The sequence below is a fragment of the Aegilops tauschii genome, chromosome 5 (assembly GCF_002575655.3).
Source record: "Aegilops tauschii subsp. strangulata cultivar AL8/78 chromosome 5, Aet v6.0, whole genome shotgun sequence".
Taxonomy (NCBI): domain Eukaryota; kingdom Viridiplantae; phylum Streptophyta; class Magnoliopsida; order Poales; family Poaceae; genus Aegilops; species Aegilops tauschii.
In genome coordinates this window covers 496,160,935-496,233,023 of record NC_053039.3, presented here as the reverse complement: position 1 = coordinate 496,233,023, position 72,089 = coordinate 496,160,935, and the positions used below count along the sequence as shown (strand labels likewise).

Sequence of the window (72,089 nt, the reverse complement as noted above, 5' to 3'; positions counted from 1 at the left end):
CAAGACTGTAGCTCTGTCAGCCCTTCTGGTCGTTTGCATGTACCTTCAAATGTTCTGACAAACACCCGAGCGAGCTCTTCCCAGCTATAAATACTGCCAGGTGCTAGCTGATTCAACCACGCTCTGGCCGAGCCCTCTAACATCAGAGGAAGGTGCTTCATGGCCACTTCATCATTGCCACCACCAATCTGCACAGCCACTCGGTAGTCCTCAAGCCAAGTGTCAAGCGTGGACTCACCAGTGAACTTGCTGACTCCAGTCGCCAACCTGAAGTTGGGAGGAATCACTGCTGCTCTGATGGCTCTGCTGACACACTCGGGACCTGAAACTTGCACCCTGCTGCCGGTCGGGTAATCTCTATCGTGGCCATCTCTGTGTGCTCTGTTCCTGTCAACCAGACCTTGAACGAGAATGGATCTCGCGTCAAAGCCCGGCTCCCGGGGGTCGACTGGAATCCTTCGCCCACCACTGTGAGGGCGTCTGTCATCGTGTTGCTGAGGCACGTATGACCCACTCCTTGGGGGAGGCGTGGGTACTCGACGACGATCATACTGCTCACGGTTCCTGTACTGATCCTGTCGATCTCCACGTCCCTCACGCCTTGGAGGCGATCTTGGGCCGTGAGCTGACTGAACTGTGTCTGCCATCACAGATCTACTATGAATCCTATTCCAAGACTGTGACACTGCTGTGTTCTGCTCCCCCGCCGCCCGGAGCAAAGCCCGGATCTACATCAAACCCCTACCAGCCTCCGACTGGGAAGGCTGAATCGATTATGCTATTCGGGCAGCAGCCATGAGATTCTGGATCAGAGTTCGATATACCTGGGTTGGAGGCGGAAAGAGTTGACGTCGACTGGATTCAGGAACTCGCTGCCGAGCACGCTCGTCGAGTGCGTGCTGGAGATTCTCCAGTCGAGTGCGCTCAGCCAAGTTGGCCAGGCGCACCTCCTCCAAGGCCCGGGCCTCGGGGGTTTCTCCAACGATAGGAGTGTGAAGTGCATCCATGTTACGGCGGCGAAGCTCTTCCCTCTGCTGCGAAGAGAGGGGCTCGGGGCGGTACTCCTCGTGGGCACGCGAAGGATCGCCTCCGCCATCACCACCGTCGACGCGGGGGAAGCCAGGAGGACTGCGCGGTCCGTTGACCATCAGGACTTCCGCCGCAGGGTCACTGCTGTCACACTCGGATGCGGTCTCAACGGAGCCAGTCGACAGGTCAAACAGGCCGTAGAGAGTTTCGTCAGGCTCGATTGCCGCGACTTGAGGGGCGGCCGACTGGCGAGCCACCGCGTGCCTCACCCACCGCTGGAGCCTCGACCGACCGGAACGCTTGTGCCGGCGGGCTGCAGGGAGTGAAGACGCCACAGGAGCCGACCGATACTGGGTCGACGGCTGCCGCAGGAGGACGTCGCGAACGCACGCGCGAAAGTGCATTGCCCCGCGGACGGGGAGCGCCTCGACGTCGAGTGGAGCCTCTTGGAGCCAAGCGGAGTCGTCGGCGACGAACACGAGCGCGCCGAGACGGATCTCGCGGCACTCGGTCAATCCTCCGCCTGAAACCATGCTGATGGGGATCGGAAAAATTGCAACTTCTCCAACAAGTCGCTAAAACACCTGCCCCACGGTGGGCGCCAACTGTCGTGGTTCTAAGTCAAATAGTAGAATGGGGGGTAGGGATGTAAAGGCAAGGTCCTAGCTATGGAGAAGCTGTACGCACGAGTTTTACGAGTTCAGGCCCTTCTCGGAGGAGGTAACAGCCCTACGTCTCGGAGCCCGGAGGCGGTCGACTGGATTATATGCGTGTGTGTTACAGGGGGTGCGAACCCTTGTGCCAGTGGAGGGGGGTGGCTTATATAGAGTGCGCCAGGACCCTAGCCAACCTGCGTTACAAGGAGTTCAATGTTCATAAAGAAGGAGCGTTACAGGTAACATCTGTAGTAAAGTAATATAATAAATGACTATTAAGTCTAAGAGTAAATGCCCGACCGTTGCTGCGCGGAGTGGCTTTAGGTCTTTTGCACGTCGAGTGGTTTAGTGGTCGAGTGACATAAACATGGGGGGTCGTCGAGTGAATGGTAGGTCGAGTGGATTGCATTCGACACCTTCGTTGGGTCCCCTCTATTTACTCATGAACCTCTTTGCTTCTAGGACAAGGACCTTAGGTAGGAGGTATAGGTCAGGCCTATTACCCTATCCCAGGTCTATGTCCTCATCACCCACTAAAGCTAAAAGGGCCAGCTCGGCACTGGTTAAACAGCTTGCCTGAAAATTCCATAGGCAGCTGGGAGGACTTGGAAGAGGCCTTCCTCGATAACTTCCGAGGAACATATGTCCGGCCACCGGATGCCGATGACCTAAGTCACATTGTCCAGCAGCCCGGAGAGTCAGCCAGGAAGCTTTGGACTCGGTTCTTAGTCAAAAAGAACCAAATCATCGACTGTCCGGACGCGGAAGCCCTGGCGGCTTTCAGACACAGTGTCCGGGACGAATGGCTTGCGCGCCACCTCGGCCAAGAAGGACCTAAATCCATGACAGCCCTCACTGCTCTGATGACCCGCTTTTGTGTGGGAGAAGACAGCTGGCTCGCTCGTAGAAGCAACAACGCCAGCGACCCGGGCACTTCTGAAATCCGAGACGGCAACGGCAAGCCACGACGAAGCAAATACAATAGTCGCAATGACAACGAAAGATCACGCGACACAGCGGTCAATGCCAGATTCAGCAATCCCAAGCCCGGCCAACGGAAGAAGCCCTTCAAGGCGAAACGAGACGAACCATCCAACCTAGACAAGATATTGGACCGACCCTGCCAGATTCACGGCCACCCCAATAAACCAGCTAATCATACTAACAGAAACTGCTGGGTCTTTAAACATGCTAGCAAGCTCAACGCCGAACACAAGGGGAGGAGGCCGCCAGGCGACAGGGATGACGGAGAGGTTCACCAACGAAATACCGGGGGTCAGAAGCAATTTCCACCCGAGGATCAACAACTCCTAGAACGGAAATAGCAACCCGGCTTCCGCCGCCCACTCCGTACACCTACGAAGTTTGTACCGCGCATACATCATTACACACTCAAGATACCATGGGCATTGGCGGAAGCACAATACGGACAAGCCTGCAAGCACCCCAGTAACTTTTTTATTATTATCTATTTTCTCTTTATTTCCTCCTTCGCTATCCTTTAAAAATAGGTGACGAACAGGATAAACATCTGAAAACTGGCTCTATCGGAGTCCGGATACGTACACCCACCTAAGGGGCTATTGTTGGGAATCGTAGCATAATTTAAAATTTTCCTACGCTCACCAAGATGCATCTATGGAGTCTACTAGCAACGAGGGGAAAGGAGTGGATCTACATACCCTTGTAGATCGCGAGCGGAAGCGTTCCAATGAACGTGGATGACGGAGTCGTACTCGCCGTGATCCAAATCACCGATGACCGAGTGCCGAACGGACGGCACCTCCGCGTTCAACACACGTACGGTGCAGCGACGTCTCCTCCTTTCTTGATCCAGCAAGGGGGGAGGAGAGGTTGATGGAGATCCAACAGCACGACGGCGTGGTGGTGGATGTAGCGGCTCTCCGGCAGGGCTTCGCCGAGCTTCTGCGCGCGAGAGAGAGGTGTTGCAGGGGAGGAGGGAGGCACCAAAGGCTGTAGTGTGCTGCCCTCCCTCCCCCCCTTTATATAGGCCCCCAAGGGGGGGTGCGCAGCCCTTGGAGATGGGATCTCCAAGGGGGGGGCGGCGGCCAAGGGGGAAGGGGTTGCCTTGCCCCCCAAGGCAAGGGGAAACTCCCCCCCCCTTAGGGTTCCCAACCCCAGGCGCATGGGGGGGAGGCCCAAAGTGGCGCCCCAGCCCATTAGGGGCTGGTTCCCCTCCACTTTCAGCCCACGGGGCCCTCCGGGACAGGTGGCCCCACCCGGTGGACCCCCGGGACCCTTCCGGTGGTCCCGGTACAATACCGATAACCCCCGAAACTTTCCCGGTGGCCAAAACTGGACTTCTTATATATAATTCTTCACCTCCGGACCATTCCGGAACCTCTCGTGACGTCCTGGATCTCATCCGGGACTCCGAACAACTTTCGGGTTTCCGCATACATATATCTCTACAACCCTAGCGTCACCGGACCTTAAGTGTGTAGACCCTACGGGTTCGGGAGACATGCAGACATGACCGAGACGCCTCTCCGGTCAATAACCAACAGCGGGATCTGGATACCCATGTTGGCTCCCACATGTTCCACGATGATATCATCGGGTGAACCACGGTGTCGAGGATTCAATCAATCCGTATGCAATTCCCTTTGTCAATCGGTATGTTACTTGCCCGAGATTCGATCGTCGGTATCCCAATACCTTGTTCAATCTCGTTACCGGCAAGTCTCTTTACTCGTACCGCAATGCATGATCCCGTGACTAACGCCTTAGTCACATTGAGCTCATTATGATGATGCATTACCGAGTGGGCCCAGAGATACCTCTCCGTTTACACGGAGTGACAAATCCCAGTCTCGATCCGTGCCAACCCAACAGACACTTTCGGAGATACCCGTAATGCACCTTTATAGTCACCCAGTTACGTTGTGACGTTTGGCACACCCAAAGTACTCCTACGGTATCCGGGAGTTGCACGATCTCATGGTCTAAGGAAAAGATACTTGACATTGGAAAAGCTCTAGCAAACGAAACTACACGATCTTTTATGCTATGCTTAAGTTGGGTCTTGTCCATCACATCATTCTCCTAATGATGTGATCCCGTTATCAATGACATCCTATGTCCATAGTCAGGAAACCATGACTATCTGTTGATCAACGAGCTAGTCAACTAGAGGCTTACTAGGGACAGGTTGTGGTCTATGTATTCACACATGTATTACGATTTCCGGACAATACAATTATAGCATGAATAAAAGACTATTATCATGAACACAGAAATATAATAATAACCATTTATTATTGCCTCTAGGGCATATTTCCAACAGTCTCCCACTTGCACTAGAGTCAATAATCTAGTTACATTGTGATGAATCGAACACCCATTGCGTCCTGGTGTTGATCATGTTTTGCCCTAGGGAGAGGTTTAGTCAACGGATCTGCTACATTCAGGTCCGTGTGTACTTTACAAATATCTATGTCTCCATTTTGAACACTTTCACGAATGGAGTTGAAGCGACGCTTGATATGCCTGGTCTTCCTGTGAAACCTGGGCTCCTTCGCAAGGGCAATAGCTCCAGTGTTGTCACATAAGAGAGTCATTGGGCCCGATGCATTGGGAATCACCCCTAGGTCGGTAATGAACTCCTTCATCCAGACTGCTTCCTGTGCTGCCTCCGAGGCTGCCATGTATTCCGCTTCACATGTAGATCCCGCCACGACGCTTTGCTTGCAACTGCACCAGCTTACTGCTCCTCTATTCAAAATATACACGTATCCGGTCTGTGACTTCGAGTCATCCGGATCTGTGTCGAAGCTAGCGTCGACGTAACCCTTTACGACGAGCTCTTCGTCACCTCCATAGACGAGAAACATATCCTTAGTCCTCTTCAGGTACTTCAGGATATTCTTGACCGCTGTCCAGTGTTCCTTGCCGGGATTACTTTGGTACCTTCCTACCAAACTTACGGCAAGGTTTACATCAGGTCTGGTACACAGCATGGCATACATAATAGACCCTATGGCCGAGGCATAGGGGATGACACTCATCTCTTCCATATCTTCTGCCGTGGTCGGGCATTGAGCCGTGCTCAATTGCACACCTTGCAATACAGGCAAGAACCCCTTCTTGGACAGATCCATACTGAACTTCTTCAATATCTTGTCAAGGTATGTACTCTGTGAAAGACCAATGAGGCGTCTTGATCTATCTCTATAGATCTTGATGCCTAATATATAAGCAGCTTCTCCAAGGTCCTTCATTGAAAAACATTTATTCAAATAGGCCTTTATACTTTCCAAGAATTCTATATCATTTCCCATCAATAATATGTCATCCACATATAATATGAGAAATGCTACAGAGCTCCCACTCACTTTCTTGTAAACACAGGCTTCTCCATAAGTCTGTGTAAACCCAAACGCTTTGATCATCTCATCAAAGCGAATGTTCCAACTCCGAGATGCTTGCACCAGCCCATAGATTGAGCGCTGGAGCTTGCATACTTTGTTAGCATTCTTAGGATCGACAAAACCTTCCGGCTGCATCATATACAACTCTTCCTTAAGGAAGCCGTTAAGGAATGCCGTTTTGACGTCCATCTGCCATATCTCATAATCATAGTATGCGGCAATTGCTAACATGATTCGGACGGACTTTAGCTTCGCTACGGGTGAGAAAGTCTCATCGTAGTCAACCCCTTGAACTTGTCGATAACCCTTAGCGACAAGTCGAGCTTTGTAGATGGTCACATTACCATCTGCGTCCGTCTTCTTCTTAAAGATCCATTTGTTTTCTATGGCTCGCCGCTCATCGGGCAAGTCAGTCAAAGTCCATACTTTGTTTTCATACATGGATTCTATCTCGGATTTCATGGCTTCTAGCCATTTGTCGGAATCCGGGCCCGCCATCGCTTCTTCATAGTTCGAAGGTTCACCGTTGTCTAACAACATGATTTCCAGGACAGGGTTGCCGTACCACTTTGGTGCGGAACGTGTCCTTGTGGACCTACGAAGTTCAGTAAATTGATCTGAAGCTTCATGATCATCATCATTATCTTCCTCCCCAGTCGGTGTAGGCACCACAGGAACATTTTCCCGCGCTGCGCTACTTTCCGGTTCGGAAGGGGTGACTATCACCTCATCAAGTTCCACTTTCCTCCCACTCAATTCTTTCGAGAGAAACTCCTTCTCTAGAAAGGACCCGTTCTTGGCAACGAAGATCTTGCCTTCGGATCTGAGGTAGAAGGTATACCCAATAGTTTCCTTAGGGTATCCTATGAAGACGCATTTTTCCGATTTGGGTTCGAGCTTTTCAGGTTGAAGTTTCTTGACATAAGCATCACATCCCCAAACTTTTAGAAACGACAGCTTAGGTTTCTTCCCAAACCATAATTCATACGGTGTCGTCTCAACGGATTTAGACGGTGCCCTATTTAAAGTGAATGCGGCAGTCTCTAAAGCATAACCCCAAAATGAGAGCGGTAAATCGGTAAGAGACATCATAGATCGCACCATATCCAATAGAGTGCGATTACGACGTTCGGACACACCATTTCTCTGAGGTGTTCCAGGCGGCGTGAGTTGTGAAACTATTCCACATTTCCTTAAGTGTGTACCAAATTCGTGACTTAAATATTCTCCACCACGATCTGATCGTAAGAATTTTATTTTCCTGTCACGTTGATTCTCGACTTCACTCTGAAATTCCTTGAACTTTTCAAAGGTTTCAGACTTGTGTTTCATTAGGTAGACATACCCATATCTACTTAAATCATCAGTGAGAGTGAGAACATAACGATATCCTCCGCGAGCCTCAACGCTCATTGGACCGCACACATCGGTATGTATGATTTCCAATAAGTTGGTCGCTCGCTCCATTGTTTCGGAGAACGGAGTCTTGGTCATCTTACCCATGAGGCATGGTTCGCACGTGTCAAATGATTCGTAATCAAGAGACTCCAAAAGTCCATCTGCATGGAGCTTCTTCATGCGCTTGACACCAATGTGACCAAGGCGGCAGTGCCACAAGTATGTGGGACTATCATTATCAACTTTACATCTTTTGGTATTCACACTATGAACATGTGTAGCATCACGTTCGAGATTCATCAAGAATAAACCATTGACCAGCGGGGCATGACCATAAAACATATCTCTCAAATAAATAGAACAACCATTATTCTCAGATTTAAATTAGTAGCCATCTCGAATTAAACGAGATCCAGACACAATGTTCATGCTCAAAGCTGGCACTAAATAACAATTATTGAGGTTTATAACTAATCCCGTGGGTAGATGCAGAGGTAGCGTGCCGACGGCGATCACATCGACCTTGGAACCATTCCCGACGCGCATCGTCACCTCGTCTTTTGCCAGTCTCCGTTTATTCCGTAGTTCCTGATTTGAGTTACAAATATGAGCAACCGCACCGGTATCAAATACCCAGGAGCTACTACGAGTACTGGTAAGGTACACATCAATTACTTGTATATCACATATACCTTGGGTGTTGCCGGCCTTCTTCTTGTCCGCTAAATATTTGGGGCAGTTCCGCTTCCAGTGACCACTTCCCTTGCAATAAAAGCACTCAGTCTCGGGCTTGGGTCCATTCTTTGACTTCTTCCCGGTAACTGGCTTACCGGGCGCGGCAATTCCCTTGCCGTCCTTCTTGAAGTTCTTCTTACCCTTGCCCTTCTTGAACTTAGTGGTTTTATTCACCATCAACACTTGATGTTCCTTTTTGATCTCCCCTTCCGCTGATTTTAGCATTGAATATACCTCGGGAATGGTCTTTTCCATCCCCTGCATATTGTAGTTCATCACAAAGCTCTTGTAGCTTGGTGGAAGCGACTGGAGGATTCTGTCAATGACCGCGTCATCCGGGAGATTAACTCCCAGCTGAGACAAGCGGTTGTGCAACCCAGACATTCTGAGTATGTGCTCACTAACAGAACTGTTCTCCTCCATTTTACAGCTGAAGAACTTGTCGGAGACATCATATCTCTCGACCCGGGCATGAGCTTGAAAAACCAGTTTCAGCTCCTCGAACATCTCATATGCTCCATGTTTCTCAAAACGCTTTTGGAGACCCGGTTCTAAGCTGTAAAGCATGCCGCACTGAACGAGGGAGTAATCATCAGCACGCTGCTGCCAAGCGTTCATAACGTCTTGGTTCTCAGGGATTGGTGCTTCACCTAGCGGTGCTTCTAAGACATAATCTTTCTTGGCAACTATGAGGATGAGCCTCAGGTTCCGGACCCAGTCCGTATAGTTGCTGCCATCATCTTTCAGCTTGGTTTTCTCTAGGAACGCGTTGAAATTGAGGACAACGTGGGCCATTTGATCTACAATACATAGTGTAAAGATTTTTAGACTAAGTTCATGATAATTAAGTTCATATAATCAAATGATCTAATGAACTCCCACTCAGATAGACATCCCTCTAGTTATCTAAGTGAAACATGATCCGAACTCAACTAGGCCGTGTCCGATCATCACGTGAGACGGACTAGTCAAGATCGGTGAACATCTCTATGTTGATCGTATCTTCTATACGACTCATGCTCGACCTTTCGGTCCTCCGTGTTCCGAGGCCATGTCTGTACATGCTAGGCTCGTCAAGTCAACCTAAGTGTATTGCGTGTGTTCCGAGGCCATGTCTGTACATGCTAGGCTCGTCAACACCCGTTGTATGCGAACGTAAGAATCTATCACACCCGATCATCACGTGGTGCTTCGAAACGACGAACCTTCGCAACGGTGCACAGTTAGGGTGAACACTTTCTTGAAATTATTATAAGGGATCATCCTACTTGCTACCGTCGTTCTAAGCAAATAAGATGCAAAAACATGATAAACATCACATGCAATCAAATAGTGACATGATATGGCCAACATCATCATGCTCCTTTGATCTCCATCTTCGGGGCACCATGATCATCTTCGTCACCGGCATGACACCATGATCTCCATCATCATGATCTCCATCATTGTGTCTTCATGAAGTTGTCACGCCAACGATTACTTCTACTTCTATGGCTAACCGTTTAGCAACAAAGTAAAGTAAATTACATGGCGTTATTCAATGACACGCAGGTCATGCAAAATAATAAAGACAACTCCTATGGCTCCTGCCGGTTGTCATACTCATCGACATGCAAGTCGTGATTCCTATTACAAGAATATGATCAATCTCATACATCACATATATCATTCATCACATCTTCTGGCCATATCATATCACATATATCACTTGCTGCAAAAACAAGTTAGACGTCCTCTAATTGTTGTTGCAAGTTTTTACGTGGTTTGTAGGTTTCTAGCAAGAACGATTTCTTACCTACGTATGACCACAACGTGATTTGCCAATTTCTATTTACCCTTCATAAGGACCCTTTTCATCGAATCCGTTCCGACTAAAGTAGGAGAGACAGACACCCGCTAGCCACCTTATGCAACTAGTGCATGTCAGTCGGTGGAACCTGTCTCACGTAAGCGTACGTGTAAGGTCGGTCCGGGCCGCTTCATCCTACAATGCCGCCGAAACAAGAAACGACTAGTAGCGGCAAGAAGAATTGGCAACATCAACGCCCACAACTTCTTTGTGTTCTACTCGTGCATAGTAACTACGCATAGGCCTGGCTCATGATGCCACTGTTGGGAATCGTAGCATAATTTAAAATTTTCCTACGCTCACCAAGATGCATCTATGGAGTCTACTAGCAACGAGGGGAAAGGAGTGGATCTACATACCCTTGTAGATCGCGAGCGGAAGCGTTCCAATGAACGTGGATGACGGAGTCGTACTCGCCGTGATCCAAATCACCGATGACCGAGTGCCGAACGGACGGCACCTCCGCGTTCAACACACGTACGGTGCAGCGACGTCTCCTCCTTTCTTGATCCAGCAAGGGGGGAGGAGAGGTTGATGGAGATCCAACAGCACGACGGCGTGGTGGTGGATGTAGCGGCTCTCCGGCAGGGCTTCGCCGAGCTTCTGCGCGCGAGAGAGAGGTGTTGCAGGGGAGGAGGGAGGCGCCAAAGGCTGTAGTGTGCTGCCCTCCCTCCCCCCCCTTTATATAGGCCCCCAAGGGGGGGTGCGCAGCCCTTGGAGATGGGATCTCCAAGGGGGGGGCGGCGGCCAAGGGGGAAGGGGTTGCCTTGCCCCCCAAGGCAAGGGGAAACTCCCCCCCTTAGGGTTCCCAACCCTAGGCGCATGGGGGGAGGCCCAAAGTGGCGCCCCAGCCCATTAGGGGCTGGTTCCCCTCCACTTTCAGCCCACGGGGCCCTCCGGGACAGGTGGCCCCACCCGGTGGACCCCCGTTACCCTTCCGGTGGTCCCGGTACAATACCGATAACCCCCGAAACTTTCCCGGTGGCCAAAACTGGACTTCCTATATATAATTCTTCACCTCCGGACCATTCCGGAACCTCTCGTGACGTCCGGGATCTCATCCGGGACTCCGAACAACTTTCGGGTTTCCGCATACATATATCTCTACAACCCTAGCGTCACCGGACCTTAAGTGTGTAGACCCTACGGGTTCGGGAGACATGCAGACATGACCGAGACGCCTCTCCGGTCAATAACCAACAGCGGGATCTGGATACCCATGTTGGCTCCCACATGTTCCACGATGATATCATCGGGTGAACCACGGTGTCGAGGATTCAATCAATCCGTATGCAATTCCCTTTGTCAATCGGTATGTTACTTGCCCGAGATTCGATCGTCGGTATCCCAATACCTTGTTCAATCTCGTTACTGGCAAGTCTCTTTACTCGTACCGCAATGCATGATCCCGTGACTAACGCCTTAGTCACATTGAGCTCATTATGATGATGCATTACCGAGTGGGCCCAGAGATACCTCTCCGTTTACACGGAGTGACAAATCCCAGTCTCGATCCGTGCCAACCCAACAGACACTTTCGGAGATACCCGTAATGCACCTTTATAGTCACCCAGTTACGTTGTGACGTTTGGCACACCCAAAGTACTCCTACGGTATCCGGGAGTTGCACGATCTCATGGTCTAAGGAAAAGATACTTGACATTGGAAAAGCTCTAGCAAACGAAACTACACGATCTTTTATGCTATGCTTAAGTTGGGTCTTGTCCATCACATCATTCTCCTAATGATGTGATCCCGTTATCAATGACATCCTATGTCCATAGTCAGGAAACCATGACTATCTGTTGATCAACGAGCTAGTCAACTAGAGGCTTACTAGGGACAGGTTGTGGTCTATGTATTCACACATGTATTACGATTTCCGGACAATACAATTATAGCATGAATAAAAGACTATTATCATGAACACAGAAATATAATAATAACCATTTATTATTGCCTCTAGGGCATATTTCCAACAGCTATTTCCATCAAGGATTCCCCCCACCGAGGACTGGCGGCGCAGACGTGCGACGGGAGGTCTAAAATAACTTTTTGTAGACCGCACTCTCTATTTCTCGAGCCTATACTATGCCTGTTCCTCCGCCTCCAACCCCGAGCATGTCAAATAGCCGGGAGGATGGCTTATATATATATATATATATATATATATATATATATATATATATATATATATATATATATATCAAAAGTAATCATTGGCATATCGCTCAGTTCCCAGTAAACAATACCTGAACTAATCATCCAGATTATTTCCCCAACAAAATATGGCTCCTACGGTTATTTCACAGAAATACCTTGGCATAACCTGCCAGGGGCTTGGTGTGGGAACAAATGAGTTGCCAGTAAAAGTCCGAACAGCTGTATAGCATACTTCGGCGTCGCAAGTTTGGCCTTATATGCATCAGCTCTGAATCATTGTCTTGGGTCAATAGTTGCGTTGCCCAGCTCCTGTGCTTGCTACCCTACGTTCCGCTCTATCGGCTAGGGTAGTAAAGAGAGAACTACTGCAATTGTGCCCTGGTCTAAACCGGACGAGCACCTCAGTAGAGAAAGCCGAAAACTGACTGTCATGATGCGGCGTGAGCTGGTCAACCACTTGACGACTTCTTGGAATCTTTAGTGATTCTCCGTGTCACACGAAGGATCTTTTTCAGATCAAATATGTAAGGCACCATACGCCGCATACATACCAGGGGCTATGTCGTAGTCCCACCATAAAACTCATATGGCTAAGTGAAAGTGTTAACGCCCTATAGTCCGATTGCCTGGTTCGCCGCATTATCACCTCCTTCATGGACCAAGACGTTGGATAAAGAGTGATTAAATGCTTTTCCGAACACCCCCGTACTTCCTACGAGGGGGCTGAAGCCGACGACTGGAAAAATTTCAGATTATATTAAAACGGCCGCACAGGAGGAATTCAAGCTTTCGAGCAAAACATAAAAATAGATTAACTATAAAATTGTCTTTTACAATTCCCATACATATCACTCAAACATTATGTCCTTCGAGCACTGACCCTCTATCAAGCGGGCGGCCTCTAGAACGTCTTCAAAATAATGCTCCGGTTCCGGACGGTCCTTGCCTTTGGGTGGACTCTTCGTCGCAACATCGATAGCCTTCATCTTCCCCAAGAACGTCTTGACTCGGGCAAAAGCCATCCGTGCACCCTCAATGCACGTTGACCGCTTCACAGCGTCGATATGCGGCACCGCGTCAACAAGCCTCTGCACCAAACCGAAATAGCTATTCGGAACAGGCTCGGTTGGCCACAACCGGATTATGACATCCTTCATGGCAGCGCCGGATATCCTATGAAGTTCAGCCCATTGGGACAACTGTTCATTGAGCAATAGAGGGCGCTTCGATGCGCCAAACTGCGACCAAAAAAGCTTCTCCGTTGCATACCCATCTCGCGCTTGGTAATACTGTGCCGCATCAGAAGAACTCTTCGGCAAGTCCAAGAAATCGTCCGGAGAACTCCACACTTGGTTAAGCTGAGCATAGTTCGGGTCACCGAACTTAGTTTGCACTAGAAATGGCTTTCCAGCCGCAATCTCCCTAGCCTGCCGAACCTCCTCATGGACTGCTCTGGATTCCGATCGCGCTTCCCTCGCCTCTTGCAAGGCCTTGTCCAGTTCAGCCGTTAAGGCTTTATTCTCCTTCTCCAGAAATTCACAGCGGCCAGTGGCATTTTCCAGTTCAAGCGCCACCATGGATATCTTCTCCTTGTCCTGGCACCGTGCAGCTTGTTCCGCTTTCAGCTCGGCCGCTGCCTTTTTGGCAGCAGCATTGCTACGCCGGGCCTGCTCCTTGGCCTGGGCCAGCTCCGCTCGAAGAAATTCAACGGCGGCAGCACCATCTGCAGCCACGCATACTCCAGCATATAGATTTTAGTGTCATGCTTATACCACAAAAATGTATGGGGATTGCACCGAATACATACCTTGCGACTCGTCAAGACGCATATTGATTAATGCAAGATCATCCCCTGCCACATCAATCTTCTGTTGCAGCTCGGCAATTTCCATAGTCCGGAAAGTGGCCAAGGGGGAAGCAGCCTGTGTTCAAGTTTATCAGGTTAGTCCTCCAGCGATCCTTTTCGATCCTCCGTTTGCTTCCTCGGGGAAGACAACCCGAGTCTTAGGGGCTACTACCTATACACAGGCGCATCTTCACAAATGAAACATAGCTAAAAACATTATGTCACAAACCTCGAAGCCCTTCAGTAGGCTCATGAAGGCTTCATTTAATCCGCTTTTCATGGACTGAACCTTCTCGATCATTGTACCCATCAAGGTACACTGCTCCCCCGAGACAGATGCTTTCCGCAACATGTCCCGCCATATATCCGGAGTCTCCAGGTCTCCGGAAGCCGCTCTAGGAGCAAAACCATCCTTTGAAGGAATCGGTTCACCCGTCTCCAGAATCACTATCAGCTGCGAGCCAGACTGTCCGGGGCCTTTGTTATCATCAGCCCCATAATCCCGGCCGGCCGGAGATCCACCTTCGGGTACTGCCTCTTTTGTCCCCTGGTCTAAAGGGACCCTCCGCGATGACACTTCAGAGTCATCCGCCTTGTTGGGCGAGGAGGTCGGAGGAGGCGTCTCGCTCTCCATCATCTCTGGGAGGAGACTCCCCGAAGAAGAGGATCGCCTAGAAAATTTCTGTGCCGACCTGTAAAAATGCTTAAATACGTTACGCATGTCTTTGGTAACAATAATGGAGCGGGACGCTATCAAAGCACTCTAGATTCTCTTACGGCTTGGCCCAGGGCTTGTCCCCCTGTTGGAGCTGCTCGACGGCGTCGCTTTCCAAACCCAAGCCGATCGACGGTGGCGTCTTGCCCTTCTTGGAAGACCGCCCCTCCCAATCTTCGGAGGCGGCCCTTTTTCTCCTGCTTGGAGAAGGTGTTGGAAATATGCCCTAGAGGCAATAATAAAATGGTTATTATTGTATTTCCTTGTTCATGATAATTGTCTATTGTTCATGCTATAATTGTATTAACTGGAAACCGTAATACATGTGTGAATACATAGACCACAACATGTCCCTAGTAAGCCTCTAGTTGACTAGCTCGTTGATCAATAGATGGTTATGGTTTCCTGACCATGGACATTGGATGTCATTGATAACGGGATCACATCATTAGGAGAATGATGTGATGGACAAGACCCAATCCTAAGCATAGCACAAGATCGTGTAGTTCGTTTGCTAAGAGCTTTTCTAATGTCAAGTATCATTTCCTTAGACCATGAGATTGTGCAACTCCCGGATACCGTAGGAATGCTTTGGGTGTACCAAACGTCACAACGTAACTGGGTGGCTATAAAGGTGCATTACAGGTATCTCCGAAAGTGTCTGTTGGGTTGGCACGAATCGAGACTGGGATTTGTCACTCCGTATGACAGAGAGGTATCTCTGGGCCCACTCGGTAATGCATCATCATAATGAGCTCAATGTGACTAAGGAGTTAGCCATGGGATCATGCGTTACGGAACGAGTAAAGAGACTTGCCGGTAACGAGATTGAATGAGGTATTGGGATACCGACGATCGAATCTCGGGCAAGTAACATACCGATGGACAAAGGGAATTGTATACGGGATTGATTGAATCCCCGACATCGTGGTTCATCCGATGAGATCATCGTGGAACATGTGGGAGCCAATATGGGTATCCAGATCCCGCTATTGGTTATTGGCCGGAGAGGTGTCTCAGTCATGTCTGCATGGTTCCCGAACCCGTAGGGTCTACACACTTAAGGTTCGGTGACGCTAGAGTTGTTATGGGAAATAGTATGTGGTTACCGAAGGTTGTTCGGAGTCCCGGATGAGATCCCGGACATGACGAGGAGCTCCGAACTAGTCCAGAGGTGAAGATCGGTATATTAGACGAAGGGTATTGGAGTCCGGAATTGTTCCGGGGGTACCAGGCTATGGCCAGCATGTCCGAAAGGGGTTTCGGAGGCCCCGGCAAGCGTTGGGGGGCCTTATGGGCCAAGGGGAAGGGGCAAACCAGCCCACTAAGGGGCTGTGCGCCCCTCCCAACCCCTCTCACGTAACCAGGAGAGGTGGGGGCGCCACCCCTAGGGCAGCCGCCCCTCCCGGCTTGGGGGGCAAGTTTCCTAGGGGGTGGGGGCGTCCAAACCCATCTAGCGTTTCCCCTGGCCGCCGCCTCCTCCTCTAGATCCATCTAGAGGGGCCCGCCCCCTCTCCCCTTCCCCCTATATATAGTGAGGGGGTGGGAGGGCAGCCGCACCCTTTGCCTGGCGCATCCCTCTCCTCCTCCAACTCCCCCTCCTCTGTAGTGCTTAGCGAAGCTCTGCCGGAGAAGCACGAGCTCCATCGCCACCATGCCGTCGTGCTGCTGGAGTTCTCCCTCAACTTCTCCTCTCCCCTTGCTGGATCAAGAAGGAGGAGACGTCCCCGGGCTGTACGTGTGTTGAACGCGGAGGCGCCGTCCGTTCGGCGCTAGATCGGATCTTCCGCGATTTGAATCACAGCGAGTATGACTCCATCAACCGCGTTCTTGTAACGCTTCCACTTAGCGATCTTCAAGGATATGAAGATGCACTCCCTCTCTCTCATTGCTAGCATCTCCTAGATTGATCTTGGTGACACGTAGGAAAATTTTGAATTATTGCTACGTTACCCAACAGTGGCATCATGAGCTAGGTCTATGCGTAGATTCTATGCACGAGTAGAACACAAGTAGTTGTGGGCGTTGGTTTGTTCAATATGCTTACTGTTACTAGTATTATCTTGATTTGGCGGCATCGTGGGATGAAGCGGCCCGGACCGACCTTACACCTACACTTACGTGAGACAGGTTCCACCGACTGACATGCACTTGTTGCATAAGGTGGCTAGCGGGTGCCAGTCTCTCCCACTTTAGTCGGATCGGATTCGATGAAGAGGGTCCTTATGAAGGGTAAATAGCAATTGGCATATCACCGTTGTGGCTTTTGCGTAGGTAAGAAACGTTCTTGCTAGAAACCCATAGCAGCCACGTAAAACATGCAACAACAATTAGAGGACGTCTAACTTGTTTTTGCAGGGTATGCTATGTGATGTGATATGGCCAAAAGGATGTGATGAATTATATATATGTGATGTATGAGACTGATCATGTTCTTGTAATAGGAATCACGACTTGCATGTCGATGAATATGACAACCGGCAGGAGCCATAGGAGTTGTCTTAATTTATTGTATGACCTGCGTGTCAATGAAAAACGCCATGTAATTACTTTACTTTATTGCTAACCGTTAGCCATAGTAGTAGAAGTAATAGTTGGCGAGACAACTTCATGAAGACACGATGATGGAGATCATGGTGTCATGCCGGTGACGAAGGTGATCATGCCGCGCCTCGAAGATGGAGATCAAAGGTGCAAGATGATATTGGCCATATCATGTCACTTTATGATTTGCATGTGATGTTTGTCATGTTTACATCTTATTTTCTTAGAACGACGGTAGCATAAATAAGATGTTCCCTCACTAAAATTTCAAGAGATGTGTTCCCCCTAACTGTGCACCGTTGCGAAGGTCCGTTGTTTCGAAGCACCACGTGATGATCGGGTGTGATAGATTCTAATGTTTGCATACAACGGGTGTAAGCCAGATTTACACATGCGAAACACTTAGGTTGACTTGACGAGCCTAGCATGTACAGACATGGCCTCGGAACACAAGAGACCGAAAGGTCGAACATGAGTCGTATAGTAGATATGATCAACATGGAGATGTTCACCGTTGATGACTAGTCCGTCTCACGTGATGATCGGACACGGTCTAGTCGATTCGGATCATGTATCACTTAGATGACTAGAGGGATGTCTATCTAAGTGGGAGTTCATTAAATAATCAGATGAACTTAATTATCATGAACATAGTCAAAAGGTCTTTGCAAATTATGTCATAGCTTACGCTTTGGTTCTACTGTTTAAGATATGTTCCTAGAGAAAATTTAGTTGAAAGTTGATAGTAGAAATTATGCGGACTGGGTCCGTAAACTGAGGATTATCCTCATTGCTGCGCAGAAGGCTTATGTCCTTAATGCACCGCTCGGTGTGCTGAACCTCGAGCGTCGTCTGTGGATGTTGCGAACATCTGACATACACGTTTTGATGACTACGTGATAGTTCAGTGCGTAATGCTAACGGTTTAGAATTGAGGCGCCAAAGACGTTTTTGAAACGTCGCAGAACATATGAGATGTTCCAAAGACTGAAATTGGGATTTCAGACTAGTGCCCACATCAAGAGGTATGAGACCTCTGACAAGTTTCTTAAGCCTGCAAACTAAGGGAGAAAAGCTCAATCGTTGAGCATGTGCTCAGATTGTCTGAGTACTACAATCACTTGAATCGAGTGGGAGTTAATCTTCCAGATGAGATAGTGATGGTTCTCCATAGTCACTGCCACCAAGCTATTAGAGCTTCGTGATGAACTATAACATATCAGGGATAGACATGATGATCCTTGAGCAACTCGCGATGTTTGACACCGCGAAAGTAGAAATCAAGTAGGAGCATCAATTGTTGATGGTTAGTAAAACCACTAGTTTCAAGAAGGGCAAGGGAAAGAAGGGATACTTCATGAAACAGCAAATCAGTTGCTGCTCTAGTGAAGAAACCCAAGGTTGAACCCAAACCCGAGACTAAGTGCTTCTGTAATGAGGGGAACGGTCACTGAAGCATAACTACCCTAGATACTTGGTAGATGAGAAGGCAGGCAAGGTCGGCAGAAGTATATTGGATATACATTATATTAACGTGTACTTTACTAGTACTCCTAGTAGCACCAGGGTATTAGATACCGGTTCGGTTGCTAAGTGTTGGTAACTCGAAATAAAAGGCTACGGAATAAACGGAGACTAGCTAAAGGTGAGATGACGATATGTGTTGGAAGTGTTTCCAAGGTTGATGTAATCAAACATCGTACGCTCCCTCTACCATCGGGATTGGTATTAAACCTAAATAATTGTTATTTGGTGTTTGCGTTGAGCATAGACATGATTGGATTATGTTTATCGCAATACGGTTATTCATTTAAGGAGAATAATGGTTACTCTGTTTATTTGAATAATACCTTCAATGGTCTTGCACCTAAAATGAATGGTTTATTGAATCTCGATCGTAGTGATACACATGTTCATGCCAAAAGATATAAAATAGTAATGATAGTACCACATACTTGTGGCACTTCCATTTGAGTCATATTGGTATAAAACGCATGAAGAAGCTCCATGTTGATGGATCTTTGGACTCACTCGTTTTTGAAAAGATTGACACATGCGAACCATGTCTATTGGTAGATATGCATGAAGAAACTCCATACAGGGATCGTTTGGACTCACTTGATTTTGAATCACTTGGGACATGCAAATCATACCACATGGGCAAGATGACTAAAAGGCCTCGTTTTCAGTAAGATGGACCAAGAAAGCAACTTGTTGGAAGTAATACATTTTGATGTGTGCAGTCCAATGAGTGCTGAGGCACGCAGTGGATATCGTTATGTTCTTACTTCACAGATGATTTGAGTAGATGCTGAGTATATTTACTTGATGAAACACAAGTCTGAATTATTGAAAGGTTTAAGTAATTTCAAAGTGAAGTTGAAGATCGTCGTGACAAGAGGATAAAATGTCTATGATATGATCATAGAGATGAATATCTGAGTTACGAGTTTGGCACACAATTAAGACATTGTGGAAATTGTTTCACAACTAATACCGCCTGGAACACCATAGTGTGATGGTGTGTCCAAACATCATAACTGCACCCTATTGGATATGGTGCATACCATGATGTGTCTTATCAAATTACCACTATCGTTTATGGGTTAGGCATTAGAGACAACCACATTCACTTTAAATAGGGCACCACGCAATTCCGTTGAGACGACACCGTATGAACTATGGTTTAGAGAAACCTAAGCTGTCGTTTCTTAAAAGTTTGGGGCTGCGACGCTTATGTGAAAAAGTTTCAGGCTGATAAGCTTGAACCCAAAGCGGATAAATGCATCGTCATAGAATACCCAAAACAGTTGGGTATACCTCCTATTTCAGATCTGGAAGCAAAAGTGATTGTTTCTAGAAACGGGTCCTTTCTCGAGGAAAAGTTTCTCTCGAATGAATTGAGTGGGAGGATGGTGGAGACTTGATGAGGTTATTGAACCGTCACTTCAACTAGTGTGTAGCAGGGCACAAGAAGTTGTTCCTGTGGCACCTACACCAATTGAAGTGGAAGCTTATGATAGTGATCATGAAACTTCGGATCAGGTCACTACCAAACCTCGTAGGACGACAAGGATGCGTACTACTTCAGAGTGGTACGTAATCCTGTCTTGGAAGTCATGTTGCTAGACAACAATGAACCTACGAGCTATGGAGAAGCGATGGTGGGCCCAGATTCCGACTAATGGCTCGAGGCCATAAAATCCGAGAGAGGATCCATGTATAAAAACAAAGTATAGACTTTGGAAGAACTACTTGATGGTCGTAAGGCTGTTGGGTGCAGATGGATTTTAAAAGGAAGACGGACAATGATGGTAAGTGTCACCATTAAGAAAGCTCGACTTGTCGTTAAGATGTTTTCCGACAAGTTCAAGGAGTTGACTACGATGAGATTTTCTCACTCGTAGCAATGCTAAGAGTCCGTTGGAATTATATTAGCAGTTACTGCATTATTTATGAAATCTTGCATATAGGATGTCAAAAACATTGTTTCCTCGACGATTTTCTTGAGGAAAGGTTGTATGTGATACAACCAGAAGGTTTTGTCAATCCTGAAAGATGCTAACAAGTATGCAAAGCTCCAGCAATCCTTCTAAGGACTGGAGTAAGCATCTCGGAGTTGGAATGTACGCTTTGATGAGATGATCAAAGATTTTGGGTTTTTACAAAGTTTATGAGAAACTTGTATTTCCAAAGAAGTGAGTGGGAGCACTATAGAATTTTTTGATGAGTATATGTTGTTAACATATTGTTGATCAGAAATGATGTAGAATTTCTGGAAAGCATACATGGTTATTTGAAAAGTGTTTTTCAATGGAAAACCTGGATTAAGCTACTTGAACATTGAGCATCAAGATCTATAAGGATAGATCAAAAACGCTTAATAGTACTTTCAAATGAATACATACCGTGACAAGATTTCAAAGGAGTTCAAAATAGATCAGCAAAGAAGGAGTTCTTGGATGTGTTACAAGGTGTGAGTATTGAGTAAGACTCAAAACATGACCACGGCAGAAGAGAGAGAAAGGACGAAGGTTGTCCCCTATGCTTTAGACGTAGGCTCTACAGTATGCTATGCTGTGTACTGCACCTGAAGTGTGCCTTGCCATGAGTCAGTCAAGGGGTACAAGAGTGATCCAGGAATGGATCACATGACAGCGGTCGAACTTATCCTTAGTATCTAGTGGACTAAGGAATTTTCTCGATTATGGAGGTGGAAAAAGAGTTCGTCGTAAAGGGTTACGTCGATGCAAACTTTGACACTAATCCAGATGACTCTGAGTAGTAAACCGGATTCGTATAGTAGAGAAGTTATTTGGAATAGCTCCAAGTAGCGCGTGGTAGCTACAACTACAAGATGACATAGAGATTTGTAAAGCACACACGGATCTGGAAGGTTCAGACCCGTTGACTAAAAACCTCTCTCACAAGCGAGATATGAACAAACCCCATGGGTGTTGGATTCATTACAATCACATAGTGATGTGAACTAGATTATTGACTCTAGTCCAAGTGGGAGACTGTTGGAAATATGCCCTAGAGGCAATAATAAAATGGTTATTATTGTATTTCCTTGTTCATGATAATTGTCTATTGTTCATGCTATAATTGTATTAAATGGAAACCGTAATACATGTGTGAATACATAGACCACAACATGTCCCTAGTAAGCCTCTAGTTGACTAGCTCATTGATCAATAGATGGTTATGGTTTCCTGACCATGGACATTGGATGTCATTGATAACGGGATCACATCATTAGGAGAATGATGTGATGGACAAGACCCAATCCTAAGCATAGCACAAGATCGTGTAGTTCGTTTGCTAAGAGCTTTTCTAATGTCAAGTATCATTTCCTTAGACCATGAGATTGTGCAACTCCCGGATACCGTAGGAATGCTTTGGGTGTACCAAACGTCACAACGTAACTGGGTGGCTATAAAGGTGCATTACAGGTATCTCTGAAAGTGTCTGTTGGGTTGGCACGAATCGAGACTGGGATTTGTCACTCCGTATGACGGAGAGGTATCTCTGGGCCCACTCGGTAATGCATCATCATAATGAGCTCAATGTGACTAAGGAGTTAGCCACGGGATCATGCGTTACGGAACGAGTAAAGAGACTTGCCGGTAACGAGATTGAACGAGGTATTGGGATACCGACGATCGAATCTCGGGCAAGTAACATACCGATGGACAAAGGGAATTGTATACGGGATTGATTGAATCCCCGACATCGTGGTTCATTCAATGAGATCATCGTGGAACATGTGGGAGCCAATATGGGTATCCAGATCCCGCTATTGGTTATTGGCCGGAGAGGTGTCTCGCTACACACTTAAGGTTCGGTGACGCTAGAGTTGTTATGGGAAATAGTATGTGGTTACCGAAGGTTGTTCGGAGTCCCGGATGAGATCCCGGACATGACGAGGAGCTCCAGAATGGTCCCGAGGTGAAGATTGGTATATTGGACGAAGGGTATTGGAGTCCGGAATTGTTCCGGGGGTACCAGGCTATGGCATCATGTCCGAAAGGGGTTTCGGAGGCCCCGACAAGCGTTGGGGGGCCTTATGGGCCAAGGGGAAGGGGCAAACCAGCCCACTAAGGGGCTGTGCGCCCCTCCCAACCCCTCTCACGTAACCAGGAGAGGTGGGGGCGCCACCCCTAGGGCAGCCGCCTCTGCCGGCTTGGGGGGCAAGTTTCCTAGGGGGTGGGGGCGTCCAAACCCATCTAGGGTTTCCCCTGGCCGCCTCCTCCTCCTCTAGATCCATCTAGAGGGGCCGGCCCCTCTCCCCTTCCCCTATATATATTGAGGGGGTGGGAGGGCAGCCGCAACCTTTGCCTGGCGCAGCCCTCTCCTCCTCCAACTCCTCCTCCTCCGTAGTGCTTAGCGAAGCTCTGCCGGAGAACCACGAGCTCCATCGCCACCACACCATCGTGTTGCTGGAGTTCTCCCTCAACTTCTCCTCTCCCCTTGCTGGATCAAGAAGGAGGAGACGTCCCCGGGCTGTATGTGTGTTGAACGCGGAGGCGCCGTCCGTTCGGCGCTAGATCGGATCTTCCGCGATTTGAATCGCAGCGAGTACGACTCCATCAACCGCGTTCTTGTAACGCTTCCGCTTAGCGATCTTCAAGGGTATGAAGATGCACTCCCTCTCTCTCATTGCTAGCATCTCCTAGATTGATCTTGGTGACACGTAGGAAAATTTTGAATTATTGCTACGTTACCCAACAGAAGGGATACTGGGTCCTTTTCCGCCTTCGTCTTCGGGCGAGGAAAGGTTGATTTCTCCAGAATCAGTGTCCGACTTACCTCCGGAACCAAGGTCATCTTGGGTCTTCTCGCCCTCCCCTGCTGGTGCCTGGTATGGCGCCAAGGCCAGCATCCTTGTTAACACAGGAGTAGCTGAGTCTTCGGGAAGGGGAGCCGGACACCTAATTCGTTCCACCTTCTTTATCCAGCCCTGAAAAAGGATGATACTGTTGGTATCTTGCCACTGGGTATCTGACTATAAGGTATTCGGTAAATAGGTACTTACCGGGGTATCCGGATGGTTACAGTCTAGGCCGACATCTTCGGTGGTGTCCGGCCATTGCCTTCGTTTCCCGAAGAATAATCTCCACATTCCTTCGTGCGTTGTGCCAAAGAAGTGCTGAAGAGTCCGCGGCCCTTCTGGATTGAACTCCCATAGGCGGAGAGGCCGTCGCTGGCACGGCAGGGTCCGACGAACTAGCATTACTTTGAACGACGTTGGCTATGTCGATGTACCTCTCAATGAGGCTTCGGATGCGACTTTGCAGAGTTCGCACATCATTCGTTGATCCCCAATCTAGCCCCTTGTTAATCCACGATGCAAGATGAATTGGGGGGCTGGATCGAAAGGCAGGCGCAGCTACCCACTTGGAGCCACGGGGCTCGGTAATATAGTGTTGGAAATATGCCCTAGAGGCAATAATAAAATGGTTATTATTATATTTCCTTGTTCATGATAATTGTCTATTGTTCATGCTATAATTGTGTTATCCGGAAATCGTAATATATGTGTGAACACATAGACCATAACATGTACCTAGTGAGCCTCTAGTTGACTAGCTCGTTGATCAATAGATGGTTACGGTTTCCTGACCATGGACATTGGATGTCATTGATAACGGGATCACATCATTAGGAGAATGATGTGATGGACAAGACCCAATCCTAAGCATAGCACTAGATCGTGTAGTTCGTTTGCTGAAGCTTTTCTAATGTCAAGTATCATTTCCTTAGACCATGAGATCGTGCAACTCCCGGATACCGTAGGAATGCTTTGGGTGTATGAAACGTGACAACGTAACTGGGTGGCTATAAAGGTGCACTACAGGTATCTCCGAAAGTGTCTGTTGGGTTGGCTCGGATCGAGACTGGGATTTGTCACTCCGTATGACGGAGAGGTATCTCTGGGCCCACTCGGTATTGCATCATCATAATGAGCTCAATGTGACTAAGTAGTTAGTCACGGGATCATGCATTACGGAAAGAGTAAAGTGACTTGCCGGTAATGAGATTGAACGAGGTATTGGGATACCGACGATCGAATCTTGGGCAAGTAACGTACCGATTGACAAAGGGAATTGTATACGGGATTGCTTGAATCCTCGACATCGTGGTTCATCCGATGAGATCATCGTGGAACATGTGGGAGCCAACATGGGTATCCAGATCCCGCTGTTGGTTATTGGCTAGAGAGGTGTCTCGGTCATGTCTGCATGATTCCTGAACCCGTAGGGCCTACACACTTAAGGTTCGATGATGCTAGGGTTATAAGGAAGGTTTGTATGTGATTACCGAATGTTGTTCGGAGTCCCGGATGAGATCCCGGACGTCACGAGGAGTTCCACAATGGTCCGTAGGTAAAGATTTATATATGGGAAGGCACCATACGGTCACCGGAAATATTCGGGGGTATACCGGTATTGTACCGGGACCACCGGAGGGGTTCCGGGGGTCCACCGGGAGGGTCCACCTGCCCCGGAGGGCCTTATGGGCTGTAGGTGGAAGGGAACCAGCCCTTAGTGGGCTGGGAGCCAACCCCCCTAGGGCCCATGCGCCTAGGGTTTGGGGAAACCCTAAAGGGGGGCGCCCCCCCCTTGCTTGGGGGGCAAGCCACCTCCCCCTTGGCCGCCGCCCCCCCTCTAGATCCCATCTAGAGGGGCCGGCCCCCTTCCCCCTTCTCCCTATAAATAGAGGGGTGAGGGGAGGGCTGCAGCACCACATCCAAGGCGCAGCCCCTCCCCTCCCCAACACCTCTCCTCCTCCGCGTGTGCTTGGCGAAGCCCTGCCGGAGAACTGTCACTCCACCACCACCACGCCGTCGTGCTGCTGTTGGAGCCTTCTTCCTCAACCTCTCCCTCCTCCTTGCTGGATCAAGGCGTGGGAGACATCACCGCTCCGTACGTGTGTTGAACGCGGAGGTGCCGTCCGTTCGGCGCATGGATCATCGGTGATTTGGATCACGACGAGTACGACTCCATCAACCCCGTTCTCTTGAACGCTTCCGCTCGTGATCTACAAGGGTATGTAGATGCACTCCTCCCCTCTCGTTGCTAGCAAACTCCATAGATTGATCTGGGTGATGCGTAGAAAATTTTAATTTCTGCTACGATCCCCAACAGTGGCATCATGAGGTAGGTCTATGTGTATTTTCTATGCACGAGTAGAACACAAGTTGTTGTGGGCGCTGATTTTGTCAATTTACTTGCCGTTACTAGTCTTATCTTGATTCGGCGGCATCGTGGGATGAAGCGGCCCGGACCGGCCTTACACGTACGCTTACGTGAGACGGGTTCCACCGACTGACATGCACTAGTTGCACAAGGTGGCTAGCGGGTGTCTATCTCTCCCACTTTAGTCGGATCGGATTCGATGAAAAGGGTCCTTATGAAGGGTAAATAGAAATTGGCATATCACGTTGTGGTTTTGGCATAGGTAAGAATCGTTCTTGCTAGAAACCTATAGCAGCCACGTAAAAGTTTGCAACAACAATTAGAGGACGTCTAACCTGCTTTTGCAGCAAGTGTCATGTGATGTGATATGGCCAGAAGGATGTGATGAATGATATATGTGATGTATGAGATTGATCATGTTCTTGTAATAGGAATCACGACTTGCATGTCGATGAGTATGACAACCGGCAGGAGCCTAGGAGTTGTCTTAATTTATTTATGACCTGCATGTCAACTGAAACGTCATGTAATTACTTTACTTTATTGCTAACCGTTAGCCATAGTAGTAGAAGTAATAATTGGTGAGACAACTTCATGAAGACACGATGATGGAGATCATGGTGTCATGCCGGTGACGATGATGAACATGGCACCCCGAAGATGGAGATCAAAAGGAGCAAAATGATATTGGCCATATCATGTCACTATTTGATTGCATGTGATGTTTATCATGTTTTACATCTTATTTGCTTAGAACGACGGTAGCATAAATAAGATGATCCCTCGCTAAAATTTCAAGAAAGTGTTCCCCCTAACTGTGCACCGTTGCGAAGGTTCGTTGTTCCGAAGCACCACGTGATGATCGGGTGTGATAGGTTCTAACGTTTGCATACAACGGGTGTAAGCCGGATTTACACACGCAATACACTTAGGTTGACTCGACGAGCCTAGCATGTACAGACATGGCCTCGGAACACAAGACACCGAAAGGTCGAACATGAGTCGTATAGCAGATACGATCAACATGAAGATGTTCACCGATGATGACTAGTCCGTCTCTCGTGATGATCGGACACGGCCTAGTTGACTCGGATCATGTATCACTTAGATGACTAGAGGGATGTCTGTCTGAGTGAGAGTTCGTTAATAATTTGATTAGATGAACTTAATTATCATTAACTTAGTCTAAAAACCTTTACAATATGTCTTGTAGATCAAATGGCCCACACTAATGTTGCCCTCAACTTCAACGCGTTCCTAGAGAAAACCAAGCTGAAAGACGATGGTAGCAACTACACGGACTGGGTCCGTAACCTGAGGATTATCCTCATAGCTGCCAAGAAAGCATATGTCCTTGAAGCACCGCTAGGTGATGCACCTGTTTTCCCAGCAACTCAAGACATTCTGAAAGCCTGGCAGTCACGTAGTGATGATTACTCCCTGGTTCAGTGCGGCATGCTTTACAGCTTAGAACCGGGGCTCCAAAAGCGTTTTGAGCAGCACAGAGCATATGAGATGTTCCAAGAGCTGAAAATGGTTTTCCAAGCTCATGCCCGGGTCGAGAGATATGAAGTCTCCGAGAAGTTCTACAGTTGTAAGATGGAGGAGAATAGTTCCATCAGCGAACACATACTCAAAATGTCTGGGTTGCACAACCGCTTGTCTCAGCTGGGAGTTAATCTCCCGGATGACGCGGTCGTTGACAGAATCCTTCAGTCGCTCCCACCTAGCTACAAGAGCTTTGTGATGAACTTCAATATGCAGGGGATGGAAAAGACCATTCCTGAGGTATATTCAATGCTGAAATCAGCGGAGGTGGAGATCAAAAAGGAACATCAAGTGTTGATGGTGAATAAAACCACTAAGTTCAAGAAAGGCAAGGGTAAGAAGAACTTCAAGAAAGACGGCAAGGGAGTTGCCGCGCCCGGTAAGCAAGCTGCCGGGAAGAAGACAAAGAATGGACCCAAGCCTGAGTGCTTTTATTGCAAGGGAAACGGTCACTGGAAGCGGAACTTCCCCGAGTACTTAGCGGATAAGAAGGCCGGCAATACCAAAGGTATATGTGATATACATGTTATAGATGTGTACCTAACCAACGCTCGTAGTATCTCCTGGGTATTTGATACCGGTGCGGTTGCTCATATTTGTAACTCAAAGCAGGAGCTGCGGAATAAGCGGAGACTGGCGAAGGACGAGGTGACGATGCGCGTCGGGAATGGTTCCAAGGTCGATGTGATCGCCGTCGGCACGCTACCTCTACATTTACCTACGGGACTAGTTTTAAACCTCAATAATTGTTATTTAGTGCCAGCTTTGAGCATGAACATTGTATCTGGATCTCGTTTAATGCGAGATGGCCACTCATTTAAATCCGAGAATAATGGTTGTTCTATTTATATGAGAGATATGTTTTATGGTCATGCCCCGCTGGTCAATGGTTTATTCTTAATGAATCTCGAACGTGATGTTACACATATTCATAGTGTGAATGCCAAGAAATGTAAGGTTGATAATGATAGTCCCACATACTTGTGGCACTGCCGCCTTGGTCACATTGGTGTCAAACGCATGAAGAAACTCCATGCAGATGGACTTTTGGAGTCTCTTGATTATGAATCATTTGACACGTGTGAACCATGCCTCATGGGAAAAATGACCAAGACTCCATTCTCCGGAACAGTGGAGCGAGCAACCAACTTATTGGAAATCATACATACTGATGTGTGCGGTCCAATGAGCGTTGAGGCTCGCGGTGGCTATCGTTATGTTCTCACCCTCACTGATGACTTGAGTAGATATGAGTATGTCTACTTAATGAAACACAAGTCTGAGACCTTTGAAAAGTTCAAGGAATTTCAGAGTGAGGTTGAGAATCAACGTGACAGGAAAATAAAGTTCTTACGATCAGATCATGGAGGGGAATATTTGAGTCACGAATTTGGCACACACTTAAGGAAATGTGGAATTGTTTCACAACTCACGCCGCCTGGAACACCTCAGCGTAATGGTGTGTCCGAACGTCGTAATCGCACTCTATTGGATATGGTGCGATCTATGATGTCTCTTACCGATCTACCGCTATCATTCTGGGGTTATGCTTTAGAGACTGCCGCATTCACTTTAAATAGGGCTCCGTCGAAATCCGTTGAGACGACACCGTATGAATTATGGTTTGGAAAGAAACCTAAGCTGTCGTTTCTTAAAGTTTGGGGATGCGATGCTTATGTCAAGAAACTTCAACCTGAAAAGCTCGAACCCAAGTCGGAAAAATGCGTCTTCATAGGATACCCTAAGGAAACCATTGGGTATACCTTCTACCTCAGATCCGAAGGCAAGATCTTCGTTGCCAAGAACGGGTCCTTTCTGAAGAAAGAGTTTCTCTCGAAAGAAGTAAGTGGGAGGAAAGTGGAACTTGATGAGATGACCCCTCTCGAACCGGAAAGTAGCGAAGCACAAGAAAATGTTTCTGTGGTGCCTGCACCGACTAGAGAGGAAGTTAATGATGACGATCATGATAAAGTTACCATTGAACTTCGTAGGTCCACAAGGACACGTTCCGCACCAGAGTGGTACGGCAACCCTGTCCTGGAAATCATGTTGTTGGACAACGGTGAACCTTCGAACTATGAAGAAGCAATGGCGGGTCCAGATTCCAACAAATGGCTTGAAGCCATGCAATCCGAGATAGGATCCATGTATGAAAACAAAGTGTGGACTTTGACAGACTTGCCCGATGATCAGCGAGCGATAGAAAATAAATGGATCTTTAAGAAGAAGACGGACGTGGATGGAAATGTTACCATCTATAAAGCTCGACTTGTCGCTAAGGGTTATCGACAAGTTCAAGGAGTTGACTACGATGAGACCTTCTCACCCGTAGCGAAGCTGAAGTCCGTCCGAATCATGTTAGCAATTGCCGCATTCTACGATTATGAAATATGGCAAATGGACGTGAAAATGGCATTCCTTAACGGCTTCCTTAAGGAAGAATTGTATATGATGCAGCCGGAAGGTTTTGTCGATCCTAAGAATGCTGAAAAAGTATGCAAGCTCCAGCGCTCAATCTATGGGCTGGTGCAGGCATCTCGGAGTTGGAACATTCGCTTTGATGAGATGATCAAAGCGTTTGGGTTTACACAGACTTATGGAGAAGCCTGTGTTTACAAGAAAGTGAGTGGGAGCTCTGTAGCATTTCTCATATTATATGTGGATGACATACTATTGATGGGAAATGATATAGAATTCTTGGAAAGTATAAAGGCCTACTTGAATAAGTGTTTTTCAATGAAGGACCTTGGAGAAGCTGCTTACATATTAGGCATCAAGATCTATAGAGATAGATCGAGACGCCTCATAGGTCTTTCACAAAGCACATACCTTGACAAGATATTGAAGAAGTTCAATATGGATCAGTCCAAGAAGGGGTTCTTGCCTGTATTGCAAGGTGTGAGATTGAGCACGGCTCAATGCCCGACCACGGCAGAAGATAGAGAAAAGATGAGTGTCGTCCCCTATGCCTCGGCCATAGGGTCTATTATGTATGCCATGCTGTGTACCAGACCTGATGTAAACCTTGCCATAAGTTTGGTAGGAAGGTACCAAAGTAATCCCGGCATGGAACACTGGACAGCGGTCAAGAACATCCTGAAGTACTTGTAAAGGACTAAGGATATGTTTCTCGTTTATGGAGGTGACGAAGAGCTCGTCAAAAAGGGTTACGTCGATGCTAGCTTCGACACAGATCTGGATGACTCTAACTCACAAACCGGATACGTGTATATTTTGAATGGTGGGGCAGTCAGCTGGTGCAGTTGCAAGCAAAGCGTCGTGGCGGGATCTACATGTGAAGCGGAGTACATGGCAGCCTCGGAGGCAGCACATGAAGCAATCTGGATGAAGGAGTTCATTGCCGACCTAGGAGTTATTCCCAATGCATCGGGGCCGATGACTCTCTTCTGTGACAACACTGGAGCTGTTGCCCTTGCCAAGGAACCCAGGTTTCACAAGAAGACCAGGCACATCAAGCGTCGCTTCAACTCCATTCGTGAAAATGTTCAAAATGGAGACATAGATATTTGTAAAGTACATACGGATTTGAATGTCGCAGATCCGTTGACTAAACCTCTTCCACGGGCAAAACATGATCAACACCAGAACTCTATGGGTGTATGATTCATCACAATGTAACTAGATTATTGACTCTAGTGCAAGTGGGAGACTGTTGGAAATATGCCCTAGAGGCAATAATAAAATGGTTATTATTATATTTCCTTGTTCATGATAATTGTCTATTGTTCATGCTATAATTGTGTTATCCGGAAATCGTAATACATGTGTGAACACATAGACCATAACATGTCCCTAGTGAGCCTCTAGTTGACTAGCTCGTTGATCAATAGATGGTTACGGTTTCCTCACCATGGACATTGGATGTCATTGATAACGGGATCACATCATTAGGAGAATGATGTGATGGACAAGACCCAATCCTAAGCATAGCACTAGATCGTGTAGTTCGTTTACTGAAGCTTTTCTAATGTCAAGTATCATTTCCTTAGACCATGAGATCGTGCAACTCCCGGATATCGTAGGAATGCTTTGGGTGTACCAAACGTCACAACGTAACTGGGTGGCTATAAAGGTGCACTACAGGTATCTCCGAAAGTGTCTGTTGGGTTGGCTCGGATCGAGACTGGGATTTGTCACTCCGTATGACGGAGAGGTATCTCTGGGCCCACTCGGTATTGCATCATCATAATGAGCTCAATGTGACTAAGTAGTTAGTCACGGGATCGTGCATTACGGAACGAGTAAAGTGACTTGCCGGTAACGAGATTGAGCGAGGTATTGGGATACCGACGATCGAATCTCGGGCAAGTAACGTACCGATTGACAAAGGGAATTGTATACGTGATTGCTTGAATCCTCGACATCGTGGTTCATCCGATGAGATCATCGTGGAACATGTGGGAGCCAACATGGGTATCCAGATCCCGCTGTTGGTTATTGGCTAGAGAGGTGTCTCGGTCATGTCTGCATGATTCCCGAACCTGTAGGGTCTACACACTTAAGGTTCGATGACGCTAGGGTTATAAGGAAGGTTTGTATGTGATTACCGAATGTTGTTCGGAGTCCCGGATGAGATCCCGGATGTCACGAGGAGTTCCGGAATGGTCCGGAGGTAAAGATTTATATATGGGAAGTCACCATACGGTCACCGGAAATATTCGGGGGTATACCGGTATTGTACCGGGACCACCGAAGGGGTTCCGGGGGTCCACCGGGAGGGTCCACCTGCCCCGGAGGGCCTTATGGGCTGTAGGTGGAAGGGAACCAGCCCTTAGTGGGCTGGGAGCCAACCCCCCTAGGGCCCATGCGCCTAGGGTTTGGGGAAACCCTAAAGGGGGGCGCCCCCCTTGCTTGGGGGCAAGCCACCTCCCCCTTGGCCGCCGCCCCCCCTCTAGATCCCATCTAGAGGGGCCGGCCCCCTCCCCCCTTCTCCCTATAAATAGAGGGGTGAGGGGAGGGCTGCAGCACCACATCCAAGGCGCAGCCCCTCCCCTCCCCAACACCTCTCCTCCTCCGCGTGTGCTTGGCGAAGCCCTACCAGAGAACTGTCACTCCACCACCACCACGCCGTCGTGCTGCTGTTGGAGCCTTCTTCCTCAACCTCTCCCTCCTCCTTGCTGGATCAAGGCGTGGGAGACGTCACCGCTCCGTACGTGTGTTGAACGCGGAGGTGCCGTCCGTTCGGCGCTTGGATCATCGGTGATTTGGATCACGACGAGTACGACTCCATCAACCCCGTTCTCTTGAACGCTTCCGCTCGCGATCTACAAGGGTATGTAGATGCACTCCTCCCCTCTCGTTGCTAGTAAACTCCATAGATTGATCTTGGTGATGCGTAGAAAATTTTAATTTCTGCTACGATCCCCAACATATAGAACCACCCCTACTGCCATAAATCGCAAGATTTGGCGAAGGATCCTTTCAGCCAAACAGCGCTAGCAAGTTTGCTCACTGCAGCGCCACCGCACTCAGCTTGCTCCCCTTCTATCGCTTGCGGCTTCATATCAAAAGTCTAGACCCACAAACCAAAGTGCGGAGGAGTTCGGAGGAAGGCTTCGCACGTGACGATAAACGCCAAGATAAGAAGAATAGAGTCCGGGGCCAGATCGTGAAAATCTAGCCCGTAATAGAACATGAGCCCTCGGACGAAGGGGTTAAGTGCAAACCCTAACCCACGGAGGAAGTGGGCTACGAACACGACCCTCTCGCCGGATCTGGGGGGTGGGAATAACCTGCCCCTCGGTAGGAAGCCGATGATGGATTTCTGCGGTCAGGTACCTCGCCGCCCGAAGCTTGGCAATATCTCCCTCCGTGATAGAAGAAGCTACCCACCGGCCTTGACGGCTGAATCCGGTCATGATTGGGGCTTGAGGCGACCGAAACCCGGGTGTTGGAACTCGGGGTAGCAGGGGTCGAGGAAGAAGCAAGCGTGAAAGAAAAAGACGGGTCTGTACCCCTATATAAAGGCTGTGAATATCAAACGTCTCCTCCGAGGCCTCGAAACTTTCCTATTCCCAAGGAGTTGTACCCAAGCGATGGTTGGGTTACCCACGTCTGGGTTGGCAAGGACCCCCTAAAGAAGGGGAGACACGATCTCCGCTTGGATAAGACATGCCAATAAAACCGCGTCTCGAGACGTGGGACGGTGGGCCAGCTAACGGTTCGAAAATAATGGCCGAGCAGGCGTGATGTCGTATTACCAAAAATTATCAGCGGATTGAACTCGTGAAATATTTTATCCTCTGCAGTTGTGTATACAGGTCCGGATACAATCATTACATCTGAAGACTATCTTGGAGTTCGGAAAGGGGAACCCGCCTTGCAATGCCGAAGACAATCTGCGCGCCGGACTCCTCGTCATTGAAGCCAGGTTCAGGGGCTACTGAGGGAGTCCTGGACTAAGGGGTCCTCGGGCGTCCGGCCTATTATCCATGGGCCGGACTGATGGGCTGTGAAGACATGAAGGCCGAAGACTGTACCCGTGTCCGGATTGGATTCTCCTTGGCGTGGAAGGCAAGCTTGGCGACCAACTATGAAGATTCCTTCCTATGTAACCGACTCTATGTAACCCTAGATCCCTCCGGTGTCTATATAAACTGGAGGGCATAGTCCGGATAGGACATATTCATTACCATAGTCATACAGGCTAGACTTCTAGGGTTTTGCCAATACGATCTCGTGGTAGATCAACTCTTGTAATACTCATATTCATCAAGATCAATCAAGCAGGAAGTAGGGTATTACCTCCATAGAGAGGGCCCAAACCTGGGTATACATCATGTCCCCCGTCTCCTGTTACCATCGATCCTAGACGCACAGTTCGGGACCCCCTACCCGAGATCCGCCGATTTTGACACCGACACCAGGGTTTTCGGAATATTTGTGAATTTATAGGGTAAAGTGGGGGTGCGGGGGCCAGCGAGGTGGGCACAACCCACCTGGGCGCGCCTGGGCCCCCAGGCGCGCCCTGGTGGGTTGTGCCCTCCTCGGGGCACCACCCAGGTGCTGCTCTGGCCCATTGGTGGTCTTCTGGTCCATAAAAAATCCACAAAAATTTTCGCGGTGTTTGGACTCCGTTTGATATTGATTTCTTGTGATGTAAAAAACATGCAAAAAATAGCAACTGGCACTTGGCACTATGTCAATAGGTTAGTCCCAAAAAATGATATGAAATGACTCTAAAATGATTATAAAACATCCAAGAATGATAATATAGCAGCATGGAACAATAAAAAATTATAGATACGTTGGAGACGTATCAGTGGCCGCCGGGATGATGAAGATGGCCACCGGTGATGATGCCCCCCTCCGGCAGGGTGCCGGAACAGGGTCTAGATTGGTTTCGGTGGCTACAGAGGCTTGCGATGGCGGAACTTCTCATCTAGGGTTACCCCGAGGGTTTTTGGAACATTTGACGATTTATAGGGCAAAGAGGGGGTGCGGGAGGCCACCGAGGTGGGCACAACTCACCTGGGCGTGCCTGGCCCCCCAGGCACGCCCTGGTGGGTTGTTCCCCCCTCGGGGCACCCCCCAGGTGCTTCTCTGGCCCACTGGATGTCTTCTAGTCCATAAAAAATCCATAAAAAGTTTTGCGGTGTTTGGACTCCATTTTATATTGATTTCCTGCGATGTAAAAAACAAGCAAAAAATAGCAACTGGCACTGGGTCAATAGGTTAGTCCCAAAAAATGATATAAAGTTGCTATAAAATGATTGTAAAACATCCAAGAATGATAATATAACAACATTAATACTTCATAAATTATAGATATGTTGGAGACGTATCAGCATCCCCAAGCTTAATTCCTACTCGTCCTCGAGTAGGTAAATGATAAAAGAAATAATTTATGAACTGGGTATGCTAGAAAAGTGCATACGTTTGATCAATGATAATTTCAATCACTTTTCCTAGCATCATAATAGCAATTCTTTTTCATAGAACTCATCATGTTAAAGTAGCAACTAATTCACATGTTAAGGTTCAAACAATGTATGCTCTTGAAACTCAACAACCTATATTCTTAGTCACCAAACAATTGCAATTCAACTTATTCAACCGAGTCTAAGTAAGAGCTCCACATACTCAACCATCATATAGTCTATGATTACTGACACTCACCGCATACACATGAGCAAAACGTTTCAACCGGACACATAGAAAGATAGGGGCTCATAGTTTCGCCTCCCAACGTATTCACCTCAAGGGTGATGTCAACAATAATAACTCATGCTACCCATATTCAACTGGACATATGTGCCTAGATCTTTCCTCACCACATGATGCTTGCCAAAGGAGAAAAATAAAAAGGAATAGAGAGAAATTTTTTGACTCTTGCATAAAAGTAAATACATAAAGTAAAAGATAGGCCCTTCGCAGAGGGAAGCAGAGGTTGCCATGCGCTTATTTGTTTGTATGCTCAACCCCTTAGTGCAAAAGAACGTCACATTATATTGCCCCTTGTGATGGCAACCTTTATTATGCAGTCTGTCGCTTTTATTCTTTGCCATCACAAGTTCGTACAACGCTCAATTTTCTGTTACACTAAATGATCTCACACTTTTAGAAGCAATTTTTTATTGCCTTATTGCACCGATGACAACTTACTTGAAGGATCTTACTCAATCCTTAGGTAGGTATGGTGGAATATTGAAAATAAGATTTGGGTTTAAGGGTTTTTGGATGCACAAGTAGTATCTCTACTTGGTGCGGAATTTTTGGTTAGCAAAGATGGGGGGAAAGCACTACATGTTGAAGGATCCATGACAATATAACTTCTATGTGAATATGAACAAACATAAATCATTACGTTGTCTTCCTTGTCCAACGTCAACAATTTTGGCATATAATATTTTGATGGGGGCTCACAATCACAAAAGATTTCCAAGATAGTGTATTTTCATGTGAAAGCTCTCTTCCTTCTACTAATCATTCATGAATTGCTTGTATGACAAATATTGTGATTGTCAAGCCTCAAAAGATTTCACTTTCTAAACCCAATGTGAAGCTACCACTAGGCATGATATGACCATATAATTTCAACTCCATTACATTCAATTTATTCAACAATTTACTCATAGGATAAAAGTGAAGCACAAGAGTAAATGACAAACTACTCCAAAAAGATATAAGTGAAGATCATGCGAGTAGTTAAGTAAAAAGATAGCTATGTGAGGACTCTCTCTTATTTAAAACTTTCAGATCTAAGTATTTCATTAAAACAGCAAGAAAAAAATGGCATTCCAACAATAGCACACATCATGTGAAGAAGCAAAAACTTAGGATCAACCGATACTAACCGATAATTGTTGAAGAAGAAAGGTGGGATGCCTACCGGGGCATCCCCAAGCTTAGATGCTTGAGACTTCTTGGAATATTATCTTGGGATAACTTGGGCATCCCCAAGCTTGAGATTTTGTGTCTCCTTAATTCCTTTTATATCACGGTTTCCCTAAATCTTAAAAACTTCATCCACACAAAACTCAACAGGAACTCGTGAGATAAGTTAGTATAAATCAATGCAAAACCTTATCATTCTCTACTGTAGCAAATCACAAAAATCATTATTCAACATTGCATACTAAATGCCTCTGCATATTTAAAACTCCTATCCTCAAATAGAATCATTAAACAAGCAAACATATGCAAACAATGCAAACATAACAACAATCTGCCAAAACAGTACAGTCTGTAAAGGATGCAAGAGTATCAATACTTCCCTAACTCCAAAAATTATGAAAATTTACCACACTCTAGAAAATTTATCGGAGCTTATTGTGCAAAAAGTTTCAACATTTTATCACATTCTGACTTTTCTAGGGAATTTTTGCAACAACGATAAACTTTCTATTTTGAAACAGCAACATGTAGACTTGCAAAATAAGCATAGTAAACGCTATCATTGCCAATTTTATTGAAATAAAAGATGCAAAACACTATTCTAAATAACAGCAAGCAAATTCTAACAGAATAAATTGACGCTCCAAGCAAAACACATATCATGTGACGAATGAAAACATAGCTCCAAGTGAGGTTACTGATAATGTTGCAGACGAAAGAGGGGATGCCTTCCGGGGCATCCCCAAGCTTAGTTGCTTGGATCTTCCTTGAATATCACCTTGGGGTGCCTTGGGCATCCCCAAGCTTAGGGTCTTGCCACTCCTTATTCTCCTCAAATCGACATCTCACCCAAAATTTGAAAACTTCAATCACACAAAACTTAACAGAACTTCGTGAGATAGGTTAGTATGATAAAGAGCAAACCATTTCACTTTGGTACTGTCAAAGACAAGATTCATAATTGTTTCCACACAATGCATACTGTAGCATATCATTTCCACAATTTATATTGAGCAATATAAGCCATGGAAACTAGAAAACAAGCAACCTATGCATTGAAAACAGAATCTGTCAAAAACAGAACAGTCTGTAATGATCTGGATAACTACCATACTTCTGCTACTCCAAAAATTCTGAAAAATAGGAAAACCTGGGTAATTTGTATATCTATCACCTGTAAGAAATTGAGATCAAAAGCACTTTCTAGTGAATTTTCAAAATTCCTGGACTGAGCACAAAAGTTTCTGTTTTTGGACAGAATCAAGTCAACTATCATCCACACTATCCCAAAGGCTTTACTTGGCACTTTATTGAAACAAAAGAAATAAAACATGATTACTACAGTAGCATAATCATGTTAACACACAAAAACAGTATGTAAAAGTGTTGGGTTGTCTCCCAACAAGCGCTTTTCTTTAATGCCTTTTAGCTAGGCATGATGATTCAATGATGCTCGCATATAGACGATAATAATTGAAACATAACAAGTGCATCATGAAACACATGGCAAGCACATTTAAGTCTAACCCACTTCATATGCATAGGGATTTTGTGAGAAAACAATTTATGGGAACAAGAATCAACTAGCATAGGAAGGCAAAACAAGTGCAACTTCAAGATTTTCAACACATAGAGAGGAAACTTGATATTATTGCAATACCTACAAGCATATGTTGCTCTCTCATAATAATTTTCAGTAGCATCATGAATGAATTCAACAATATAACTATCACATAAAGCATTCTTTTCATGACACATAAGCAAGGAAATTTTGTTACTCTCCACATAAGCAAATTTATTCTCATGAATAGTGGTGGGAGCAAACTCAACAAAATAACTATCATGTAATTGGAAATTAAAATCATGATGACAAGTTTCATGGTTATCATTATTAAATATAGCATACATGTCATCACCATAATCATCATAGACAACAACTTGTCATAATCAATTGAAATCTCTTCTGAAATAGTGGAATCATCATTAAATAAAGCCATGACCTCTCCAAATCCACTTTGATCAATATTGTAATGAGATTCAACACCCTCTAAAATAGTGGGATCATTACCTAGAGTTAACACTCTTCCAACCCCACATTCATCATTGTAATCTTCATAAATAGGAGGCATGCTACTAGTATAACAAATTTGCACATCAAAACTTGGGGGAATAAAAATTTCATCTTCATCAAACATAGCATCCCCAAGCTTATGGATTTGCATATCACTAGCATCATGGATATTCAAAGAATTCATACTAGCAACATTGCAATCATGCTCATCATTCATGGATTCTATGCCAAACATTTTACAACATTCTTCTTCTAACAATTGAGCACAATTTTCCTTTCCATCATTTTTGAGAAAGACATGGTAAAGACGAATAATATGATGCCACCTTCAATTCCATTTTTTGTTGTTTTCTTTTATAAACCAAACTACTGATAAAACAAGAAACTAAAAGATTCAATTGCACGATCTAAAGATATACCTTCATCCACTCATCTCCCCGGCAACGGCGCCAGAAAAGAGCTTGATGTCTACTACGCAACTTTATTCTTGTAGACTCGTGTTGGGCCTCCAAGCGCAGAGTTTTGTAGGACAGTAGCAATTTTCCCTCAAGTGGATGACCTAAGGTTTATCAATCCGTGGGAGATGTAGGATGAGATGGTCTCTCTCAAACAACCCTGCAACCAAATACGAGAAATCTCTTGTGTCCCCAACACACCCAATACAATGGAAAATTGTATAGGTGCACTAGTTCGGCGAATAGATGGTGATAAAAGTGTAATATGGATGGTAGAAATATATTTTTATAATCTGAATAAATAAAAACAGCAAGGTAGCAAGTGATAAAACGGAGCACAAACGGTATTTCAAAGCTTGAAAATGAGGCCTAGGGTCCGTACTTTCGCTAGTGCAATCTCTCAACAATGCTAATATAATTGGATCATATAACCATCCCTCAACGTGCGATGAAGAATCACTCCAAAGTTCCTATCTAGCGGAGAACAAAAGAAGAAATCATTTGGAGGATACGAAACCACCTCGAAGCTATTCTTTCCGATCGATCTATCCAAGAGTTCGTACTAAAATAACACCAAATAATTTCAGATTCATAATACTCAATCCAACACAAAGAACCTCAAAGAGTGCCCCCAAGATTTCTACCAGAGAAACAAAGACAAGAACATGCATCAACCCCTATGCGTAGATTACCCCAATGTCACCTCGGGAATCCGCGAGTTGAGTGCCAAAACATACATCAAGTGAATCAATATGATACCCCATTGTCACCACGAGTATTCATTTGCAAGACATATATCAAGTGCTCTCAAATCCATAAAAGTATTCAATCCGATAAAACGAAATCTCAAAGGGAAAACTCAATTCATCACAAGATAGAGAGGGAAAACACCATATGATCCGACTATATTAACAAAGCCCGGGATACATCAAGGTCGTGACATCTCAAGAACATGAGAGAGAGAGAGATTAAACACATAGCTATTGGTACAAACCCTCGGCCCCGAGGGTGGACTACTCCCTCCTCATCGTGGTGGCCGCTGGGATGATGAAGATGGCCACCGGTGATGATTCCCCCCTCCGGCAGGGTGCCGGAACGGGGTCGAGATTGGTTTTCGGTGGCTACAGAGGCTTGCGGCGGCGGAACTTCTCATCTAGGGTTACCCCGAGGGTTTTTGGAATATTTGACAATTTAGGTGGGCACAACCCACCTGGGCACGCCTGGGCCCCCAGGCGCACCCTGGTGGGTTGTGCCCCCCCCCTCGGGGCACCCCCGAGCTGCTTCTCTGGCCCACTGGATGTCTTCTGGTCCATACAAAATCCACAAAAAGTTTCGCGGTGTTTGGACTCCGTTTGATATTGATTTCCTGCAATGTAAAAAACAAGCAAAAAACAGCAACTGACACTGGGCACTGGGTCAATAGGTTAGTCCCAAAAAATGATATAAAGTTGCTATAAAATGATTGTAAAACATCCAAGAATGATAATATAACAGCATGAATACTTCATAAATTATAGATACGTTGGAGACGTATCACGCCGAGGCGCGCAAGAGGAAGGCCGCCGCCGAGTCCAACGCCGTCACGCTGCTGCCGGTGCCGCTGCGGGAGCCCTGGTCGCCCCTCGGCCTGCCCGTGGAGTTCGGCTTCACCGCCTACAGCGAGCGGCTCAACGGCCTGCTGACCATGGTGGGCCTCACCGCGCTGCTGCTGGTGGAGCTCGGCTCCGGGAAGTCCCTGGTGAAGTATCGCCTCCTCATCGGCCGCCTCGCCGCTTGCTGCCGAGCTCGCCCGTGCCTGCACCGCGCCCGCGCCCGCGCATCGCGAGCTCGCCCGTGTCGGCGCCACGCCGGCGCCCACCGCCCGCGCCACGCGCTGCCGAGCTCGCACTGCCCGCACCCCGCTGAGCTCGACTGTGCCCCGCCCAGGCCCGCACCCCGCCGTGGCTGCCCGCCCTGCTGCGCCCGTGTGTGGAGAGAAGGAGAAGAGATGAGAGAAGCACGTGGGTGGGCCCCGGAGGAAAAGTGAGGAGAGGGGGAGTGGGAGGCTGACGGTGGGCCCAATGGCATGCAAAACAGTCTCTCTCCTCCCCCAGCTGCCCCCCCGGATCTTGGGTTTGGGGCGGGTTCGCCGGTCAGACTTTTGGCCAAATCCGGCCCTAATTGAGGTCGTGGGGGCGCGAGTGGGACGTTTTTCGTCCGCCGGCGGTGAAAAAGTGCTCCTGGGGGCCTTCCTGGGGACGGGTGGAGATGCTCATAGACATTTTTCTAGATACTTGGTCAAACATGCACATGTTTGACTTTTGTAAAAACTAATACACCTTATATATTTGGAAAGGAGAGAGTGAAAAATAACTTGTGTTTATACTACAGGTGTAGATATATATTACTACATCTTGATCTGATGAATTAAAATACACATTATATCTTATAAGTATCTTTTCAGAAAGACCATCTGTTTTGGGTGGGAGTAGCTTTTTCTGGGTGTGATAAACATGGGAGTAGTTGACAATATTGATTACTCCACTGTTTATCTATAAATTCCGAAATCTCTGGTACCAAGGAACACGGGGAAGTTAGATAAAGTTTTGGAATATTTGGGATAACCTATTAAAAAAAGAAAAAACAAATAATAAATAACAATAATTGACCTCTCAATAGTTAAACCATACTTCACATCAACACATGAATATTTTGCGTATCAGCGAAGTAAAAAAAAATTAAACATTTTTTTGAACCGGGCATGACCCATTCCCATTGTATATATAACAAAAGAGCCAGGAAACGAGAAAGGGAAGAAGTTAGTTCATAAAATCACTAGGAAACCACTGTGTAAACGCCACTGATCGGAACACACACCATGGGACAAATACTTTTTAACATAGTGAAACCGACAAAATCTTACTTTTAAATTTTGGGGTATTTTTTAGATTTTGCCGCTAGTTTAAAATTTCCATTTGGTTCTACATTGGAGCCTAGTATTGGCCTGTACTTTAGAGCATGCAAGGCATAGTTTTTTTTAGGATTATATTTTTTTTGTTTATGCAGAAGACATTTTTCTAAGACAAAGAAGACATTTTTTGTGTGTAATGTTTTTTTTAGAAGAATCCTGATATAAGTATCTAGGGAGAACATGATGCTTCTTAGAGCTTAGCGACTCTCGGCCGTCGGATCGATTTTTTGATGCGTTGTGGACCGTTCGATCTCGCTCCTGGTCGATATCAGCCATTGGATCAAAAAAGTTACTGCTACAATGAATAATAGACCGTTGTATGCCCTCCAATGTGCCACCGCCTGTAATTTCGCTGCCCCGCCGAGGGCATTTCTGTCATTTCGCGTACAGGGGTATAAAAAGTGGGCCGCTGCCGTGGGATGACCTAAGCCGCCACCTCCCTCCCGCACCCGCGCCCCCCGCGCCAAGCTCCTCCCGCCTCGCCTCTCTCTCTCCCTCAAAACCCTAACCCGCGCCCGCCTCCAAGCCCCGCCGCCGTCGCCTCCTCTCCTCTTCCTCCCGCCTGCGCCTCCCTGCCCCGCTCCCGTCCAGGGCCAGCCCCACACCGCCGTCATCTCGCCTCCGCGTCCTCTTCCTTCCTCTCCTCCCATGGGGCGACGGCGGCAAGGACGGCGCGCTGCGCCCGCCCCCTCGGCTCCACCAGAGCCTTCCCCGTCCCCGTCTGCGCCCTCGAGCTCGAGGACCCCCGGTCGCCCTCGGCCCCGGCGTCCTACCGGGTCCCGCTCGCCGCCCTCGCCTGCGCCGCCCTCGGCGTGCTCGTCTCCGCCCCCTCCACTTCGTTTCCTCCGTGCTTCGATCTGGTACCTCCACTCCTCTCCATCTCCCCCCTCTCACCCACCCCCTCGCCATGAGAGTGTGTGTGTGTTTGTGCAGCGCTCGGTTTGGTCGGTCGCTGGTTCCTCCGAACAGTTGGTCCATTGAGCCCTGGGAGACCTTAGGGGTTAGGGACGGACCCAGCGATGTGAGGGATCGAGCAGCGGCAGTAGCGGCGCTCTTCAACTTTTCTGGTTATACTAGATACTAATCTACAATTATATATATGCCATGCTATTTGGCTACCCATTTTCTTGATCTACTTGAATTAGTACTACAAAGATGTTCTATGTACGTGTGTGTGTGTGGTTTTGCTATTAGGAGAATCAAGGAGGTTCTGTCAGGAGAATTTCCTTTTGTTTCCATGGTTAATTAATCTTGGGAGTATTCAAAAGCAGGCCATCATTGCTATTAGGAGGGTCAAGGAGGTTCTGACAGTCTTTTTTGTTTAGTGTATGATGGTCACATTTGTATTGACATCAATATTCAGATTTAATATGTTTATTGGGAGACCTTACTTCTATAACTAGATCATGAATATCTTTTGATCTTCTAAGAAACAGTTCTCCTGGATATTCCAATTTATACCTGCTCATACATCTGTTATATTACAAAATCATGAATATCTTTTGATCTTCTAAGAAATAGTTGACCACGTCAGCCCACTCCACATTGCATTGAACTATATGCAGTTTACTTTTATCATAAACCATGTGGCTTAAGTTAAGCTTGGCGGGTCAATGATTACTTAGTATGGCAGCTCTTGTCAAAAAATAGTATGGCAGCTTAGTATTTAGTGCTTACTGTATTAGTCAGTCAAGTATGCCGAATACCCTGTTCTGAAAGCACACATGATATTTGAAGCTTTACATACACTTGGATGGTAACATAACACCCATGCTTTGAATTTTAAAATGCCAAATTGGCAATGCTCCTTAACTACCATATCTGCTCTGTAATCTCTGACTTGATCGATGGAAAAGATTTGTTATGGTTTCTGTAATCTCTATCGGCTATTCCCATAGCAAAATACTTGGAAGGTTTAGTCTTAGGGAATTCTTCATATTTATTTCCCGTTCGAAAGAGAATCCCTCTTCCCGCACCTCTAAGCGGAGCACCCCTTCGAGCCCAAGCCGTGGTCAGTATCCTAATTAACCTGCCGCTTCTTGGATTATTAATTAGTGAGACAGGATCAATGGAGTTCGTAGTATACTTTGAGTTTATTTTACTGCCTGGAGAAAGAACAAGAGCCCTTTCTTGGAGGGGCATTCACGTGGATGACCGAACTGAGTCCTCTTCTTTTTTGTATCTTGAAGTACAAATATGGTTTGATTTGATAGTATATCATAGTATAAATTGTTAAGATTCTGAGTCTATAATCTATAGAGAGTTACAGTAGTTATGGTCAATTAATCGCTCCCCTGATTTTTGTACATTATTCTCACACACAAAATATTGTTTGTTCCTCTTTTTTTTCAAGTTCACGCGTTGTACTGGAGATTACTGTAAGACACAAGCAGAGAGGATGATGTGGTAGTCAAGTTCTTCGTGGAAACCTTGCCTTGGTTGATCTTACGGGCAGGTAATAGCTATTCTTTTTGGGCTGCTATTTTCTTTTCACCCTGTCAACAAAAGTAAACTGCAAAACAATTTTCTTTGAGCAGTGAGCAAGCCTCTCAAATGAATAATTTTGGCCAAAAGCTCAATTCGATCTTGTTGTTCTGTGGCTCAAAGGTTGTTGACTACCGTTGGCACTGCCCAGTTAAGTCTATCAGGTTGTAAGCTCCTCCATGTTATGTTCCTTTGTTTACTTTTAGTAAGATTTGCCCAATTGTTGGACTGGTTAATTCCTGTATGACCAAATAATACATTGGAAGATAGAAAAACATGTCTACATGCATGTAACATAGAAGCCAGTGTTGAGCATGAGAGCCATTTAAGAGAAGCTATCTGAAGCGTTATTTTTTGTACTATTCCATTTTAGGTTCCACTGATCATATATTTCTTTGGGGGCATTTTAGGCTCCTTTCAAGGAAGAACGGTTAAAATGGGATTAGGACGATCTTCGAAAGCGCTAACAGGTAAGCATGTTTCTGGTGTACCTGGTACTACAGAGTAAAATTAGGCATGCACCAACTGTTAGCTTCTTTCATTTTTCAATTCTTCAGGCCAGTAAACTCTGGTATAATGAACTGGTCACACAAGTTCCTGAGTCAGCGTTTGTTAGAAGGTTTTGGTTCCTCAAGGTCGGGCCTGCACCCTCGCACACATCTGCACCTCCGTGGACTACAACTCCACCCAGGCCGCTGCTACAGGTTCACCTATCTCCCTCTCTCTCTCTCTGACGGCCGGTCATCTAATTCTCTTGGATTGCAGGTCACCACTATCATAGGGCAGGACAAGGTCTTTGCAGTAGCTTGGATGTGTCATCGATCTCCCGAGCGCGATTCCATGACTAGCTTGTGGTGGTGGGTAATTTACTGCAACTCTGCCTGCTCATATCTGGAGTATGATAAGAATTTGGTGATTTTGTGCAGTACTTTAGCTTGCTGTAGACTTGTAGATATATGTAGAGAAAGCAAGTAGGGCATGTGATTTTTGTAGCTTTTATTATGATACATCTTTTAAACATGTGCTTTGTTGTACTTATTATTAGCAACAGTAGCAAGAACGGTTGCTGATCTCTGTTGGACACACCCGGATGGAGATTTCAATATTTGCATCAGATATTTGTATTTATTTTAATTCTACTTGCTCTGATTAAAATAGAAAATACCATCGTTATCTTATACATTGTTCTGTTAGGATTGAATACAACAAGACACGTGCCCATTTCCGCTATTGTACCCTTGAATAAAATGGTAAATACTGCAGTTATCATATACAATCTCTCGGGAGTGAATACCACAAGCGCATTTTTGTTAATATCTCCTGCTTCCTGATGTATTTGTTTCTTGGTAAAAGCGAACTTCCAATGAATATTTTTGTGCTGGAGCAGGCTACAAGGTATGTATTCGGCTGTGCATATTTAATTTTAGTATCTGGTGGAGATGCCCTGTTCAAGGAGAGGGAGGGTGTGTAAACTTTGTGAAATCCTTTCCTGTTGATGACTTTGCAAACTTATCAGGAGGCGGTGTTAAGAAATCTAAACAGTTTATGAACTATATAGGAAGACATTTATAGGTTAGAAATAGTCAGTTCTACTTATGCAGATTATCTAGATAAGTGATGAAGTTTAGTTAGTATTTTTTTCCCTGTCACTTCTTTATCTAGCAACCATGGTATGAGCCACTGTTGCAAGCATTATCATTATGTTTTGAGGGAAACATCAACTTTCCAAAGACAATATCCCAAACTGGACAGTTGATACATGGAACCATTTTACTTTAACATTTAAAGTATGGCTGCAAATCTGGGATGCAGGAGGTCAAAATTCATTGTCTACTCAGTTTCTCAGTTTCTCAGTTTTCCTCTTTCAGAAGCAAGAGATTTTTCAAGACCTTGCTCCACTGCTGTGGCACTCCTTTGGCATCGTTGCTGCACTGCTCCAGGTAGGTTACAATTATTGCAAAGTTCTAAATTCAGTTGCAATGGCAAGAGTAAGTATGTACTTGTGCAGTTCTGGTTATTTGAGTTAGGGTGGTTGTGCATGTGTATTGATTCTTTCAATATAAAATTTATTGATGGTTCTGTGCATTCTCCTTATCCAGCCTGTCTTGCTGTTTTGAAAACATATGCAGGAGATTGTGTCAATCTACCCTTCACTTTCATCTCCTACTTTGTTGCCAGTTGCATCAAACCGTGTCTGCAATGCACTTGCACTTCTTCAGGTATGCTTTTACATGAGAAAGAAAGGAAACCCTCACTCCTGGTGGGCCTTCTGGTGGATTGAGAAGACTACTGCTTTCATATCATGCTTGCTTGTCATCTGCCCCTCAATTTCATTTTACTTCTTTTTTTAATTGCAGTGTGTTGCTTCACACCCTGAGACCAGGATCTCGTTCTTGAATGGTACTAAGCGCTACTGTTTCTATGCCAAGTCTTAAATATTTCCATCGTTTATAATGATTAAAAAGCTTTCCTCATTTTGATGACTTTACAGAATAAGTAAATCTTAACTAGCCGTGGTTAATAATTGAGTCTTCTTCCTTTTCCTTTGCAGCTCACATCCCACTGTACCTGTACCTGTTCCTAAATACTACCAGCAAGACCAGACCTTTTGAGTACTTGAGGCTTACCAGCTTGGGTGTTGTTGGTGCTCTTGTGAAGGTAATTTAAAACTAGATACTTACGTAAACTAGGAATGGATGGTCCATATTGATTTTTGCTTTAAATTGTGAGAGGGTTGAACCAGAGGGGAAAACGGTGATTGGGATTGGTTGTATTCTTTTTTTGTAGACTATATATTGTTCTTTTGGTATTCTCATTCCAGTAATCCAGTCATTTTAATCAAATGGACTCATTGGGATTGGATCCCAGGAATCCCAACAATAACCGTTATTTTTGAACCAAACAGGCTAATGATTTGTTAGAAATTATATTGTTTCTTCTTTTGGATATCCGATTTGCATATCATAAGAGTATTTTTTTTGTTGCTTTGTTTTTTATATATGCAGGTTGACGATTCTGAAGTTATTGGACACAAGCAGCTGCTTGAAAGGACATCTAGAAAAAAGGGTGCGTTATTAGATGCCGCCTCTCCTAATTCATAACTGCTACTAGGCTTCTCTTTTTTACATATACAGTATATATTACTTGCTTGGCTAATAGCATCATATCCTAAGTCCTGCTCGAACTCTGTATTTATTTCCATTGTGTTGTTGCTATTCTCTTGCTTGTGGCATGTGGCCTATAATATGCAAATATTCATGACAATGCTTTTGGAATGTGCAATTCAGGAGTAGAAATAGCTGTAAATAAATGATGCTTTTGTGCAATTCATGAAAATGATTTGAGTACCGAGTTCTTCGAAAGGGTTGGAATGTGTAAGGTTAATTGTTGTTCAGAGGTCATTAGGTTTATCCATTTCTACTATTGGATATTTGCTCAGTGGCAAGACTTGCTAGACTATTGCAGCATTACAACCTGCTAGATTGAAGTATACTGATGTTTGCTTAGCACCTCCAGTTTCATGGCATGTCATTTCAGCCATAATTTTGTTGTAGGTTTGCATAGATAAATTAGTAGCACTCTTGGTTTCAAAGTGTGTGTTTCATGGGACTTAGCTTTGTTCAAGAGACGTAACTCCAATTACAATTTTCAGCCAAAATTCTGCTGTATGGAAACATTCAGTGATTCTTTCTTTTTTATCTGAACTAAGCCATAATTCTAATGGCTGAATTGAGCCATCAATGTGCTCCTCTTCCTCTCCAGCCGCCGCTCCCATCATGACACTACGCGGCATCCTTTGGTTGAGGTGCCCCCCTCCCCATGCCTCTTTCATGTGCCTTCTGACATCGTCGAGCCGATTAGAGTCGATGGTGACAAGGATCACGCTCATGGGATTTCGCTTTGCACCTCAACCACTCCTGCTAATGTGGATCAGGGGATGGATTGATGGATATCGCAATTTTGGTTGCCTGCTTGGACTGAGGTCTCTGAATGTTACAAATTCATTTGTCATCATGATCCTGTTTTTTTCATTATCGCCTTTGGATAGTCAATGTGATGTTAATTTAGCTTTCGCCTATGCAAGTTTGTCAGGCACAATAAAGATTTGAATGTTTGAATCATATCAGCAACAACTTGGAGGTGCTTATTTTCTCCATGGGGTCTTTCGGAAGCTTAAAAATAACACAACAAAGGTTCTCTCTAAATGTAATATTTTCAGGGATTTTGTCTACTTGCTTGAAAATTGGAAAGGGACATTTTCTTGACAATTTAACCCATCAACTGTCAATTGCTTACATGTTGTCGTTTCTCACGGTTTGATTTATATGTATTGTGAACTGCAAATACCTCGGCTCCTTGCAATATAGGAATCAATGGTACCCTATTTACTTATTGAATTATTCATTTCCTATATTATTTTGCTTGCGAAGTTCAGATTCAACTTAAGAACATGGACTGTTTGTGCTTGCTTGTAGGTTCCGATATTACACCAGAACTTTAGCTTTCTCGGGCATGTGACGATGGCTTCCATGGAAAAAATCATCAAAGTGACTGTCGATGACCTTCAGGTCCATATCTCTCTCAATCTCGATTTTCTCTTATTTTGCAGATCGGAAGTGGACTAAAAACTGAGATATGACATGTCTTGAGAAATGCTAATGCCATGATAGTTTGATGTCTGTAGCAGCTCTTTTATTTTCGTTGAAACTTTTCTATGTGATATTGAGCACCATATAAGTATCTTTTGGCAACTTCTACCATATATGTTTTACTTGGAAATTTAGCCCTGGAGCATCTATTTGAGCATGGTTCAACATTGCATAATGCAGTTGTTTTGTATTTGATTGCAAGATTTGCGCCTAGAATGCATAATGCCCAAATAGTAGGACGTGTTGCTGCTCTTGTCTTGTGGTATTTGCGCTCACATGGCTTGCAGCCGTCAGGCAGATCTTGTAGTTCATGACTTCACTTTTTACACTATCTAGCGAAGAAATACCGAGTTGCTGGTTACTTTCTTCCACTGACTATGATCTGCCACATTCATCTATAGGTATATCAACGTCAAATGACAAAAGAATGCCTCCAGAAAGTTTGTTCATCAGGCACAAGCGAATGACAAATTGCAGGATCAAGTACATAAAGTTATCTTTTGCTTTTTTATCCTTCAAACAGCCAAGTAAATTGATTTCTCATGGCTCTGTTTTCACTTTTACAGTGGAATTCTCTTTCGACAGAAGATCTGCATGATCTTTTTACTCTTCATGAACAAGTCAGGTGACCTTTGCTTCTCATGGCCCACTGTAGCATTTTCTTTGTGAAACATGTAAAGTTAAAACACTGATTTTGTATCCCATTCATTATTATTCCTTAGTATCCAAATGATATTACATCTGTTGTATTAACATGATTGGATTTTGTGTTTTCTTTTGCTACTAAATAATATTTGCTTAGAAAACCTTATTCCGGTTTTAGTGCGAGAGAAAGTTGCATGCTATATGAGTGTTAAACGCCATCGAGCGATCTGAACAGAGCCGTGGCTCGAGTCGTTTTCGCTGTCCTGATCGATGGGTCAGGATTGATGCTTTCCGGTAACTCCGACAGTAGCCGAGTAAACGCAAGCATGGGTCGCTGGGAGCAGCTGTCTCCTACCTCTCGAGCCTGGATCCATCTTTTATCGAGAGCGACAGCCTCGGCGAGCCACCGTCAGTGAGAAGGGACCTGCGGATACCCGTGAAGATGGGGTTCCTGCTGCAGCCGATTAACAGGTGCAGATTTGTGTTAGTGATGTGCGCAGTTCCGCAAGGATTTGTTTCCGCATTTCTGCATCTAACCTGAATTTTGGTAAATGGGGTTATGTAGACGCACCATGAGGAAAGCAGTGTCGACGGCCAAATCTGTGCGGCAGAAGTGGGGGCAGAGGCAGCGATTGGGGATTCCGCTCACTCATCTGATTAATCCATAGAACAGATCGATCCCAAATTGCCTGGATAGACTAGAAGGTATGTCAGATTCCCGATCATATAGTGTTTGGCTGAATTACATCTTGCAGATTTGAGTAGAAAGTGCCACCACTTTTCGGCAGAAATGTAGTTAATAGAAAATATTAAAATAACAAGGTTGGTGTTTGTTGCCATGGGTAGCGGGGATTTTAGCAAATAATTAAAATTGTTGGATGATGCCTGTGTGGCGCTTCAGCCAATCTATATTTTAATCCCACTAGTAGAAAAAGGGGCTTTTGGCCCGATTGGTAAGGGCCTTTAGTCCCGGTTTTTGAACCGGGACTAAAGGGTCGTTACTAATGCCTCCCCCCTTTAGTCCCGGTTCTTACACGAACCGGAACTAAAGGCCGCGGCCACGTGGAGTTACCAACCGGGACTAAAGGAAATTTTATGATTTTTTTTTTGATTTTTTTTTTGATTTTCAAATTTCTGAATTATTTTAACCTCTAATCTCTAATCACCACCCCTCATCACTGCTCAATTTATCCTCTAATCTCTAATCACCCCTCATCATTCCAAATCATCTAACTTCCCGGACGGTCACCCATCCTCTCACTACTCCAGCCTGAGCACGCTTAACTTCTGGATTCTATTCTCCCTCGTTTCCAAATCTGCACTTGTTGTTTTCCTGACAATAGTAAGATGTCAATCCTATTAACCCTCAGGAATTTAGCTTGAGCATGAAGTGACACATTTCACTGTTTGAGTTTGAAACTATTGTTTTAAAAAACAATAATTATTTAGTAACACTAATATTTCTGGAATAATTAGTTTGACCATTGTTTGACCACTGTTTGACCATAGTTTGACCACGGTTTGACCAGATTTGACCAAAATTCAAAAAAACTGAAATAATTATTTAGTAACACTAATATTCTAGAATAATTAGTTTGACCATTGTTTGACCACAGTTTGACCAGATTTGACCACATTTTTTCCAAATATAAAATTTGAAACTATATTTTTTCTGTTACTAGTAAGTTTGAATTTTTTTGAATTTTTTTCCTCTCCAGATCTTAAAAGCCCCGTAACTTTTTTCTATTAGGTTTTTGAGGATTTTGAAAATGTTTAACGGGGTTCCCCCGGTTAAAATCGGATGTAACTTTCCGAGTAGATGATTTTTCATATAAAAAACTTTTTAATCCGAGTTCGTATGCAAAAGTTATGCCCATTTTACAAATTCCAGAGAGATTTTGCAAATAAAGTCGAAATTCATATTTGTAAATTTTCCCAACAACTAGACCACATATCACATGGGAAACTTATTTTATTTTATTTTTTTGACATTTCCATCATTTTCTTTTGTTTTTTCTAAAACTGAAAAGGCGGTCAGGGGGGTAGAGTTTGAAAATGGGACCTTTAGTACCGGTTCGTGCCATGAACCGGTACTAATGCCTCAAAGCCCATTAGTACCGGTTGGTGGCACCAACCGGGACTAAAGGTCTAACCTTTAGTCCCGGTTGGTACCACCAACCGGTACTAATGGGCATCGCACCCTTTAGTCCCGGTTCGTGGCACCAACCGGGACTAAAGGGCCCAGGTGAACTGGGACTAATGCCTTAGCCGCACGAACCGGGACCAATGCTCACATTAGTCCCGGTTCGTGACTGAACCAGGACTAATGTGAATATTGCCGTATGACGAAAGCCCTGTTTTGTACTAGTGTCCGTAAGCAGTTAGTTGTTCCTGATGAAAAGAATGTGATTATGGATCAAATAAACATGGTTACAATTAATTCATAGTGTTGTGTTTCGTGGGGAGGGATTGTTAACTGTATTTATTTTATTTTGGAATCATGCCTGCATCATTATTTGAGAAGAATGTGGTGGGCAATCTGTTGCATGAACTAATTGTGTATGAACACTTTTATTTGCACACAGAGTTAGGATTTGGGCCACCGACCCATGCAGGGCGCATGTGTATACTCAATTTGATAGGTGTACTGTTACATTTAGTTGGTTACTGACTTTTTATAATAATTTTGTCCATCAGGTATTCATGTGGTATAACTATCACGTGCCTGATCATATTCCTGTGGTACCCTGCAACTTATGTGCTTGTGTTGAACATTACATGTGCTTAAGATTTATTAAACCATGGAATAGATATGGAAAATTAGCATAGAACTATAGATACTGTTTAGGCCTTGTGTACTTATGTTCAGATTGAAAAATTCATGTATCATGTCCTTCTGTAAGAAACTTTCTAATCCAAATGATTGGAGTGCAATCGTTTGGCCATACAAAAGCATAGAGGAATTGTAAGTAATGTGGTCGATGCTCGATAGTATCAGGTTCGTGTGAGGCAGTCCCTATGAAGTACATCGACAAGACAGATGAATTGCGGCACTTATTAGTATGCTTCCTGATTATGGCTCCGTAGTTGGCTCTTCTTTATTATGTCCCGTTCTTATTACCTCCTCTTATGTGTTCTTATTTTTGGTATCGAACTTCGTGTCGAATGGTTATCTTTTGCGGTCGTATGAATGCACTGAGCTTGATCCTGCCTTATAAACTTATGTTGATCTTAAGCTCTATCACAATTAAATGTTTCTTTACTTTATTATCCTCTATAAGTGCAAATGTTATACCTGGTTTCTACTAATATAGTGTTATATGCTTCGGTAAAATGCTGAGACCGGCACCCTCGCGCCAAGGCGCGATTCCGATCTAGTGTGTGTAATGGGTAGTTGCATGCATGACACACCATGTAGTGATAGGCCGGCCCATGTACGCAATTAGTCATGGCACCTGAGTGGCCCACCATCGCCCAACCGTTTCCTTCCTCCTCTGCTCTCTCTTCTCTGCTCTGCTCCGCTCCCGACGACGGCGGCGACGGCGCGGAGACACCGGATGGCGGGCAAGGGTGAAGGCGCGTCGTCTTCGGGCTGCTGTGCTCCACGGCCGGCATGGTCGCCCGGCGTCTCCTCCGTCGCTGGAACTGGAAGCAAGCGCCACCGGGTCAGGTCGGTCAGGTTCCATCCCTTCCCACCCGCATGCCCGCCATGTGCTTGTGCTTATGCCCACAACGTTCGTTCCGCCGCGACCTACCTAGCTCGACGAGAGGGAGAGAGCCCGCTATGTCATGTCCACGCTCGCTTGCCGCAGTGGCTCCCGCTGCTTTGGCCAGGACAAGACTAGATTGGCAGCAGCTACGGACGGATGCCATCCAACTTATCATCTTGACTAGTCTTGCTAACAAATACTTCCTCCATCCTAAAATAAGTGTCTCAACTTTGTACTAACTCTAGTATAAATTTATACTAAGTTCAAGACACTTATTTTGGGACGGAGGGAGTATGTTGGGACGGAGCAGAGAGAGCTCATGTGCGATGCCGGCACCGCCTCTAGCTTTGCTCTCGGCCCAGCGCAAGAAAAGGTCTGGGCCAGACTGCCCATTCCATGCCATTGTACCAACACGCCACCATCACAATCACCCAATGCTTCTCTCCCTGTACGTCAGCTTGCTTGCGCCCATACTACGTACACTCTGGCTGCATCATCGGGTTTTCACAAAAAAATTGGCCAGACTTCTCAAACCAACTTAACTTCAGGGCTCTCTCACCGACTCGGCCCAACCCAACCCCCCTTTTGCAGCTAGCTAGGATCAGGCAGGCGGCAGCGGCATCCATCACCGGCGGACCATCAAGGTATGTACTAGTGCACACTCCTCTCCTTTAATTTGCAGCTACCAACAGCCTGTTTACCGTCGGTTTCCTTTTGATTCCTTGATGCAGGCGCCGTTGTCCATCCCTGCATCCGGCCAGGGGATGGCCGAGACCGCCCTCGGCGCCGCACAATGGGTGGTGTGCAAGGCGCTAGCCCCCATTGCCGATGGCGTGCTGGAGGCTTGGGCGGCCAGCAGGACATTTGGTCTCAACATCCAGGCCCTCAGAACGGAACTGGAGAAGGTGCAGGCCACGCTCGAAATAGCTGCCACCAAGGAGCTCCCCGGGCTGGCCACGGAGAAGATGCTGCAGAAGCTGTGGGACTCGGCGCACAATGCCGAGGACTTGCTGGACGAGCTGGACTACTTCCGCATCCACGACGAGCTTCACGGCACGTACGATGCTGCCGACCAGCCCGGCGACGGTGTCCTCCGTGACCTCGCCTGTGATGCTCGCCACACAATCAAAGATCTTGGCAAACTGATCAACTATTTCCCATGGCAGCGTGCTGAGCTCCAGCAGAGGTCACGTGGCGATTCGTTCTCAGCATCAGATGCCAACCAGGAGGTCAGCGGATGCATGTCCAGCCTCGGTAAACTGCTCCTTTCCTCATGTTCTCCACATCCACATGTTCGTGGTGATGAAGATCATGGCAATGCGCAAGAAGCACCAATGCCTGAGTTTAATAGGGCTGATTTCTCCCAAAGGATGAAGGACACTGTAGAGCAACTAAAGGTTATGCGTAATGATGTTAAGGATATCCTGCAGACTTGTGGCCCTAGAACTGTCCTAGACATTGCTCAGCGTCGTGCCACCACCACACCTCAGAGTGCAGAGCCAAAACTGTATGGGAGGGACCATGTCATGAATAATATGATACATGATATCACCGAGGGTCAATACTGTGACAAGGGTCTAACTGTGCTTCCGGTTATTGGTCCGGGGGGAATGGGGAAGACAATTATGATACAACACATATATAACAACCAACAAGTGCAGAATCATTTTCCAGTCAGGATTTGGATATGTGTGTCGTTCAATTTCAACCTGGGTAAGGTGCTAGAACAGATTAAAGAAGATACCCTTACGGTTGAAGGTGAAAATGGGTGTAGTACAACACAAGAGCTGATTGAACACAGATTGAAACACAAAAGATTCTTACTTGTATTGGATGATATATGGCAGTTTAATGATGTGGATGACTGGAAAAAACTATTATTGATACTCGGCAAGTCACAAGAAAGGGTTCCATGGTTCTAGTCACAACTCGGCAAAAAGAAATAGCAGACCAGGTTAAGAAAAGTGCAGATCCAAAAGAACTGAACGGTTTAGAACCTGGAGAGTTTAAGAAGTTATTCCTTGTATATGTCTTTGATGTTGAGAAATGTCCAGGGGATAAACGTTTTTTGCTTGACACTGGAGATAAGATAATGGGAAAACTAAAGGGTTCCCCTCTTGCAGCAAAGACCGTTGGTAGATTACTGAGGACAGACCCTAGTTTGGCTCATTGGAGAAGGGTCCTAAACAGTAAACAATGGGCGAACCAGACCAATGGAATTATGCTTGCCTTGGAGCTTAGCTATGGCTTTCTTCCTTTCCATTTGCAACGGTGTTTTTCCTATTCTGCATTATTTCCTGAAGATTACCGTTTCAGAAGCTGTGAGCTCATCAGCCTATGGATTGGACTAGATATTTTGACACCTTCCGATCGAAACCCAACCTTTGAAGGCATAGGTCTGAGCATTTTGAATGATTTAGTCATCCATGGATTTTTCAGAGAATATAAAACTGATGGTGGTCTCCGATATGTTATGCATGATTTACTGCATGAGTTGGCATTGAAGGTTGCATCACATGATTGTGTTCGTTTTCGTCTCCCTGATGTTGGATCGGTAGAAATTAAGCCATCCACCCGACACTTGTCTATAAGTATAGAGAACTTGGGTGAATATAATGGTAAAAAGTTAAAGAGGGAATTGGAAAAGCTGAAGACAACATTGAAGGTTGAACATTTGCAAACACTGATGTTATTTGGAGAAATGGATGAAGGTTTTGCTAAGATATTTAGTGATTTTCTCGGGGAAGCAAATGCTCTTCATGTTCTTTATTTGCCCCTCCTGAAGTATCCCGTGGAGTCCATGTTACATAATTTTTCAGGACTTGTCCACCTACGATTCCTATGTCTAGGGTGTTTGCCAATTAACATCTCTAAATTTTATCATCTAAGGGTTCTAGATCTTAAGTCATGGTCTGGCAGTGGTGATTTTCCTGAAGACACGAGCAACCTTGCAAAATTGTGCCATTATTATACCCCAAGAGATGATAAGCTTCATTATGATATATGTAATGTGGGAAAACTTCAGCTCTTGGAAAAGTTGAAGGTATTTCGGGTCAATAAAAAAATAAAGGATTTGAACCAAAGCAACTAGAGCCATTGACCAAGCTATGGGAGCTTGGCATCTACAACCTTGAGAAAATACATACAAAAAAAGAAGCAGCTCAAGCAAAACTGTTTGAGAAAAAATACTTGAGGAGGTTAACATTGGATTGGGATAGTAAGCGATCTAGTGATGAGCCTGGTGTGGAAACAATGGTTCTTGAGTGCCTTTGACCACATGAAAATCTTGAAGTGTTGTGCATTAGAGGGCACAGAGGCCCCACTTGTCCAACATGGCTGGGTGATGAGCTTGCTGTTGAAGCTCTACAATCTCTTTGTCTTGTTGGTGTTTCTTGGAAGGTTTTCCCTTCTTTACAGAACATGGGGGATCTTTGTGAGCTTGAGATACAGGACTGTCCAGAATTCTTGTCCGTGATTCCCACCTCCTGGATTGAGAGTTTGCGCCGCGTCACGATTGAATGTGTCAAGCTACTAAAGAGGTTTGCATACTCAAAATCATCAAATGGAGCACACTTGGAAATCATTGGATGGGGTGATCTGCAAAGCTTAGACCAAGTGTTAGTTTTTGATAAAGAAACAGGTCTTGAGAAGCTGACACTCGAGAGATGCCCACCTTTGGAGTTGAAGCACCTTCTGATGCTAACCTCGCTGAAGACACTGATTGTAAGGCATTCAGATGGTCTGGCTGGTCTGGCTGGACCACTAGGAGGTCTGGGTGATGTGGAATGGCAGCTCCCTGTTGAGCACATCGAGATCTGCCACTTAAATGGTAATAGTTGGAATGAATTGACAGAGCTCTTCCCACACCTCCCAAAGCTCTCCAAATTGGAGATACGGGATTGTAAAAACATAAAACAGCTGGTAGTGGGGGTGGATCTGCGACAAACAGCATCAGAGATGGGGGGAGGTGAAATAACAGCAGCAACAGAGGAAGAGGACGATGGAGTGCTGCTCTTCCCAGCTCATCTCTGTGACTCACTACAGAAATTGAAGTTCCTTTTCTGCCCAGAGCTGGTCCTGGTGAACCCGCCAACGCTTGTTCCTGGAGGAGGATGGCTCCAAGCCTTGCGATCCCTCCAGAGATTAAGCATAAAGTATTGCCCAAAGTTTCTATCCGCCTTCTCGTTTTCCAGTCAAATCTTCCCTTCCTCCCTGCAATTCCTGGAGCTTACGAAATTAGAAGGGATGGGGACACTAGAGCCTCTCTCAAACCTTTCTTCTCTTACCAGATTAGTATTGGAATTTTGTGGAAAGGATCTCAAATGTCAGGGATTGCAGTCTCTCCTTACCACCGGGGGCCAGCTAAACGAATTGGAAGTCAGGGGCAGCCATATATTCTTTGCTAATTGGGATCCAAATCCCAGACGGGCTTTGGAGGATGTTGAAGGAGGAGAAGAGCAGCCAACACAGCTTGTTTCATCCACACTGCGGAAGCTTTGCACAGATGACACAGCAGGGCTCCTTGCTGCACCAATCTGCAGCTTCCTTTCTTCCTCTCTCACCAAGCTGAAACTTCATGGGTATGGGCATGAAGGGATGGAGCGCTTCAGCAAGGAGCAAGAGGATGCCCTTCAGCTCCTCTCCTCCCTCCAGAAACTTGAGTTTAGGCATTTCCGCCATCTTCAGCAAATCCCTGCAGGGCTATGCAACCTTACCAGCCTCAAGGTATTATCAATCAACCACTGTCCTGCCGTCTCGTCATTGCCCAGCCTCCCCAAATCACTGGAAAAGCTAGATGTCTACGACTGCAGCGAGGTGCTAAAACGGCAGTGCAGGTGGATGTTGGGAACCATCCCCAAAATCATAAGAGGATGATCCAAGGTAACACAAACATACTTTCTTGTGTTCTTCCATGTTGCCCTTTTCCTGCGACCCTACTTAATAACACTGCATTTATTCCCATCCAATGTTCAGGACAATGCCTTGGAGTTCCCTTGTACATTCTTCTAGCCCTGCAGTGCTCTGCTCTTTCCATACATACACACTTGCCACATGGGTGGCCTGAGGGTCTTGTGGATGCTGTCTTCCTTCCTGTACAAATTATCCGGTGAGTATGGAACTTCACTCCTGCTGTACCATATTATTTATATCCACTTCCGTTATACTCGCCGCAAAAAGTTAAAATGAACACTTATATACTCCCGCCGTATCAGATTTTCATTTTCTTCTCAATGATAGTGAAAATATCTCAGATTTATTTGTCAACGCCCCTTATCTTTCCACAAGGCGAGAAAACCAACGTCACTAGCAGCTAATACTTTCTGCAAGTCTCTTCTCTTTTCTTTATTTGTTTTGGTTCTATGTGTGCGGGTGTTCGTTCGATCTTGTAGGCTTCTTCATATTTGCATTTTAAATTTGGGTTATTCTTATTCATCAAGACGCGGTAGTCTACTTGCATAATTTGGGTTTCACAATCAGAATTATGGAATAAATGAGAATGAGTTAAGAACTGAAGAAACTCATATTAAGGGTATAAAATATTTTCATCCACTCTACGTTATTGTCAATACCAGGTGTTGATGCATTCTGATTTGTGATGGCTTGCTGTTCAGGTCATCTTGTGCTTCTGATGGCTTTCTGCTACTTTGCTATTAGTACCACTTGTGTCTATAGTTCTCCAAAGCTCATGAAGACTTGATGGTGTATCTGGAAAGTTCAGTTTGATGTTCAAAAGGTCATCATGGCATAATTATGGAAAGCACTCAGTTCTCAGTGTTTTGCCACTGATAAGGTTTGTATTTTTGTATCCAGTCTACATTCTACTGATACCCCAGGACAGTGTCTTTTAAGATTTCAGAAGATCCTTTCTTTCCAAGGACTACATGTCACCACAGACTGGCAGAGCTGCACAGTAAGTTTATGAGTTGATCAGAATTTGTAATACTATGGCATCATACAATCGTTGTCTCTGTCTACTCTTTGGGTTTGCAGTTTTGAACTGTCTGAGACTAAAGCTTGTAGCACTGTGTTTATTAGAATGTACAGTGCAATGGTACACACTTATCTTTTCCTACATGAACACTCTGTTTTTCAGCTCTAACTAACTATTATAAGAGGGCAGGAGTTATGTCTCGAAATCCTTCACTAAATTGCTCACCATCACCATTGTGTGTTTTCAACGTTTAGTACAGCTCACTGTAAAAATATGCAGTACTGCTGATAAAATACATTTCATTTCATGGCACCAAAAATAGGCTACCAACCTGGGCTTCAGCGGGGGCAATCATTCAGCGCATGTCCCAGCCCAGTTTATCAGGACCTTATTCCTGTTATGTTGTCCTAGAAAAACACTTTTGCAAACTAAGCCTGGTCTGTGTCTGGCAGTTCATTGCTCTCTGTTCATAAGTAATGAAATATAGTTTTTTAGTAAAAGTAATCAAGCTTGCTATTCATAAGTAATCCAAGCCAATGTTATGCTTTGCAGATATTATCAATCTGTTATCTCGGTGAAAACTGCAGTGCAGTCTGGGGAATCATTTGTGCATTTGACGTGATACAGCACGGGCCACTGCAACTACGAATTGGTCCCTAATTGGTCTGCAAATGGATTCTCCCTCTGAAGTGTCTCACGTATATCCAGCAGTGTAAGTGTCTCCTCTACTTGGGCAGAGAACTCAGCTCTCTTTTATCATACTCTAACCAAAGTAGCTCTCTTTTTGACTCTGCAAATTTAAGCTTCTTTTCATGACCTTTTATCTATTTCAGTCAGACATGCGCTGTTGGTGTCTAATCTCGGTTTATGATGTTGCTTCGTTTTGCAGGTCAATCTCCTTGGGAGCAACAGATTGAGTCGGGCAAACCGGGAATGGTGTCAAACTGCATGGTATACTGGGATCGGTGTCTCTGAATCTGAAGCCTGCCCTCATTCTATTTTTCATTGGATGCAGTGCACCAATCAAATTCCACCCTAAGCATAAACTGGTCGCTCAGAAATTGCTGCAGTCATTGCCAATAGCATCCCCGAAGGCACATATCAAGTAGTTGTTGCATGAAATATTTCGAAGGTGGCCCATCCTGTGGCTGCCGCATTGTGCAATAAAAATAGCACGGCCAGGCCTTAGTAGTTACTATTCAGATAGACAATGCTTTTTGCACTATTCTGTGCAGGTCTTGAGCCCCAAATGCTGGAAGACACAGCTGATAACTCGCACTGCAAAGGTAAGAAGGAGATTATGCTCCGAGTAGAGGGGTAATGTAATCAGCTAACAGAATGGCCGGTCAAAAATAACAAATGTGAGTAGTTGGAGAAGGCTTAGATACTGCTGAAATGTTGAGGGCACTATACCCTCCCCCCCCCCCCCCCCCCCCCCCCTCCCCTCTATTTTTTCTGAATTTACTGTTCATGCGGGTGCATATGCACCCGAGTGCACAAACTACAGTCTCGCAAGAATATGTTCCCTATGTACTCTGTCCTCCATGGAATTAATGTTATCAGTTGGATACTGAGTCGTTGCGTCCGTGCCGCCAAGACCAAACACAAAACTAAAAGTTAGACAAATTATATGAAACACGTTTTGTTAATTATCCATAAAATATAACCTTAATTTATGACATGTAACCTATAACTTGAGCTTATATTTGTCAACATCCATTATAATATACATGATACAATTCATTTAAAGTTACGTTTGCAGAAAGTGTTATCGAATATTGGTGAAAGCGCTCAAACTATTTTTGAAAGTCTATATGAGCACAAATTTCTTTTTTGTTGCTAACACATAAAGATTTTTTTTCTTTTTGCGAGAAAACTTTCAATCTATTCATCAGTTGTCAAGGCAGTACAAAGAACATCATAATTAACAAAAAATACATTCAGCTCCATAGACCTCCTAGCGACAACTGCAATAACTGAAACGAGATGAAGACACGCCGCTGTCATCGCCCCTCCCTCACCTATGGGGTGAAGACATCAAATTGACATGGATTTCGCCAAGCGATTTATGAGAATTACTTGCAAAAGATTGGTACAAAATCAGGATTGTTGGAGCAGCTGGTTTCCAAGATGACGAAACTCATCGGCACATGGCATGCGAAAAATGTATTTTTTCTAGAGCAATTGTGAGATGAGCTGGTTTCCTTTGTTTTTCCTTTTGGTGTATTTTGTTTAGTGTTTCTTTTGCTTTGCCAAAAAGGAAAAGGTCTGAACAGGAACGCCGACCGTGGGGATCGAACCCACGGCCACGTGGTTAAAAGCCACGCGCTCTACCACTGAGCTAGGTCGGCTTGATGATTCACAGACTGATTCTAAAGATTTCAATGTAAAGGTAAGCGCACGCGTTGCCACGCCGCTCGTTAGTTTTAGATTTCCTTTTCTCTCAATGGTTATCATAGCAATCCATATTTTGTGCATGCAAATGGAGGCGGTCAACAAAATCACGACCCCCAAGGGCATTGTTGGGCCGGTCATGTAGAGTGATCCTTCTGGTTTTGGAACATCGTTTAAATTCATGAACCTTTCTTTAAATTTGTGAACATTTTTCAAAACACACAAAAATGATTCTTGAATACTATTACAAAAACTAAAGGTGTTTTAATAAAAAACAAATGAAATTAAAAAAATTGGTTGGAAAACCAACCGGCGTTTTGTGTGTGACACGCAATAGACCCGTAGTGCTACCACGGGCCTACGCATTTGGCTCACAGTCATACTATTTTCTAAAACAAATAAGAAGTATCTTAATAGTAAAATCGACCAAAATAGAAAACACAGACCTAGAGAAAAAGCCCCACGTAGGTAGCTGCGGGAAGCCAGCAACGGACGACGCAGAGGGCCTCCCCGCCGAGGCAAGCTTTGGCCCCGGTCGGCTGGCGCGACCGGACCAGCTCATCGGAGGCAAAGATGCCGACAGGCGGGTCCGGCCTTCTCTCGCGCGCGGGCGAGCACGGGCACTACCGAACCCGCCGCATGATAGTGGCCCCAATCTAGCCAATGACTCACACGTAATGGACCGCAAAAGCAGGTCATCTGGGGTAGCAAGCTCGGCCAGATCAGACGACGTGAAGAGCCACCGCAGCACTCCGCCCAAAAAACGGACGGTGCGGAGGGCACTCTCTCATGCTTTATAGAAGTAACACCTCATATTTACATGAGAAAAAGGTTAAGTCTTCCTTGTTTCGTACAATTCTCAAAAGATAGAAATAGCAAAACCATAGGTTTAGAATGGCATATCTCCTACGTGAATATAAAATTACATGAATTTGGGTCAAAGAGCGTTTGATATCACATAGCAACAAGTTTGAGCTCGTCGGCGGATGTCTTTCTTCTTTACAGCTTCGGGTTCCATGTCAGTGGCCAGGTTGGCTGGTGGTGCCCATGTCATATGGGTTGGGCTGTATCGATTTTTGCCCGGTTTTTCGCCAATTAACCGGGCAATTCTTTTTTTCTTAATCAATGAAAACGGCAAGTCTTTTGCCTCATTTAAAAAAAATCCTCGGGTGCATATGAATTTCGTAGGAAAAAATTCCTAACAATTTCAATCCTGTAAAACAAACAACCAACGTACTAGGAAACATTGCAAAGCGTCCAGCAGGGCTGCAGTTCAGAGGCTGGACATTCCCTTCTTCAAGTAAAACATACCCCGGTACACGCGGTGGATTTTAGGACATCTCAGCCGTCCGATCCGATACAGGTACATCTCCCAACAGTTTTTAGTTCAGAGGACTTCTCGATCAGATCTCCTGCCCCGACCCGTGCTCACGCCGCCGCCTGCTGTGGACTCGAGCTTCCGTCCACGCCCCTCGCCTCGCCATTCGCCGCCCCGACGACAAGGAGCCCAGGGCAGCCGGACCGGCGCCTCCATCCGACCCCGCGGCCATCGTCCGCTGCGCCGCCGCCTCCAAACGGCTCCGCGGCGCCATCATCGACCAGGACTTCCGCCGCAGGCTGGCCCTCCGCGCCGCAGCCAACGGCGGCTTCAACCCAGACCTCCTCCGCGGCGTCTCCTACTGGAGCCAGAGCTGGGACGGCAGTCCCCCCAAGCAGGTGGCCCGGAAGACCTTACCGCCACAATCCTTCCCCGCCCGCTTCAATGCCAGCCTCGAGCTCGAGCCCGTGGCCTGGCGGGACGGCCTCGTCGTCCTCCGTCACGACCGTCATCCTTTACCCAAGTTCAGGGTGTGCAACAGCTTCACCGGCGACGCCTCCGACGTCCCTCCTATTAGAATTAATGGGCTAGACCCATAGCAATTTCTGAAATCTCAAAGCCCATGTGTAAAATGGCAAGTGGTGGTGCTAAGTTTAGTCCCACCCCGGAAGTTGAAGAAGAGTTGGACCTCTTTATATAGTGGGTTCTCTCCATCACTATAAGTGGTGTGTGAGAAGATAAAGGGAAAACCACACGCGCGCGCTCGCTCGCCCCTGGTCGTGGCAAGGCGAGTATACGAATTAGAAACTGAGTCGGTTTGGGATTGTGGTCGCGACACAATACTGCCTCTGGTCCTAATATATATACAGCTACCGGCTGCGGCCAGAGACATACCGAAAAACACCTAGGGTTTTGCCTCATCTCACAACTTGCGCCGCCATCGTAGTCTACTCCATCCCAAACGCCGGCGTGCATCGGCGCGTGGGAGAGACTGCTCAAATTCGTCATCACGGGTCGTCTTCCGTCCAAGTCGGGCGGTGCTACTCATCGTCGTATTCATCGCCGTCAGCAGCAGATCGTCGCCAACATCGTCATCAACACTGTCACACCCATAACGATCAGTACGTCGAACATCCTCTGTTCATGTCTGTTTCTACAACTATTGTTACGTGTTTGCTGCTGTTATGCATGTCTTGCTGTTCTTCTAGTTTGCTAGATTATTGCATGCTAGTACCTCTTCTAGTCATGAATTATTTACTGTAATTAATCATGAACTTGCCTAATATTCCAACAATCCAAAAACCTAATTATAGGCAATTTCCTGAGTTAACTATGGCTGGATTCGCTGATGCACTGAGGCCGGATAAGTTTACCGGTGTGCACTTTAAGAGGTGGCAGGTGAAGACCACGCTCTGGCTTACTGCTCTGAAAGTTTTCCACGCTAGTGTTGGTGCTCCAGAGGGAATGACCGACGAAGATCGGAGAAAATTCCAGGAAGCCAATACTATGTTTGTGGGATGCATTCTGAGTGTTCTTGCTGACCGTCTGTGTGATGTGTACATGCACATAAATGACGGAAAGATTCTGTGAGATGCACTGAATGCAAAATTCGGTGCAACAGATGCAGGCGGTGAACTGTATATCATGGAGAGTTTTCATGACTACAAGATGGTGAATAACCGTTCTGTGGTTGAACAAACTCATGAGATACAGTGCATTGTGAAGGAACTTGAACTCCTTAAATGTGTTCTACCCGACAAATTCGTGGCTGGGTGCATGATTGCAAAGTTGCCTCCTTCATGGAGGAATTTCGCCACAACTCTGAAGCATAAGAGACAGGAGATATCAGTTGAAAATCTGATTGCATCTCTTGATGTTGAAGAAAAAGCTCGGGCTAAAGATACTACTGAAAAAGGAGGTGAGATTCAACCTACTGCTAACATGGTGCAGAGGTACCCACAGAACAAGAACAAAGGGAAGAACAAACCTGTTTTCAACAAGCCTACCAAGACTACTACCTTCAAGAAGAAGAAGTTCAACAAGGCTGAGCTAGAGTGCTACGCCTGTGGGAAGCCTGGACACTTTTCCAAGGAATGCCCTGAATGTGCAGACTGCAGAGGGAAAACAAGCTCCAAGACTGTCAACATGGTGACTGTCGTGGAATTGTCACGACAGATGTCCTCGAGCTAGAACTTAGTCGTGGAGCCATCGCTACTAGGAAGCTTGAAGGTGTTAAGAGGGACAAGGAACACGAGGGTTTATACTGGTTCGGCCCCTTACGGTGAAGGTAAAAGCCTACGTCTAGTTTGCGGTGGTATTGATTAGGGTTTCGATGACCAGGGAGCTTAACTGCTATACCTGGCTCTCGACGAGATTGTTGTTGTCCCTAAGCCGCTGCCGGGTCGTCCCTTTATATAGGGAGGCTGACGCCCTGCAGCTCTCAGAGTCCCGGCCGGCTCATAAGAGTGTCCGGCTCGGACTCTTAACTATTCTTGCCTTACACTACAAGTTCTACCATAATAATAATTGTAACTACGGGCCTTAAGCCATATCCGGGTCTTAAGCCCATCTTCGGCCCACCGTCTTTAAGCTTGGCGTCGGGCTTTTGGCAATGACCATTAGAGTAACCCGGCCCCTCCTGGCGGGTGACTCTAAGGTCTATATCCTCAACATTAGGCCCCAGATTGATTTGAGCCGGCTCATGTCAATCTTCAATCCTTTCGACAGAAAATCGCCGGCTTACAATTGTGTGAAGGCCATAACCCGGCGTGACGTCATCCTCTGGACTCCGGATAATCCGCCGTGACGTCATCTTCCATTAAGCCCGTTTTTTACTCCGCCAGATCCGCAACGGATCTTTACCTTTACTGTCATCCCGAAAATCGAGGCGTTTCGTGGGAAGATAACCACGCCGTGGACTCCTTGATTCTCGTGCCCACTTATGAGCTCGCCCTTATAAATAGGCCGGCCCGATGGGCTTCTCCGCCACCCTTCTTCCTCCTCGCGCCACTGCTCCTCCTCTACTCGAGCTCGAACTCTGCCGCCGCCGCCTCGCCCCCGGTCTTCGTCAACCTCGGCCGCTGCATCACCCTGACTTGGTCCAGACAAACGGCGGCAACCTCCGCTCCTCTTCAGCATCAGTGAGTCCTCGCTACTCCATAGGGCAGATCCGCACTAGGGCTTCATAGTTCTTCCTCTGTTCTTCGTAGTTCCTCGCGGCCCGCAGTAGATTTGAATTTTACTGCCTCCTTTTGATCTTAGTATAGGGTAGAACTAGTGCGGAGGCTGTTTAGCATTCATCTCAAATCCAAGTAAGCCTCGTTTTACTGCATAAGAGCCTTGTTCGAGCTTAAGAACTTCCTCGCGTCTGTTTCTAGGTCTAGAAACTTTTCTTTTGCTCGACCATTTTGATCCAAAATAGTTACTGCAATGTGTGAAACCTGTTTTACCACACTTAGTAAAAAACTGCAATCATTGAATCACGGCGGTTTAGATTTCCGGTTTAAAGAAACCACACGCCGTAGAACCTTCCGGCTTAAAGAAAACCATGCTCCGTAGAACCCTCCGGCTTAAAGAAAATTATGCGCCATAAAATTTTCCGGCTCAGCTGTGATAAGGCCGTAGACAATCAAATTACTCTTAATACCTCTGCGGCTTAAGTAACCCGCTGTTCTTAGGTATATACCATTAGTCCCCTTCACAAGCCGCCACCTTGACTTTGAACTGTAGATTTCCTCCGGCTTATAATTAATCCGGACGTTTTCCTTTTGTCATAGACTGCCGACTTTCACCATGCCTCCCAAAGCTCCCAAAGCCTCCATCACTTGCAACTGGATGAGGTCCAATGTCACCAGTGAGACCCTAGCAGATTTTGTCAAGTCTGGATATCTGCCCAAGAAGGACGTCATGTCCTACCGTGCCCCTGACCCGTCAGAAGAGAGACCACAGCCAAAGGACGGGGAGGTAGTGATTTTTGCAGATCATATGAGCCGGGGCTTCGCACCGCCCGGCTCAAAGTTTTTCAGAGACGTTCTAAACTTCTTCAACCTGCGGCCTCAGGACATAGGACCCAACTCAGTGTCCAATATCTGCAACTTCCAAGTATTCTGCGAGGTTTACCTTGGAGAAGAACCTAGTCTGCTGCTCTTCAGAGAGCTTTTTTACTTGAACCGTCAGAATGAGTGCGCCAATGGGCCAAGTCTGGAGTTAGGTGGCATCTCCATCCAGCGGCGAAGGGACTGCCTTTTCCCATACGCAGAGCCGCCAAGCCACCCCAAAGATTGGAATCTGACGTGGTTCTACTGCCAAGACACGTCGCCGGCTGATGAAAGTCCGTTGCCCGGCTTTTGCCCCTCTCGTCTGGAGTCAACACACCCACTGTCTGACAAGCTGACGCAAGCAGAGCGCCAGCCTCTACTCCCCACCATAAACAAGATCAAGGCTCTTTTGGGCAATGGTCTCAACGGAATCGATCTGGTCTGGGTCTGGATCTCCTGGCGGGTGATCCCATTAAGCCGCCGCCCCGGCTTAATGTGCGAGTACACAGGACGAAAGGATGACCCCAGAGACACAGCCGCAATGATCTTCCGGAAGATGTTGCAGAGGAGATGACCAAGGCTCTCTTGAACGAGAGCCTGGCAGACTGCGGGAGGACCGGGTTAGCCCCCTTCTGCAAGACCAACCCAGCCCCAGCGGTAAGCCACTGCTTTAAACATTTTACCTTTGTCCACAGATAACCTTCATCTGGATCTTTAAGAAATCATCATTGTATTTTTCAGGCTGACGACAAGTTTTGGCGGGTCAAGTATGACCATGACGCGGCCAAGAAGGCCAGAAAGGCGAAGAAAGCCGCCAAGAAAGCCGCTCCCCGTAAGAAGGGAAGTAGGCCCACTGCTTCGGAGCTGTTGCAGCTAAGTGACAGCTCCGAGTCTGAGGTAATTCCTAAACCTGTAAGCTCTTGTTATACTTGTTGTTTTAGTTCTGTCCGCCTTATCAATGATGTTTATCAACAGGAGGACACCGGAGCCAGTAACCCGGTGGTTGAAGAGGTAACAATACTTTCCTCCGACTCGGAGCCCTTGCCACGGCTGAAAACCCGAAGAGTAACCCGGAAAGTAAGCTTTTCCCATCCTTTAGCTTACCAAGATCCTCAATTTATTTTGAAGCGACAGGTTCATGAGAGCCGGCGGCATACCCGGACCAACAAGGACACTGACCTCTCCTCCGGGTTACCTGAGGCATCAAGGAAACGCCGGACCGAGGTGACCGCAAACTTGTACCCTTTTCATCCTTTTGCGGGTGTTATACGCCAACCGCTTAATTCTTCTGACTCAAATTATCAGGAGACTTCCCCTTCTTCCGGTGATTCTATGCAGTCGAATCTGCCGGCTTTCAAGACCGTGCCCGGGTAATGATAACCATCTCATGTTGTTCTGATCTTTACTCATACTTTTTGTACTAACCTTTGTTGTTCTTTCAGTGCCCAGGCAAAGCTCACCAAGAGGGCGAAGAAAACCAAGTCGGCCGGAGAGCCGGATTTGCCTGAACCGGAGGTGACGGTTCAAGAACCGCCAGCTGCCTCCGCCCCCGAAGCCACCGCTCCAATCGACAAGGCACCCATAGAAGCTTCTGCTGACCCGGAGGCCTCCGGCTCGGCTCAGCCAACAAATGACCCAGACGTGGAAATCACCCGGACGAAATTTGTTGAGCCGGGGAGGCCTACGGCACTGGCCAAGTGCTCTGCCAAGGGGGAATTACTGCAGCCCCGCCGGGTCAGTCTGGATCTAACTGACTATGCCAACCTGAGCATCGGAGAGCTCGTCTCCGGCTACGTCAGCCAAGTGCACAAGAGCCGGGACGCAGAGGTTGCCATGGTGACCCAGATCCAGCAGAAATCTAAGGTATTATCTTTCTGTCCTCTTACTTACTGCATAGTTACCTTTACCATGCTAGCCCCCAAGTCGACGACTTATGATTGAATGTGTTGTAGACTTAGATTCCGACTTGCTTCCATAAACCGGTAATTTGTAGATAGGAACAGTCGATACACATTAGCCCCCAAGTGCCAAGTGTCTTTGCTTGGAAAACACTTATCTTCCGGCTTGCTTCCATGAACCGGAAATTGGTAAATAGAAACGTTGAACATACATTAGCCCCCAAGTGTCAAGTGTCTTTGCTTGGAAAACACTTGGGACTTTAAATTTGTATAGTAACTGTTTATGTCATAACCCGGACATTTATACAGGCTGCTGGCAAGAAGCTTGAGGCCGACCTCGCTGATCTCAAGAACCGGCTGAAGATGCAAGAGATGGAGACCCGGAAGGCAAATGCCAAGTTCGTGTCCCGCATCGCCGCGCAAGAGAAGCTGAAGACAGAGTTTGACGCTGAGCGGAAGGCGTGGGCCGAAGAAAAAGCCGCATTGGTGAACCGGGTTGAACAGGCGGAGAAGGCTCTCTCCGAGAAGACCGCCGAGCTCTCCGGCCTAAAGCGCCAAGTTTCTCAAATGGTTGCTGCAATCTTCGGTAAGTCACCCGCCGGTTTTCATCCAGTTTAAAATTTTGATGCCTCATAACTCACCCTTGTCGGCGGCTTATCCTGTTCTATGAAACAGGTTCCAGAAGTGCCAACCTCAACCAGAGTGTGGTAACCAAACTAAAGGCCGTGTACACCCTGGTGGAGCAACTCTACACCGGGTCACAGCGTGCCTTAGCCGTGGTGGCCTTATCCAACGAGGTGCCGACTCACCTGGCGGAGGTTCTTCGCCGACTCGCCGTTCTGCCTCAGCGTATCCAAGAACTGCGACGGGCCTTTGCAAGATCCGAAGCGATCGCCGCGCTGAGCCGGGCCAAGGCTTTCTTGCCAGAGTTAGACCCGGCAGACATCGCCCTGGGCTATCCAAGTCTGAAGGAAGACGGCACGGCTTTTGACCAAAAAGACTTCGCCGCCTGCGTGAAGATCATGCGCCCGGTGGCAACTCTTATTGGCAACGACACAGATCTGACCAAGTACCAGCCGGGTTATAATGCGGAAAATCAGAGGATCCCGACCCCTCGCTATGAAGCCCTGAGTTTAATCCCGCCGGCTCGTCAGCACACCTTCGCCCCGGAGATTGACCCAGCCGGGTTAATTGACGAGGAAGCCCAATTCGAAGCGCTGAGCGGCATCGACTGGAAGTCGTCGACCTTCCAGACCTTGGGAACAGCCGGGGAGAAGAAAGAGATGAGCCGGAGACTTCCACCCAGCAAGCATCTTAACTTATGCAGCCGGCTTACCAAACAATGCTCCACCTTTTTGGACTCGATGAGTCTTGTAATAGAGTAGGTGCAACACTTTATCTTTGCCGTGCCATCGTGCACGTATTGAATGCTGAAGTCTATTGAAGTTGTCTCTTGATATTTCTCCGGGTCATTCATTCTCCTTAGTCTCAAATAATTGCCTTGAACTATCCTGCATAAAGGACAAATCGCAAGTCTCTAGGCGGCTTACCGCGCTGAGAATCATCGTTTTAGATATATAACCCGAATATGAATAAAAAAGGACTGAACCTTAATTATGTCCTTAGTGTAGCCGTGATAACACACTTAGCGGCGTGCAAGTATATTTCCGGTTTAGATAATCCGGGTGATAAGGTTGGTACCTTAACTCTGGTGTACCTGTCTTAATGACACCTATTGTGTTCAACCAACACTGGAAATCAAAATTTAAACCGGCCAAGCGAGACCCGGCTGTACACACTTTGACATAATCAGAGAAAACTTGTGATAAAACGGAAGAACTTGGGGGCTTCCGGTTCGAATACGACCAGAGACCCGGCCCAAAGGGGTTAAGCTAAGATTCGGATACGGTCATATAGCCCCCAGTGGGTGTGGCGATGCCAATCAAGAGGGTACCGACAGCTATGTTCTCTTTGGTTCGAATACGACCCATGTTTGAACAGGAAGCCCCCAAGTGATTTTAAGAATTGTTTAACGACGCTGATTCGAATACGATCCACGTCGGTTCTCAAAGGGGTTAAACTATGATTCAAATATGATCAGAGAAAACCTCCCAATGAGCTCGGCACTTTGCCAATCAAATGGGTATCGACAGCTATGTTCTCTTTGGTTCGAATACGACCCATGTTTGAACAGGAAGCCCCCAAGTGACCTTATTACCTGCGGCTAGATTCGAATACGATCATAAGCCGGATCCTCCTTCAAGTTACCATGTTAATCTTGCAAAGAAAGCACGTGCACATTTGGAGGAGAAAAAGGACAGAGGTCCTGCTTTATTGCTTTATCATAATATATACATGGCTGAGAGAAATATGTACATTATGAGAGCCGGTGGCTCAAGTGTAGTAAGGCCGAAGCTGAGCTATGTTCCACGGCCGACGGGTCTCTTCCTCCGGCTTACGTGAATCTTTGTGCTCCCGAACGTCAATGAGGTAATACGACCCGTTGTGCAAGTTCTTGCTGACCACAAAGGGCCCTTCCCAAGGCGGGGATAGCTTGTGCACATCAGTTTGATCTTGGATGAGCCGGAGCACGAGATCCCCTTCCTGGAAGAC

At 46.2% G+C, this 72,089-nt stretch overlaps 1 long non-coding RNA gene, 1 other non-coding gene and 1 pseudogene across 4 annotated transcripts; 2 read left to right on the top strand and 1 right to left on the bottom strand.

Annotated features, from left to right (window-relative positions):
- Window positions 1–42,825: 42,825 nt before the first annotated feature.
- On the top strand, window positions 42,826–50,364 carry LOC120964970 (uncharacterized). Of its 3 annotated transcripts, XR_012183189.1 has the most exons (11): window positions 42,826–44,864; window positions 44,947–45,057; window positions 45,267–45,597; window positions 45,659–46,833; window positions 47,023–47,112; window positions 47,251–47,293; window positions 47,445–47,551; window positions 47,899–47,959; window positions 49,369–49,461; window positions 49,944–50,025; window positions 50,109–50,364. It is a non-coding gene; the product is annotated as an uncharacterized lncRNA (long non-coding RNA). The 3 variants fall into 3 exon arrangements; XR_012183188.1 differs by lacking the exons at window positions 42,826–44,864; window positions 44,947–45,057 and having other exon boundaries at window positions 45,081–45,597; XR_012183190.1 differs by lacking the exons at window positions 42,826–44,864; window positions 44,947–45,057; window positions 49,369–49,461; window positions 49,944–50,025; window positions 50,109–50,364 and adding an exon at window positions 49,021–49,359 and having other exon boundaries at window positions 45,081–45,597.
- Window positions 50,365–53,676: 3,312 nt separating this feature from the next.
- Window positions 53,677–61,232, top strand: LOC109766009 (disease resistance protein RGA2-like; annotated as a pseudogene).
- An 876-nt stretch (window positions 61,233–62,108) lies between these two features.
- On the bottom strand, window positions 62,109–62,180 carry TRNAK-UUU (transfer RNA lysine (anticodon UUU)). The gene has a single exon. It is a non-coding gene; the product is annotated as a tRNA-Lys (tRNA).
- Window positions 62,181–72,089: the final 9,909 nt, after the last annotated feature.